This window comes from Talpa europaea (genome assembly GCF_964194135.1).
Source record: "Talpa europaea genome assembly, chromosome: 9".
Lineage (NCBI taxonomy): Eukaryota > Metazoa > Chordata > Mammalia > Eulipotyphla > Talpidae > Talpa > Talpa europaea.
Window position 1 is genome coordinate 110,969,703 of NC_140076.1, and position 72,089 is coordinate 111,041,791.

The 72,089-nt window shown below is 47.3% G+C and overlaps 1 protein-coding gene across 1 annotated transcript; it reads left to right on the forward strand.

Moving 5' to 3' along the window:
* Window positions 1-6,273: 6,273 nt before the first annotated feature.
* MAB21L3 (mab-21 like 3) lies at window positions 6,274-27,364 on the forward strand (the record flags this gene model as incomplete). The annotated part of the gene is made up of 6 exons (XM_084242976.1): window positions 6,274-6,321; window positions 15,656-15,796; window positions 18,540-18,831; window positions 21,619-21,797; window positions 22,243-22,437; window positions 27,131-27,364. 6 exons carry the CDS (start codon window positions 6,274-6,276, stop codon window positions 27,362-27,364), a joined length of 1,089 nt encoding a protein of 362 aa, XP_084099102.1.
* Between the last annotated feature and the right edge of the window lie 44,725 nt (window positions 27,365-72,089).

Below are 72,089 nucleotides of genomic sequence, written 5' to 3' on the forward strand. Positions count from 1 at the left end.
AAGTCTGAGTACACTAATATATAATTAAAAACCCTTCCATTTACATTAGCAGCTCCCCAAATGAAATACTTCAGTACAAGACCTATGTCAGGAAAACTCATGTATAAAATCTTTATGAGGAAAATTACAAAATGCTCATGAACAAACCCAAAGTACTAAATAAAAGGAGAGGTAGCCTATGTCCATAGATAGGAAGACTCAATAGTATCAAGATATCATTTCTTCTGAAAAAGATCTAATAATTCAAGGAAGCCCCAGTCAAAAGTTTTTTGTGGATATTGAGAAACCAGTTCTAGAGTTTATATGCAATGGCAAAAATACCCAGAATAGCTAACACAATATTGAAGGAAAAAAACAGAGTCAGGGAACTGGCTATACCTGACTTTAAGGCTTACTATCAAATTGCAGTAATCATGATAGTGTGGTATTAGCAAAAGAATAGACAAATAAATTAGCAAAGACTCGTCAAATAGATCAATGGAACAGAATGGAGAGTCTAGAAGTAGACTCCCATAAATAGAGTTAGTTGCTCTTTGACAAAGGAGTAAGGGTAATACAATGGTGCAAAGATAATCTCTTGAACAAAGGGAACTGGAGCACCTGTATATCCATACAGTGACTGTGGACTTAGATCTTACACCTTCACAAGCATTAACTCAAACTGGAACACAGACCTAAATGTGAAATGCAAAACTAAGGAACTCTTAAAAGAGAACATAAGAGAAAACCTAGCCGACTTGGGGAATGGTGATTATTTTTCGGTACAGTATCAAAGGTACTGTCTATAAAAGAACTAGATTCTATTAAAATTTTCTGCTATGTAAAATACAATGTCAAGAGAATAAGAAGACAAGCCAAAGACTGGGAGAAATATTTTGCAACAGACAAATCTGATAAAGGGATGTCATCCAAAATGTAGAAAGACCTCAAAACTCAAAAAATAGGAAAACAAAAAATCCTAATTAAAAAATGGCTCAAAGGTTTTAACTGACTTTAACCTCACCAAAGTGGATATACAAATGGTAAATAAAAGAAGCTCCACGGCCCTATATCTTTAGGGAAATACACCAATGTATCAACAAATCAAAACAACGGTGAGATACCATCTCTCACCTATCACCATGCCTAAAATTCAGAACACAATAGTACCAAGTGTTGGGGAGGGTGTGGAACAACAGGAACTCTTATTCATTCCTCACAGGAATTGAAAATGGTACAGTTCCTTTGTTGATTTCTTATGAAACTAAAAACATCCTTACCAAACAAGGATGTAAATTATGGTATCATGCTTTTAATTTGCATTTCCCTAATGGAAAATGATATTGACTATCTCTGCATGTGCTTATTTGTCATCCTTTGAGGAAGTGTCTGTTCTCACCTTTTACCCATTTTGAAAATATGTTTTCATATTGCTGAGTTTGAGAATTATTTGTATATTCTGGATACAAGTCTTTTTTTATATATGTAGTTTCCAAATACATTCTCCTAGTCTTTATCTTACATCTTCATTCTCAAGATGGTATCTTTGGAAGAAAAAAAAGTTTTAAATTTGATGAAGTCCAATTTATCAATTATTTTCTTATATGGATCATCTGTTTGGTTTCATTTCTAAGAGCACATTACTTAAGCCACAAGAACTTATTCCATGTCTCTTTTAAAACCTTTATGCTTTTCATTTAGATCTAAGATCCATTATGAGTTACTCTTTATATAAGGTGTGTGCTTTATATCAAGATTTATTTCTTTTCTTTTGGATGACCAATTGTTCCAACACCCATTAGTTGAAAAGAATATCTTTTCTCCCACTGAATTGTGTTTACACTTTGTCAAAGATCAGATGGCTGTATTTATGTGAGTCTGTTTCTGGACGTTCTATTTTGTTCCATTGATCTCTGTTTCTATATCTTCTCTCTGGGTCTCTTTTAACTATTAAAAATAGACAAATTTGTCATGTGTCATGAGCAATGTGGGGAAGGGAGGAGAAGTCCCTTGTATGCCCAAGAACTAGCAATGATTAACTTTCTTCCACTCCCTAATTCAGCTATCACACAAACAGGTGACCAACTCAATAAAGTCACCATGTAGCTGGGTGGTACAGCAATTTATTGAAACCAGACCTCTCTCTGCTTCCTACACCGCCTTCCTCACTCTGAGTGTTTTCCTGGTAGTGCCAGATGAAAAACATGCCTCACTTGACCTCAGGGGAGAAGGAAGAGACTTGTATTCTGACTTAAGGAAAAGTTCCAAAAGAAAATACAGCTCTTTTTACCAAATAGGAGAGATAAAACAGGAAACATGTCTTGCTATTTAATTTTAAAATAAAGAGTCTTCCAAGTTTTAATGAGAGTTTTATTAAAACCCCAACTGATTTCTGTTAAAAATAAGATTCTGGGTGGCCTTCCAGAATAGGTCATTTAAATGAGAAAGATACAGAGTGATATTCCAACGCATGAACATATGGATGACATACACATAGAGAGGGAAATAGATTTAGGGAGGCTCTCGTCCCCTGTCCCAAACTGAGATTATTGAACATATATACTATTTTGTCAGCTAATATAGGGCATCTTTGCTACAGATAAAACCAGACATGACAACACTATTTCTCATTATTTCTTTCCATCATAGGCTGTATGTGGTGGTTGGGCCACTGGTATTATAGAAATACACATGTTTTGAGATCTTTGGACTTCTCTTTTAGGATGTATTAGGATAATAATTGCAGCTAAGATATAATGTAGTTTTATTGAAATGGACAGAGGAAGCCATGAATTTTACAAGGATGAATGCATGTTTGGATTCCAAAATCTTGACGGCATTTTCTAAGTGTAGGGCAGATTCCCAGCCATCCTGATAGTTCCAGGCTGTCATTTTTTTTTTAAGATTTATTTATTTATGCATGGACTGGGGCACAGGCCAGAGGTGTGGGGGGTGAGAGGATTCACCAGAGAGAGAGGGGAACAGAACAGGCAGATCTACTGACATACACTGCGGAGGGGAGCAGCGGGTGAGTCAGGAGAGGTCTGCTGTGCCATGTGGGTAGCTCCCTGGCCAGGGATCAAACTCATGCTGCAGTGGCTGGCAACAGCTTTGACAGCATTGTCTTTGACTCCTGCACCACCAGGGAGCCCCCTAGGCTGTCATAACTGAACTGATTTTCATCAGGTACAAGCACAACTTATCCTGTTACTTTGTTTTGAGTTTGTTTTTCTGAATTTTTCCAAGGGACATTTCCCTAATCCTTTCCATTTTTGTTAATTCTTCTCCCAAACGAACCAATCACTTTATTTTATGCCTATAGTAGGACTAGATCAGACTGATGAGAGGACAGGAGAGTGACTCTCTGGTACAATTGTGCAGATGTAGTAAAAGATCTTACCCAGGACTTAAGACTAAGAGAATCACTCACATACATTAAAAGGAGGATCTTTTTTTCCTTGGGGAAGAAAATGGAGTATGAAGAGAGGTATTTATTAAGGCCCTCTCCAATGCCTAGTACCATGCTAACTTCTTTTATATCAGGCCTTTCTATAAAAGCTGACAGTCATTTCAGAGTTCACAGGTACATGTATGAAATTAAATTTATAATTTATAACTATTTTATAGATCACAAATTTATATTACTCTAGGAATTTCACTTTAATGTTTAATGCCATTAATTAGATATTCACCACTGTCTGTATTGCAGTAAGTTGTGTGTTAGGTGCTGCTGTCACTGGAGAGACAGCAGATGAGGTCCTGCCTCGTTGCTGATTGTGGGGGTTTCTTGCTAACACAGACAAGGAGCTCTGTCTGGTCCTCTGAGCTGTCAGATTAGAGTCACCTCAGGATGAAAGGAAATCCTAGAAAGGAGAAGTCTAGAGTTGTATCTTTGGTGAACTTCAACAAATTTGCATATTTAAGATTGATTTGGATCAGCCCTTCTGGGGACAAAATCCTGGCCACTGGGAAAATAGTAACTCCTCTGTTGGTGAACCAGGTGACACCATCTTGCCAGGATCTCTCACCTGGATGCTTTAAGATTTCAAATACCTTGTTAAACTGCCTTTAAAAAATAGTATCTTGATCCTCACAGCAGAAATTGAGGCAAAGCTGCTATACATGCATTTGCTTGCGTTGAGTGTGAATCACACGAAATGAGAGTATTTATTTCCTGAGACAGGAAGAGAATATGAGTTAACTCTGAATCCCCCTCAGTGGCCCCAAGAGCGCCCTAGGCAGACAGTTGCTCAATAAATATTTGCTGATCCAGTATCCAATTAGCCAGAGATCTCTATCTACAAAGAAGGTTTGTCTTTGCCAACCAGTCGGCAAGCCTGAATTTGTGGGACTGCCCCATCTTTGGAACCTTTGCCCGTGAGGAGCTCTTTCATGCAGTAAGGAGCTGGGCTGTGCACACACAGGCCCCTCTTTCCTGGCATAGGATCCAGGTGAAATTGACTGTAGTCAGCACCTAAGCTCATGCTTCTTCCTCTCTGCCAGGTATCTCTGTCAGCCCGTCCATTGCTCCCCCTTCTCACATCTGGCAACAGCTCCGGGCTCCATTGCGAGAGGAGTTCCAGAACACTCTGATTAGCTGCCCGCCCGGACAATCAAGGTAGGGCATCCACGGGCTCAATATGGTGAAAGTTGTGCATGGAATGACAGGTGTCTGGGTAACCTGAGGATGGATGGAAAAGCCACACCTGAGGAAGGAGCCCCCGAGTTAATGATTACAGCCACAGCAGGAGGAAGGACAAAAACAAGAGCACGTGGGAGAGAGAGGAGGAATTTGGTGCAGCTGGAAATGAGGGGAGAGAATTCTGACTTGCAAGAAGTTCAGAAAGAGAGGCTCTTGTTCTGTTTGTGGAAAAACTGACAGTTTGGAATGACTGGCCGATGGTCAGGAAGCCGAGGGAAGAGGATTCTGAAACACTGGGAGCATTTGAGATGAAAAGAAGGATGTTTGGAATTACAAATAGAAAAAACTGGAAAATCCGAGCAGGATGGAGGAGGGGTCGCCACTGATTGGCCTCAGTCTGCAGATGAGATGCTCACCAGGCCTTGGGGCGCTGCACTGTGGGCTGGGACTCCTGGGGGGGGGGGGAGGCGGAGCCACAGTTGTCTGGCCTCTGAGGAGGCTTTCAATGGGGCAGAGGATGGGCCAGTATGCAAATGGCGAGGCTCCCGGAGTGGCAAGGCCCAGGCACCCCACACAAGCTGAGCACTCAGAGGGAGCCCTCCCGGGAGGGTTTGGGCAGACACTTGCCTCTGCAACAGTTCTCAGAAATGCGCTGGCCTTCCAGAAATGCTGTCATTTCTTGAAATCACCTGATAGCAGACTCTGATGTTTACCTGGCCATTGTGAATTTTTTTCTTTTCTATAATAAATCCAGCCCCAGCCAGCCAGACTGGGAATTTACTGCCTGAGCGGTTTTCCAACATGGTTTTGCTGGCAAAAGCAGACGTGAGTGTTTCCTCAACTCTCAAGGGGCCTGTTTACACTGCTTTATTTTTACTGCCAGCTTTCAAGTAGGAAGAGGGAGATTATATTTAAAGGTCAGCAGGTGAGCAAGGGATCTGGTGCTCTCGTTCCTGGGTGCCTGGTGCAAGTCTGCCTGAGCCTGCGCGCCTCTGCTCTGCATTTCCTCTGCTCTGCGGGGAGAGGGAGCTTTCCATGTGCAAACTGCGCTCATCTGCCTGGCAAGACTGACCACTGTTTTGGGGGCGTCATGATGGTGCCTGGCTGGTTGTTTGACAGTTTCCTGTTTGTTTATTGTAAAGACAGTAAATCAAGCTTTGGGATTTTCTGGGTTAGAGGGCAGGGGATATTTACTGTCAACAGGCTAAGCACAAGTTGATATAAAATCCTGCCCTCCGTGTTCATCTGGTACCGCACAGGAGCAAAAGAGGTGGGCAGAAGCCAATGGCGGGGCATTTCTGACTTGACTGGAACTTTTAAGTATTTGCACAGGAACAACAACCTGGAAATGGCCCTCAGGCCAAAGCCCCAGTTAAGAGAGCTAAATGGAGTAAAATGAGGTTGGACTCGAATCCAATTTCATCGACTCTCCTTTTTGAATATTCTCTCTCTCTTTTTAAAATTCTCCAAAGAGTGACAGATGTATGCTGACACTTTAGAAATTAGAATTTGAGTGAAGAATCGAGAAGGCAAGTCTCTGGTCCATGTGCACACGCCCTGGGAACGTCAACACCCAGAGACGTCCCCCAGCGCGGGTCCCTGGTGGAAGCAAGCCCAGAAGTCTCTGTCTGCTCAGAACTGCACAAGAAGCTATGAAATCCCTGACTGCAGAAAACTTCGAAGATTGTCTGCTGAGTAAGGTGAGCATAGCCTGGGCTCTGCCACATAGCTCCTCACCCTCCTCACCCCGCCTCAGCCTTCCTCATCCCTTCTCTCTCTTCCTCACCCCTCCACACCCCAGACACTCCCCCATCCTACCTTCCACACGCTTCCTTGTCCCTCCTCACCCCTCCAGTCCTTCTACTGCACCAAGCTGATTCAGGAAAGAACTTCAGGCTACTTCCAGCCACACACAAATGCTCCCCAGGAAGCCAAGACCAGCTCTGTCCCTGTCTTTAGGGACTTACTCCCCCTCAGTCCTGTCTTTGAGGCATGCTGGGTGCCCAGTGTGGGGTGAGGACAGGGTGTGGGCTGGGGCTCCAGCCCGGGGCCATGCTGGTGTGGGTGTGATAATAGGATGGCAGTGGGGTCACTGAAAGAGAGGAAATGCAATGGAGGCAAAGATTTTGAAAGCTATAAAACTGTTGGATTAAAAAATATGTCGGTATATTTTTAGTGTACATTAATTAGGAACTAATTTAATTCCCCTTTATAGGCTCTTAGAATGTTGAATATTATCTACTTAATACTATCTAATTTAATAAGCTTTTCCATTTGGTGCTACGAGGGCACAGAGCCCCCCTTTAAACAAAATCATTTAAATTAAGATTTAGGGGCTGATTTAGGGCTTTCATGCCTTAACATCAACAAAGCAGAGGTCATTATCAGAGTGACCAGAAAAGTTGATTTATTAGGCAAAACCATTGAGAAAGATAAACAGGGGACACTTACATGATAAAAATCATAAACAAAATGACTTCCAATCATTTCTCTTTTGGGGACCTCTAGATGGAAGGAATGTCGACTGGCATTTTCTCACAGTCCTGTGCTTTCTGGAAAAAAAAGAAAAGAAAAAAAAGAGTCCAAATATTTTAGCCAGGCTTTCAGAGAATGCTCTATCTTTCTCCCCTTTAATTCCCTACACTGCCAATAGCAGAATTCTAAACATTGAATCCACCCTGTACACGCATTTTCTTTGGCCTGCAGAGTATGTTACATTATTTAAATTTATTACAAACATTTCAAAACAGCAACATTTTGCATAGAAATTCCTGTCTTATCTGGAAAAGGAAAACTCAGCAAATCTAGTAACTGCAGAGCCCAGTTTCCTGCCTGGCAACCAGGGGCTGCAGCTGAGAGCCTGGTGGCCAAAGGGGGCTCACTTCAGGGTTCATGGGCCAAAGCTGGGGGCCTGGCACATGCCCCACTCCCTTCCTTGTTCCTGTGGGGCTCCTGCTTTGCCTGCATTGGTTGATGCATCTACTACTCTTGCCTCATAAGAAGTACCCCAGGTCTCAGGCCCTAACTCCATCCTCCCCACTCCCAGGGGAGAGATCCTCTCTCCCCTCCACTTCTGTGGCTTACACACTTTCAAACTCAGCTCAGCACCCACTTTCTCAAGAAAGATTCCCTGACTGCCCAGCACAAAATGTTCTCTCTCTGCCATGAACCCCATCATAATCATTACTGACCATGTTTATGTAGTGAGCCCTGAACAGCTTTCCCTGATGGTCTTGGGTGGGACCTGACATACTATATTGTTTTGTTCCTTGGAAGGTTCTGGAGGAAAGCATGGTGCCTTGGCTATTTTTATTCCTCTTAACATTCACATGTTATCTTTGCCCATGTGTGGTGTGTGGTGAGAATCATCTTCAGGGTTGGCTGAAGATAATGCACAAGTAGGATAAGGTGCTGCCAACTGTGACGGACACAGAAGCTCGTTACTCTAATCATCAGCAAGGTGACAGGGCCTGTGACCTTCATTTTTACAGAGGAGCAAACAAAAGCCCGTGTGGATTAAATATCTTGTCCAAGTCACAGAGCTAGATCATGCTGAGATTTCAGTGTTGTCTTTCACTTTAGAGCCACACTTCCTCTGCTCACCCTTGTCTGTATTCCCATAAACACACTCTGAACACCTGCGTTGTGCAAAACACTGCACCCAAAACACAGGCCCAGCATGTGGCTGGCTAAGTGAGAATTCCGGGGTTTGGAGTATTTTAATGGGGAACTAACCCACCTGCAGCTTTTTCACTTAAGTCCAAAGGTAAAAGATGGAAGTTCCATGTTTGGGCAGACAAATGCTTAATGCAATACCTGGCAAGCCTTAAGACTGCAATAAAGGGAAAACAAAACAAAACAGAGAAAGAGGTGTGGGAAGCCTTAGGGCATGCGGAGGGTTTAATAGAGAAGGGGTGGGGGAGGTGGCTTCCAGCCTATGGCAGCCCCCTTTAGGCATCTAGGTGAGTTTTTTCTGTGGCCTTCCCCTTGGGGAGGGAGAGACAGGGCATGGCCTTGAACATGGACTTCAGAATCCCCACTTCCTGAGCTGGGTCCCTGGGCAAATTCCTTACACTTTCTGAATTTTAGTTTGCTTATCTGTGAAATGGGCACCATTATAGTATCTACCTTAAAAGATTATATAAGGCACTGGCCCTTTTGAAGACCCCTGCATGAGGGCAAGCTGGTCGGTCTCTGCTGCTCAGTGCCCCTGTGGTTAAGCCCCTGCCACGTGTGAGGTCCACAACCCCCATGCAGCCCAAACATCAGCTTTATGGGAGAGTTAGTCTGAAATGATGGGCAGATGATGTGACTTGGACTTGTCTGTGTCCATCCTTTAAATTATGAACCCCTGGAAGACAGAGACTGTGTCTGTATTTAACAATAAACAAACAAAAAAACCCTCTGATTATTGGACTTAATGCAACTCAGCATTCAAGTCTGAATTCCTGTTGTCTGAAGTTCTCAGCTTTTTCCCCCGTAACATTAGCACAGACCACATGCTCAGGGGGGTAACCAGGCCTGCGTGAACATTCCTGGCAAGCAGTTCTGTGTTGCCGCTCAACCCCTCGCTCAAGAAAGCACATGAGAATGCATATGAGTCAGAATGATGTTATTATCAGGAATAACCTTGAATTCTTATTAATTTGTATTTGCAACAGTAAATTGTCTACAAACTTGATCTATTTATAGCAGTAAGTGGCACATAGGACAGTGGACCTCACCCTGTGGATGGGAGGAGAAGCCAGTAGTCTGTAAGGATGGGGGCATGTGTGGCCACGTGGGTGTGCCCTGCAAGAGGGGCTCCCCCAAATAGATGGCACTTTCTTTTGATTTCTTATCAGATTTAGTATGTAGATGTGAATACAAGTGCCCTTGGGAGAGGACTCTCAAGAATTGCTTTATTTTGGCTTTTATTTTTGAAGAGAAAAACAAAGAAAAGCAAAAGCAAAAAATACCCCCCACCACCCTACATCTGCCTGTCACTCCTCCTAATCTCAGTTTCATGATCAATGTCTATTAGTTGATTTTCATTTTGTTTTTACCAGTTCATTTACTTTGTTTCCTTATATTCCCGATTAGGTGAAATAATTCAATATTTTTTTTTCATCTTTCTGGCTAACTTTGCTTCACATAAACCCCTCAAGATTCTTCCACTTTGCTGCAAATGGCCAAATTTCATCTTGGCTTATAGCTGGGTAGAATTTCATGGCGTGTCTATCCAGCATCATTTATCCAGTCTTCTACCAGAGGGCACATGTATATAAGCTACAGGGTTGGCACTTTCCAAGGGTGCCTCTGATGACTGTTTTGCATTAATGCTGCTTAATTGCAATGATGAATTTGCATGCTGGCAAGCTCTGCATTGCTTCTCTGGGATAGGTGCAATGGAAGGATTGGGCTAGAAGACCGAACCATGTCTAGCATTGTGTGCTTGGTTAATACAATTCATTTTTTCCCTTTGCCCTGATATAGCTACAAATGCAATTTTTAAAAAGAAAAACATACCTTTGTTCACCTGGGGGTGAGGTCTGAACAGGCACTGATCAAACTTGGATTGAATGTGTTTTGATTCTGCCTTCTTAGGTGATCATATGCTCTGCCTTAGATTTCTTTCCGAGTTTTGCCATGAAGAAAATCTGATGGCAAAGCTGCCCTAAGTCTGCAACTGGTGTCTTGCTTGAGAGGCAATAGAGGGATTCTGGGTTCAACTTGCAACAGATCTCAACTTGGGATAGAGCCTCTTCTTTCACCACAATCAAATCCCTCTCTGCCAAGTGGCCTCAGGCCCCAAGCCCTCCTTTTCCATACCCTAAAATAGAATCTTCTTCTTCTATCCTGCTTGACCATAGTCAGGACAATAGGAGGGGACAGCTTTGGGTTTCTGGGTTATGCATAACCTGCAGTTAAGAGCCGCAAAGGACTGAGCCTGGGAAATTCCAGCACAAAACCCTCCACACTGCTAAGTGGCTCTGAGAGCCAAATAGGCAAGAACCAACTGTAGGAGGTGAGACCAGGGTTGTGGGCAGGAAGAGGCTGCCTGTCACCTAACAGACTCCAATGGCAGCGCCTGATGACTCAGGCCTTTGCCAGGGCAGGCTCTCATGCACAACCTTTGTCAAGTCCTGCATCGATACCAGGCTCTACCTTATCTGTTGTCTTTATGTGTCCCTGAAATCCAGCACAGTCAAGGATGCCCAAGTAATGGAGACTCTGGACTTGTTATTTCACCAGCCTTGCCCCCAGTGGAGGGCATGTTTGGGTTCGGGAAGAGGGCAGAGAGGTATTCCCACTGGGGCTTTTCCTGGAGGGTGTGCCACACCAGGAGAAAGGAGTTGCTTTAGGTCCAGTTTTGTTAATGGCCTGTGTGACGTCAGGAGAGCCACCTTGTCACTCTGGCCTTTGGTAAAGTCACATCAGACAAGTTTCTGAGATCCCTCCCAATTCTAAGATCCTCAGCAGAAACAATGAAGGAAGAAAATCCAAACCAGAACCTGTGGCTCTAGGCCCCCCAAAATATTATTCTGATTTTCATCTTCAGTAATCAAAATAGGCCATAAATATGAGTTGCTAACCCTGTGTAATGAGGGAGAGATTACAGGTGTCTTCCGAGTAGTGTGTGGTCTTGTCCTGCCCAGTGAGAAAATCCCACTATCTAGGGAAGATACAGCTTATAGAAGAGAGAACTTTTCCCAATAGGCAACTCATTGCGTGTGTGTGTGTGTGTGTGTGTGTATACATACACAGACACACATACTTTCTCAAGATTTTATCAGTTAAAAGTGACTTGATGGCATCCATAGGATGATGAATCTTTTGTAGGGTTATTAACTCAGGAATCAAAGGCTTTCAGCACTGTCCTGTGGACTCACCAATGGACTTGGAGATCTTGAGGGTTAACCTTTGTCTTTCTCACATTCTGAGAAATGAATTAGTGGAGAATACTGTTTCCCACTGCTCTGACGGCCATGTCCTGCCTACTAGGCCTGCATTTCCCTGCTCGACGTGATCAGATTTCCGGTCCCTGAATTGTATCCCAGTGTCCACCCAAGAAGCTTTGTCTGTTCTCCGCCCCGGCTGGAGAACATGGCCTCCCTCCTTCTTTCATCTTTCTGCAGATCTTGGCCAGCCAACTCTGATCTCAGCTCCTCAGCTGTTGGTTCCCTTTGGAGGGCTGGGGTCCTGCAGCCTCGTGGACCCCTCGGTGCTGAGTCTTGGGCTGCCTGGAATCTCGACATCAGCGCCCCCAAAGTCCCTACTTGCTTCAAGAAGCTATTTCAGCAGCCTGTCGCCCTAAGGCCCCTACCATCTCCTCTCCTCCTCATCTCAGCACGCTGCCTTGTCTCCTACTCTATAAAAAAAAAGGTTATCAGACAGGAAATCACTCCAGTTCCTACCATTTCCTTCTGTCTCTATTTGCACCGGCTTTCTTTCCTTTTGACACTCAGAGGTAAATTCCTGTAAATTCCTCCCCGTGTTTCTGGATTTGCATAAGTCTTCCTGACCAGGAAATCCTTGCTCGGTGGTTTTGCTCTCTGCTGCCTCTTCCTTCTCCATGGACTCTTTTCTCTCAGCCATTAAACATGTTCAAACTGGTGTGTTCCTTTGAAACAAAACAAAACACAACTGTTAGCGTCCTTGGTTTTCATGTTCTGTCCCTAGCCAACCTTCTTGGAAAAGTTGTTTGACTCTTTCTTTACTTCTGTGTCCCATTCACTCTCAACCCTCTGCAGTCTGGCTTAGTGCCCACCGCTTCCCCGAACACATCCCTCATCTTCCAGACTCCTGGGACATTTTCCAGGTCTTAAGCCACTTACTATTGACTTTGTTCTCAAAGTCCTTCATCCTTTCTTTTCTTAAAACCTCTTGCTCCTTGTTCTCCCACATCACCATCCTCCTGCAAGGTAATCTGCGCCTACAGTGTATGGACAATTTCAGTTCCCCCTGTCTCCTCATGCTAGATATCTGCCATTTTCTAGATTTTTCCAGAGCATCCTTCATGCCCTTCTCTTTCTAAGCTACTCCTACTAATCTTTCAAGATACGACTCCGTACGCTATGCCAACCTCCAAACTAATGGAGTTCCTTCTCTGTGTTCCCATAGCATCTTTTGTAAACCTCAGCCCAGCACCAGATTGCTGTGGATTTAACTGCCTGTTTATTTGTCTTGCCTTATTATCTCATCTGTCAACACCTTGACAACATGTATGCCAGACCAGCAAAAAGTGGTCAAACAGAGTTGAATCCCAGCCAATGGGAGTCCCTTGCTCACAGGCCTCTGAAAGCATTTTCTTTCATGTTGACATGGCGAATGGCCAGCCCCTCTCTTCCACTGTGTGGAAGAGAGAGGTGTGGCCGCCTCTCTCTTCCACTGCTAACTCTGAAAGATGCAGAATCTTGATCATTTACAAATCGGCCCCTTCCCCTATGGCCAGTATAGCAAGATGGACATACGAAGAGGGGTGAGTGGCTGCTCGTGGCAAAAAGGTGATATTAAAAGTCACCATAGACGTGATCAATCTATTTAAGTTCAGGTAAGACCTGTGAATTTTGAAAAGACAATTTCGTGTAGAGCATGTATTTCCAATGAGATTGTAAGCTCCTCAAATCAGAGACCTCGACCTCTTTCCCATTACTCCTAAGTACATAAAGGATATTCGTTTTTCAAGGCAGTCCTTAGTGTGGAGATGGATATATATAAACTGGCCTCAAGTGCAGACTAGGCCAACTGCCCCATTGGACCCGGTGACCCCCCCCCACTCCCCTTCAGTGGCCCCCACGTTTAAATTCTGCACGTATATCTGTCTTCCCCACTGCTGTAAGTTTCTGCACTGTCTGTGTTCCTCAATGCTATGCCCTAGCATGTCCGAGAGTGCCCCAAACATAGCAGGTGCTAAATAAATGTGCACTGATTAACTTAATCTGTGATGTACAACACGTGTGCAAGTAGATGCCATGCACATTTGTGTTCTGTGTCCATCACAGTTGGTTTGATGGTTGGTGGGATATAAGAGGTCCAGGTAACTGGACTAGTTGATGACTCAGCTTAGAAAAACCAATCTCTTTTTAACTTCAACTTTTTAAATATAAACATTTTTATTAACATATCATTGGTTGACTGTTGGTATTATCTTGGTAGTGTAGAATATGCCCCTTCAAGTGTGGTTTCCACAGCACATACCACTGACACACCCATGGTCCTCCACCCTAGTCCACAGCACACACCACTGACACACCCATGGTCCTCCACCCCAGTCCATTGTGCTCTCTTCCCATCTGTTCTCACCCCTCCCTTTGGATTCCTCAGCTCTATGATCAGCTTTCAAGGGTTGGTTTTAAAGTTTGTCTTTGTCAGACCCTTTACTTGGTTTCTCTTATTTCACATATAAGTGACACCATGTGCTGGTTTATTTGACTTAGCATCACCTCTTCCAGCTCCATCCTTGTTGCTGCAAATGGCATGAGTTTATCCTTTTTGATCGCTGCATAGTATTCCATTGTGTATATCTACCATATCCGCTTGATCTGCTCATCTATGTTTAGGCACTTGGGTTGTGTCCACACCTTGGGCATTATAAACTATGCTGCAGTGAACACAGAAGTGCAGGTTTCCTTTTGAATTAGTGTTTTTGTGTTCTTTGGGTAGATACATAGGAGTGGAATTGCTGGGTCATATGGCAGGTCCACTTTTAATCTTTTGCAAAGGGGCTGGACCATCTACAATTCACTTGGGCTTTTTTTTAAATTTCCTTGAACAGTTAATGGGGGTCTTGAATTACTCTCAAATTTATAGAAACAGCCATGATACAAACACTCAGAAGGAATATACAGATTCCTAGGTGGGCATTGCACATAAATTCATCAATGATGGCTTCAGCTGTTCCCGGTAGGGCCCCAGTGGTCTCTGCAGAAGTTCTGTGGCCAGAGCTTCTGCAGGTGTCCTGTGGGCGTCAAAGGGCTCCTCCTTGTCAGAAATCCCTGCAGACTCCTTGTTTCTTCTTCATTTGGATTTTTCTGTCTCTCCTGGGGTTTACTAAGAGTTCCTTGGTATTTCCTACAGGCATTTATTTCCCTATACTCTTGGTATCTTTAAGGTATCACTATTTTGGTGTTCAATTTCATGTGGGTATTTTCCCGTATGGATCTTGGACTCCATTTCTGTAGAGGGTCAGAAAAAACACATTTTTTATGGGTCTGGTAACTCATTTTCTTATGAGTCTAGTAGCAAAAGTAGGGAGTGAGAACAGAGAACCATCATTTATTGACAACATAAGTGGCAAACAATCATCTGCACATTTACCTGTTATATTATTTAACAGTTGCCCTACTGGACACCAGGATTGTTAGCCCTCAGGGTAGTCTCACTGTCCCGTAGGAAGGCCAGACCCCTGCCTTCTTTTCCAGATTCTTCTCCTAGCACCCTTCTTTCCTTTACCAGGCTTGGCCCCAGTGACATCCTTGCTGACCCCTCAAGCTTTTAGGGGTCTGAAATTAGCTTTCCCAAGATGTTGTCAGGCTCACCCAAATGTCACGTTAGAGAAGCCTTCCCTGGCCACCCCATATAAAACAGCCCCTTACTCTCTAGTCCCTTATCTATTTGATTTCTCTTCATGGGACTTTCATATCTGTTACATTGCAAACACACACATCTGTGTGTACACAAACACATTTATACGTTTGTGCATGTATATGCACATGCATGTATGTAGATAATGTACACATATACACGTAGTTTCTATTTTCAACTGGAGCACAAATATCCCACAAAAATCCTATTGGCCATTTTCTTGTTTGCGGGGACCCCAGCACCTGGATGGCACCGACTGCAGGTCGGTACTATTTAAATATTGAGCAAATGCTTCTATTTCAGAAAAGAATGCAAAGGTACTGACTCCCCTGGAGAGCTGCTGGGAGGCAGGAGCTTTGAGCCCGTCTCCTCTGGTCACCCACTGTAGCACGTGCCTCCTCCTTCCTACCTCCAGTGCTGTAGGGTCTGCTCGGGAAATAACTGCCCTTGCTCTGCCTTCATACTCAGGTGGACCTGCGCCGCCAGTGGGTTTCCCAAGTTGTGGAAGAGGTGCAGAAAATCGTCCAGCATCTGACCACAGAGATCAGCTACCAAGATGTGAGATTTCAGGCCGTCCCTTACTCCGACACGTACAATGGGAACCTCAAGGTGAGTGGGTCTCACTCGCCTTCAGAGCCCCATGGCAGAGGGGGCCTCCCTGGTAGCGCGGGCGGTTGAGCACCACGCTGTGAAGCTGTCTGCAGCCTCTGCAGTGCTGGTTCAATCCCTGCCAGCAGTGGAGATACCCACATGGCGAGGTGGACCTCTCTTGTCTCGCCCTCTGCTCCCCTCAGCAGTGTATTTCATCAGTCTGCCTGTTCTGTTCCCCTCTCTGTCTCTGGTGAGTCCTTTCACCCTCCCGTGCATCTGGCCTGTACCCCAGTTCTTGTATAAATAAATAAATCTTAAAAAAAAAATAACATGGCAGATGGGGAAGCTGAGGCTCAAAGACATCAAATGGCTTGATCAAGTCACATTAGCCCCAAAGCCAGAACTAAAACCAGCTTCTGATGGCAAGATTGAAGTGTAGCCAAGCACTGGTTTGTTTATTGCGCATCTGTGGAGTAGATTGGTGACTGGGTAGAGGGAAATCCAGGGTGTTGATGAGAAAGTAGTTGAAAATAAAAGTCTGCATTGTCAGTGGAAGAGGGACATGAAAGAGGAGGCCCTTAGAAACTGCTGGGACAACTGCATTCCTGCTAGAAACCCCGTAGAGCTCTAAGTGACCAGGGCCAGTGTGGGCAACAAGAATTCCCATCACCCCGAAGTGGAAGCAAAGCCATGTCACAGAATGATCTCACTTGACCCTGAAAACAACTTTATGAAACAGGCATTACAGTTCTCTCCCTTTTAGAGATGAGAGAAGTAGGTCTGCCCTTGGTTCCAAACCCCCATACTCCTTTCACCTTAATTTTTTTATGACACATAAAAATTCTTCTCCCTGGTGTTAAATTGAAATGTATTTATGCCATATTTCTCACACCAGACTCAGTTTCTTGATTATAAGGGAAGGATTACATGTGTGATGACTCCATCCCCAACAACCAGCAGGGTATATGGTCTGTGTAGACACTCCACTCGAACAAATGAGTAAATGAATGAATGAATGAATGAGAAAAATGATTAGCACCTGAACAGAGGTCCATTGCTGTCCAGTACATTTCACAATTAGTGGGCACAGGACAATATTCTAGAACTTCTGGATGTGGGAGCAGAACCAGATCTTGAAAAATTCACCCCAGAGTGAAGACTGTAAAACTAAATTGAATCTTGGGATGTCAGAACATGATCTACCCACACCCACCAGCCCAGCCCAGCCCAACCTAAATTACACAAATATAGACCAGTGATGAGGAACAGAAACACAGCCTCACTTTTCTAGAACTATACCCAAGAAACTTCCTTCTACAGTCTCAGTTAGAATTCATTGTTTAAGATATATCTTCCAAGAATACATATCATGTCCCACATGTGCAGTGTTAAACATAGTTACAGGGGGCATATAAAGATTACTTCCATTTTATTGGATTGTTGGAAAAGTCACAACTCATTTTTGCTTGAAAATAGAAAAAAATACATCATGACTTTTCAGCAAGTATTTATTAAGCAACTTTACATGCCTGGCAGCTTGATAAGATATGCTCCTGGGCTCACAGCGAGCAGGTTTAAATAGTGTACAGATGTTGTATGCTATAGTTTAGATCCAACCCCTCCCTAGTCTATCTCATAAACTTTCTATGGACACCAGAAATCATGTGAACCCATCATCTTAAGCATCAGACTATTGTTCTCTAAAAATGAGACAGAACCAGTTGTTGCTGGTCACCTGCTCACCTCTGAGTTAGCCAGGCCTGGGCCCAAGGCAAAGGTTAACAAACGCCATTGTCAGAACTTTCCATGAAAAGAGGCGGCTCCTCTGCATGAACAGCTGACTGGCAGAAAAGGTGCAGGGTGGAGTGAGCTGTCATGCAATGTGGTCAAAGGTCAAGTTCCCTTGGGTGCTACTACCCTGCTGACCAGTTTATCCCTGGGACTCTGGCCCTGGCCACTTTCCGCTGACCCTGGCTTAGCTGGGTCCTATAGAAAGGAAGGGGGTAGATTGAGTATTCATGTTTTCCCATTCAACTTAGATAAACCTCAGTAGTCACACTGTCTCAACAAATCACTTCATTTCACCTTTGATTTTTAAGGATTAATCACTAATACTGGCCTTGGGTCATCAGTACAGGAGGAAAAAAAAAAAAAAGAAGAAGGCATTTACATCATTCTTTTTCCTCTCCCACCCTTTATTACGCCAGAGCTTCCAGCCATACCAGGTCACGCATGCTTGGCTGAGGTAGAGCAGGATAGAAAACCATCGCCGAAGAAACCATTGGAAGTCCTAACTCCTAAGCTCAAATTTCTAGCTCTACGATTTATTGGCCATATCACTGAGATCTGGGAGCCCCTCTCTGCTTTAGGCTCCTCATCTGGAAAATGCTAATAAAGCACCCTCACATGCAGCCCTGAAGATCAAGTCAGGACTGCTGGGCTCAGGATGTGCGAAACTCAGTGAATGCTGGTTCCATCCCTGTTTTACCTTCTCCCCCAAACATTAGCTGCCTGCCCCTGAGTTCCAGGTCCAGTTTACCTTTTCCTTGCAGATTCACAGAAGCCAGGACTCAGTGAGTTAATTTCCATGCCTGCAGGGTACAGTGGGTTAGTGGCAGGACAAAGATGGGGTCATCCTATAACCGGCAGGAGCAGCTGTTCACACTGAGTTAACCCAGAGACTTGGCTCAGCGGTCAGCTTGCCGAAGCTTTCTGTTGCCTCCCAAGTATGTGGACTCTCACTTGTCCTGTTTTCTCCCAGGTTCTAGGCCCCTGCCAGTTCCTTGTCACTGTGCCGGTGAAAGGCCTGGCAGGGTATAGGGAGGCCCGGGAGCAGCGCTGGCGGTACTACACCCTGCAGGGCACCAGGCTGCCCTGCCCTCTGCGTGACCCCGAGGCTCTGCAGCAGTGGCTGGCAGTAGAGCAGTTTGTGAAGAGCCTGTGGCAGTGGCATGAGGATGATGTGAACATTGAGGGGGACATTGTGCCTGCCAAGGTCCTCCAGGTATTACGGAAGCTGGTGGAAAATGCCATCAGGGCCTGTGGCCTCACAGGTGAGTGGCTCACAGAAGTGTGCGGGGAACTTCTGGCTTTCCTGGGCACCACCTGCAGCTCATATCCCGGCATTGAGACAGTCATGTGCTCTTCACATCTGTTCAATCCCTGTGCTAGGAACTAGTTCTTTTTCTTCCTGTTGTGACACACAGAAGGATGGAATTCATGCGCACAACACATTCCGTGGAGTTGGGTAGGTTTCTGCCCTGACGAGGACAGACATTCTTTGGGCTATACACCCTCTCCAGGAAGTTAGCTGAAAGCCCTGTCCTTTTTTAAAATAGTGAATTACTTAAAAATCTTAGATCTTAAAAAAGTAAATTATTTACAAACCTTACATCTTATTAACACTCTTCTACATTGACACCCTCCAATCGCCTGCACTACCCCCGGGGATAGAGATACCACATTTGGAAAGCAACTTGTTCAAAACGCAAAATCAGAGGATGTAAAGAGACTGATAACTCCAAAATCTTAAACTATAGGACTGAGGCATATATGCACGCTCAAACTCATGCCCACACACACACCCTTTTTGTCTATACAAAGTAAGAAGGTATATTTCAAACTGGGAAAATAAAGGTTAGTTACCTTAATTATCAAAGAATATTCATAAACTTATAAGAAAAAACATGAACAAACTAATAGAAATAATCACCAAAAACATGAATCACAAAGATTATAAAGGTGCAGTCAAAAGAAAAATATTCCTTTTGCCATGGACTTTGAGAAATGTGCGCTAAATCACCTTACACACTGACAGTAGGAAAGGTGTGACATGCTTGGTGCAGGGGAGGGGAGGGTGAAATGTTGGCATTTTTACACACTGCTCTTGAAGTGTAAATTGGTGCCTGATTTCTAAAGGCAAATTTGTCCACTTTTATTTTTATAATGTGCTTACTTAGCAAATCAGCAATCCCAGTTCTAGAAATACATGTCCACAGATGCACAAAGAAATAAAGATATCCGCGGCCATGGGCTTGATCATCATAAATAATTAGACATAATCTAGATGACTAACAAAGGGAAATTGACTCCATTGTGTGGCCTCTGCCTGGGGGCTGTTAGTCGGCCTTTGCAAAGATTGAGGGGTGTGTACATGCACACACACACACACACACACAGAGTTATGCAAAAGGCCCAGGCTAGATAATTTAATGAGAAGCCAACGTGTTGAATAATGTACAACTCCATTTGAATAGAAAGAAAAGGAACTGTGTGTCCATTTGCTTAACTAGCTGAACAGCTGGGAAAGTTTCCAGAATGGATGTATCTCAGGGTGTGTATCCAGCATAGGACACTGCTGTGGATTAATTAATTGAATGCTCACAGCAACCCTATAGACATTTATTTTTCTGCCTATTTTACAGATGAGAAAACTGAGATTTAGAGCAATTAAGTGACTTGCTGAAGGTCATGCACCAGTTCAGCAGGACAAGCGGCAGAACCAGAGTATGGGTGGGCGGGCTGCCGCCACTCACCTCTTCACTTTGCAACACCACAAACAGTGAAAGTGCAAATAAGAAATTCAAATCAGGTGCTTTAGTAAGGAATGCTGAAATGGCAGACGTTGCAGTGTTCCTGTAGGACAGCTCTGATGAGATGCAGACAATAAGCTCTTTATCACAGCCAGCCGAGAAGAGGAATGTGTTCCTTTTGAACAAAAGCCTAAGACAATGAATGAATGAGCTTCCATTTTCTTCTCTGAGCAAGGAGAAGGAAAGTAATAGATCCCAAATCAAGACAAATCATCCTTTTCTGCAATGAAGGCAGACAAAAACCAAGTGTGTGTCTTTTGGAGATAGGGGATGGGGGGGGCATCCCTGGTGGTACAAGGGGTTAAGGCGCAGCACTATGAAGCTATTTGCAGCCACTGAAGCATGAGTTTGATCCCTGGCCAGGAAGCAATCCACATGGCACAGCAGACCTCTCCTGTCTCCCCGCTGCTCCCTCAGCAGTGTATTTCAGTAGATCTACCTGTTCTTCTCCCTGCTCTGTCTCTGGTGAATCCTCTCACCCACTCATCTCTGGCCTGTACCCCAGCTCTTGTATCCACGAAAAAATAAATCTTAAAAAAAAAAAAAAATGACAGGGAACCAGGTTAGAGATGAATTGCACCATGAAAGGGGCAGCATCTGTAGCTGCACTTGTCTATCCCTCCTCTTCAAGAGGCCATGAGGGCCCCTTCCCAGCCACTTGATCCTGTAAGCCAGGGGTTCTGACATATGTAGAAGTTTTTAGTTACAAGGGCTCATGATGATAAATAACATACCTAAGGCTAGGCTGACTTAATGGGTGGTAGAGACAAATACCAGGTGAGACTCGAATAAGAGACTGGTTCAGCCCAACCCCATCAATGGTCAAGGATAAATAAGGGGACCAAGGTTGTCCCCAAACAACATCGGGGCACCTGGGTGGGATGGAGGGAGACATAGAAGAATGGCTGGGCTTCATTTTATAGTAGCAAGTGTTATACCTTTTCTTTGTATTCTGTGTCTCTTTCTTGAGCTTTCTGAAAAGGAGCTATTCGTGTAAAAGAAAAGGCACCCTAAAATCCTTGGGATCGTGGGGAGAAAGGAAAAAAGCAAAGGTAGCCAATAATGCAATTGTCTAGCAATGTTTCTGTCCATATTGACTTGGCTGGTTGTCCAGTCTTGAAGTCAACAACCTCCGCCACCACTTGGTGTGTTACTGGCACAGTGGGAGACCCCCACAAACTCCTTCTATGAACACTTGCAGTCAGCCAAGATTTCTTTCCTCATTGTCCTCATGTCATCTCCCGCCAGATAAGGTGAGCATGCTAACCAACAGCTGTTCGGTCCGGGTTGTCGTGGAAACATCTATATGCCAGGTGGAGCTGCAGCTGGCCCCCGCTGTGGAGATCCCTAGCGCCTGGCCCGAGAAAGCCCGGTGGCCTCGATGCCCGAAGCGCTGGCCTTGCCCCGAGAAAGTGAAGTGCATCAAGGTATCGGTGGGAGCCCCGTTCAGCAGGACAGAGCTTAGCCAGCCACAGCCTCTCTGGTGCCAACCACCTTCCAAAGGAGATCTGAGGTCCCACTAGGTCACAGTTCGCAAGTGTGCACCCTCAAACTTCCAGTGACACCCAAGAACCTGCTAGAGATACAGTTTCCTGGGCTACTGGCCCTACTGAGTGACATTCGGTAGACAGGGCTCAGTGACTTTTAATAAGCTTCCAAAGTGACTGGGGTGCAGGTTCAAACTGGGGGACCCCATCCAAAAGAGTGGGCACCACCTCTCTGATGAGCTGCCCATGTGCCAGGGGGATGGCCAGGAGGCTCCCCCACAGGCGTGTCCTGCCTGCCTGGTCCCCCAGACCAGCAAACCACGTCAGAGCGGGCTTTCTGCTGGACACCACCACCCTCCTCACTTTCCTGTGTTGTTCCTTCCAGTCCCTCGGGTTTACCTTGCTGGCCTGTTCGAATTACCACTGGCAGCTGAGCTTCCCGCGGGCCGAGCAGGTGCTGCTGGCCCAGCTGGACGAGGACGGGGGCTGCCGCCGGCTGTGCTTTCAGGCCTTGAGGCAGATGACAGAGGACGTCTGGTGTCCGGGGAAGCGGCCTGTTCTCACGGCCCACCACCTGCAGGTGAGCAGCAGCGGGCAGCTGGGGGTAGGAGGTGCCTTCCACAGCCAGGGCGCTGGCAAGAGACGCTCTGAATGGGTGCAGATGTGGCAAGTTCAGGGTGGGGCGCTGGCGTCCATATTGCCCTCGGGGTTACTCATTATAGAGACATGTGACCCTGGCCGCTGGCGTCCACCGCAGCCCTGCCCAGAGTAGGACCCTCTGCTCCTGCCCTTCGCCCTCCAGCTCCCCTACCCCTTTTCTTTCTTCTTGACTTTTCCTCTTTTCCTTTCTGTCTCTCCCCGACTTTCATTTCACTCAACGACCAATCTGACTCCCACCACATGCTGGAAATCTTGCCGAGGTTCAGGAATGAATTTCACACGTGGTTTCTTGAGCTTTCGAGAAATTCTCAGACTCCTCCTGGTAAAATCTTTTGAGTTGCTCAAACCTCAGATAAATTCATGTTTTCCTGGATGTTATGACTCACTCAGTCTGCTCTCTAACCCAAGTGTCGCCACTCAGGATCACACACACATACACACATACACACACACATTCACACACCCCACAAAGGTGGAAACCAGGAAATGTTGCGGTTTCACTCACAAACCTGAACATTCAGGTTCTAAATCATCAGGCAAGGGTTTTCCGTGGCTCTGCCCACACCTGCCTCCCTTTGTCCCAAACCCAACATTCAACACTCACAACTGTGTCCACACACACACTCTCAGCAAATGTCATGAGTCCCTGGGGTCAGACACCTACCAGCATCTCCCGCTTGCTCTGTGCCTAGACGTGCAAAGTGAACAAAGCAGTCAGGCCCCTGCTCTCTTGCGGCTTCTGGTCTACAGGGAGGCAGGCCCTGGTCAGACTATCCCAGAGGAGCCTGGGGACACTCAGATGAAACATTGCTCTGGGGAGTCTCAGGCAGCAGGGTCTGACCTGGACAGTTGGTCTGGAGGGTCAGGGAGGCGTTTCTGGGGAAGTGATCTCCAATCTTACTCCCGACCTCTCAAATTGGGTTCATACACAGAGACCAGGACGCTTGTGTGACACCATGGTCTGCAGCCCGCTGGGTCGGGAAGCACCAGTCCCTGCCTAGGTCTCCATCCCGGGGCTCAGCCCTTCTCTCTGACCTTAAGTCCAGCAAGCACAGGTCCCTGGGGTGGTGTGTGTCCTGTCTGTGTGATGCCTGCCCCACGTGCTCCACCTGGGCCTCCTCTGAGCTGTCTCCGCCTCCAATGGAAGCGACTTCAGGACAATGACCACGTGGGTTTTTACTCACCCCGTCTCTCCCCAGGCTCCCTGAGTAGTTGCTCAGTAAATAATCAATGGTCAGTGACCGAATGACTTCACTTCTTACTCAGTTTATTCTCTTCCCCCAAATCACTCATCTTTGTTTTGCTTCCTGGCCTTCCCTGATAACCTGTCCTCCCTGACCTGCCTGAGAATCTGGTAACTGGGGCCTTTTTCTGGAATTTCGACATTCTCAACCTATCCCCAAGCACTTACCTAAAAACACACAACTTGTTTTCCTGGCTCAAGGGTGTGTCTAATTTGTTTTGGGAACTTTACTTTCTCGCTTACCTTTCTAGAGACCGACTAGGAAGAGCCAGAACTGAAAAGCAAACTCTAGTCTGTTTCAGATCAAAACCACATCATCTTGCCTGGCGATTCCATTGCCTCACCATTAAGATACACGGAAAGTCATTGAGTGGCGTGAATATTTTTTTTTAAGATTTATTTATTTATTTATACAAGCACTGGGAGGGTGAGAGAATTCACCAGAGCCAGAGTGGGGAGCAGAACAGGCAGGAGGACCAAAGTACACTGCTGAGGGGAGCAGTGGGCGCGGCAGGAGAGGTCTGCGCGCCATGTGGGACCCTCGCCTGGCAGCCGGGGATCGAACTGGCGCTACAGAGGCTGCAGGCAGCTTGCAGCCCAGCGCTCAACTGCTGCGCCACTGGGGAGGCCCGAGTGGCGTGAATATTTTAGGCAACATTGAACAGGCCGGCCAAAGGCCTACCAGCCTTGACCGCTCTCAGAACTGCACTCCACCCAAGGATTTCCTTCTAATTTACTGGTTTCTAAATTCCCCAGGAGATTTCAAGGAAATGCCTTAAAAGCTTTGTGTCAGCCTTCCCTGGCCCACCCACATGTCCCTTGCTCATTCTTAAGAATGACCATGGCAGGCCTCCCTGGGCGCAAGGGGTTAAGCACCACACTATGAAGCAATCCACAGCCTCTGCAGCACAAGTTCAAACCCCAGCTGGCCAGGGAGCAACCCACATGGCGCAGCAGACCTCTCCTGACTCCCCGCTGCTCCCCTCAGCAGTGTATTTCAGTCAGCCTGCCAGTTCTACTCCCCACTCTGTCTCAGGTGAATCCTCTCATCCTCCCACATCTCTGGCCTGTACCCAGCTCTTATATGCATAAATAAATAAAAATAAAAAAAGAATGACCATGGCAGGGGCTGGGACAGCAGAAGCCACGACAACTGCCTCCTCCACTCTTCAACCCTTGGTCCCAGGGCTGCGTCCTCTCACTTCTGGGTATCACTCCCTCCAAGTGAAGGTGACCAGTGACGAATATGCTACACGCCACAGGGTGATGGCATGAGGGTGTAGCATCTTTGCCGGCGCCTGTAGTCTGGGGAAGGGGGAGGAGACTGGGTTGTTGACCAGCAAGGGTAGGATGTGTCCATGATGGCCGCCTCACCACTGTCATCCTAAGCCCTCAAATCCTCCCAAAAGTGGTTGTTTCATTGAAGCACAAACTTATCTTTTATCTGCTTGTTTATTCCTCAAACCCACTCAGAGGCACTGGGGCTTGGCCATAATATTTGCTTAGGGAGAGCAAAGCTTAACTCTAAAAGAAATTAAAACATCATTTTTCTATCTAGGTTGTCTTGACAAACATTATCTCCAACTCATTTACTCAAGACCGGGTAAATGAGTCAAAATATATTTAACTGTGAAACTAGAATTGCTCTTTTATTTTTTTCCTTGAGTACTCAACACCTAATTATTTCTATTCAACATTAATTATTTCACTGAGTCAAAATGTTTATTGACTGCCTCCCCTGGGTCAGTGCCTTTGCTGGGTGTGGTGACAGGCCTCTGCTCTCCTGCAGTTTACAATCTACTGGGGGGTCATGTGAATAAATAGAGAATCTTTCTGCTTATAAGAAGTACATGTCCAGAGAATGTTAAATGGGTGATCTGAGGGATGAGTTTCCTGGACTAAGAGGGGACAGAGGTGTGCACAGAGGAAGAAGCAGGCAATGGAAGGGCCTGCGGTGGGCAAGATCCGGAATCGGGGCCAGTGTGGCTGGGTGGGTAGGATGAGTGAGAACCTGGGGCAAGATGAGGCTGGGACAGGTAGGAAATGAGCCCTAAAGACCAAACCATGTAGAGGACTGTGTCTTGCTTTTAATTAGCAAAGAACAGGAAGGCTTTGAAGTATTGTGAACAAGAAATAGAGACAGATTTCTATTTCAAGCAGGTCACAAGGCTGCAGCATATATGCTGACATGTTGCATGGGGACAAGATTAGGTGCAGACTGGTTAGGTGACCTGCGGAGTCTGGGTGAGAGGTGGTGGAAGACGGTGATAATATCGGAGGTGAGGATAGGTGGGTAGATTTGAGAAATCCTCAGGCAGGACTTGATTGGGGGCAGCGAGGGAGGGGTGACCGCGAGGTTTGTGTCCTGCCTAACTGGCTGGGTCAGCATCTCTGGAGGCAGAGCAGGTTTGGGGGAGGCAGTGAGTTCGGCCTGGACATGCTGACTGAGATAACTTTCAGATTTCCAAGAGATACAGGTAAAGAGGTGAGAGGGGAGAAGGCAGCTGGAGGACAGACATGAAGTCACCTGCAGTTAATGGGAATTAAAACAGCTGTCGTGGAAGGAAGACAGAGCCAGAGACGAGGGCCTAGAACAGAGCTTCCAGAAATGCCAATTTTTAAAGACAATTGAAGACAAGTATAGGAGGGAAAGCCAGCCCCGGCCACAGTGCTCGGGGAAACACCAGAGGCCTTGATGCTTGGAAGCCAAGTGACCTGGCTCAAGAGGGAGAGGGTGGGAGATGGTCAGGGTGGGCTGAAATGTCAGGTGAAAGGGCCTACTGGGCTTGTCAACATGGACTCACTGGGTTTCAGTGACAGCAGCTGTTGAACACTGAGGACGGGGGATCGAGGCAGGGAATCAGAGGAGAGAAAAGAATGACATGCCATGGAGATGATTGTTTGGAAAAATCTAGATTCCCAGAGAGTTGGGGTCCGGGCAGGAGAGAGACGTGGGCTTGGGAGGTCAGGTTTGGAATGGTTGAAAGCCGGTGAGGAAGCAGGACGTGGATCACACGCAGTTCCTAGAAGGGGACATTCTGAGGCCTGTCAAAGGATTCGTCCCAGCCAGGAGGAGTGGACAGAGCAGAGGGGATGGAAAATGCCCATGGGGCAGAATCGCCAGGAGGGCAGGCTTGAGGGGTAAAGTCAGAGGCAAAGGGGGTGGGGTGTAGACTTAGGGAGAGTGGTAATGGCTGGAAGAGTGGTGAGTCAGCAGAGGCACAGAGACCGGCAGCAAGATCAACCTAGGCTGGGGCGTAAGGTCACGCAGGAACCCACCTGCTGGGAGTCCTTGCTCTCCCTTCCCAGGCCCCGGGGCCCAGTGCGGGTGCCACAGAGCAGGGTCTGACACCATCTTTCCTTCCCGCAGACCGTGCTCTTCTGGACCTGCGAGAAATACCCGCACCCGAAGGACTGGCAGGTGTTCAGCCGCGGCTTCCTGCGGCTGGTGAGGAAGCTGCACAAGTGCGTGAGCCAGCACTTTCTGAAGCACTACTTCGTGAGAAAGAGCAACCTCCTGCAGTACGCCAACTCGGGCGAACTGGACGCCGTGGCCCAGAAACTGGACCACTTCCTGAAGAACCCCCAGATCAGCCCGCCCTGAGGCTGCTCCAGCCCGGCGCTCTCGGACACCTCATTCGGCGTGTCCTCACTCTCTGTGGATGGATCCACTCCGATCCTGCCCAGGAGGGAAGTGACGAGCGACAGGAAAGCCCACCGACCCAGCAGCGCTCAGGGCGTGACTGGGCCCCACGGTCTGACCCAGTCCACCCAGCAGCCAAGCCAGCCCGTCCACCCTCGCTAGCCCCCTCGCTAGGTGACGGCTCTCAGCAGACTCTCAGATGCTGAGCTAATACATCTGGGCTTGTCTTCCCCGTGCCCAGGCTCTGATCATCAGGCAGGCACAGTGGACACCAGAACCTCAGCTGCTGCCAGCAGTGGTTCTGCAGCCTTTCTGCAGCTGCGGGCTCCTTAGTCTCCATTTACAAAATGGGACTGTTCACCTGCCCCCTGGGAGGGGCCGTGTGCCCTGGGCTTTTGAGAGGAAGGCAGGGGACCCACATCGAGAGATGCCAGCTGGCTGGTTGGCATGGTGGCTGGCGTTAGCATCCTGGATGTCCCTGCTGCCCGCAGCTCTGCCCGCAGCTGTGGTTCATGGCTGTGGTTCTGCCTGCTTCCCTGGAGCTCCCCAAGTAGGCGAAAGCAGTGAGGAGTAGTGTAAGTAAGCACGAAGTGCAGCCCAGCCTGCCAGCTGCGCCTCTCCCTTCCCTGTGCATCAGGGATGGGGCATCCTCACCTGGATGGACTGAGCTCAGGGCTGTGATCTGTGGGGAACACTTTGGTGTCACCGACCTCTCACTACCTTCCTTGGCTCACACCCCTTACTCCCTCCTCACCGATAGATGGATGCTGGTGGGCTTTGGGACTGTAGCCAAGAGCACAGTGGGCCAGGACTTAACCTTTTGGGTGATCCTGATGGCGAAGACAGGAAATAAATAACAAATACATAGACGTGACGACTGCTCATTAAGCAAGTGTCCTGAAGAAATAAGCAGAGTATTGAACCAGAGCCACAGCAAGATCTTTGAAGGATGAAAAGGCAAACAGCAGAAGGAGAAGGAAGGGAGGCAGCAGCGGGGGAGCTGGAGGGGCGGGCAGGGTCCGGCCACTGGGCCTTGGAAACCTGGTGAGGAATTTGTACTTCATTGTAAAAGTAAAGCTGTGACATTTGGCCACTCCAGAGCAGAGGAGACTCATGATCTGATTCGCATTTTAAATGTCCATGCTTGTGACTGCATTGAGACCTTCCCACCAGGGTTAGGGCCAGTGGGAGGCCTGGAGCCCACCCATTTGGGATTCACTGAGGCCCCAGCCTGCACAGACATTGATGCGGGTTTCTAGGCATTCTCCTTGATATCGGTGGTGGTTTCTTCTGAGTTCACTTAATGCTTCTCAACTCAAGGGAGTCCTTGATGACTTAGAGTATTTTCCCCAAATGATAACAGTGGAATTTCTAAAAGCATGAGCTACTGATTTTTTTCAACAAAAAAGTTACATTTGCAAAATAAAACAATTGTTTTCGGAAATGTACTGCAAGTAAATGTGACCCTGGCTATGAGAGGAATTCCTAGCCAGCAGTAGGTTGCTAACCTTTGAAAGCGTGAAATGATGAACAATGCAATGCTTTGCTCAGTCCTCAAAACCTGCATTCATTTTTGTCTTCTTGTACCTTGGAAACATCATTTTTGAGAAGGTAGCAGAAGTAGTAGTGTTTGGTTTGGTTTTGAATGATAAAGCTGATGCAAGTTTTATAACAGCTGTGCAGTCACAGGATGCCATAAACTGTAAGTTGGCTGTATCATTGCTCCAAAATTGTGTATGTGTATGGAGAGAGAGTGGGGCAGGACCTACATGCTCTGTCGGCTTCCAGCAGATTCTTCCCACCCGAAGATCCTTACATCAAAGCAGTGCTCGGGCACATTCCTGAGAGTTCCTGCTGCTGGCCAGCAGAGGGAAGTGGGGGACCACAGATGAAAAGAGGCAGGCTCCAGCCCTGCTGCTCCTGGAGCCCAGCAGGTGTCCCCTCCTTGGCCCCTAAAGCACACCTGGCTCCCCCAAAAGAGAACCAGGAACAGTGGATTCCTGATGATATTAAATTGTTGGCCTTTCTTGCCATTTGGTCCAAAATGACAAGTCTCTGCCTACTTTAGATTTTAAAAAGGAACCTGAGAGGCTACCCCAGCCCTTGTTTTCTGGGACAGAATGAGCAGCTCCAAAGATCTTGTCACATTGCTTCTTCCTTCTGGCTTCCCCTGTTTATCTATCTATCTATCTATCTATCCATCCATCCATCCATCCATCCATCCATCCATCCATCCATCCATCCATGCATCCATCCTCTATCTCCCACCAGTAAAGACTCCATGAGGAAGGGGCTTATCTGTATTTTCAGTTATATCTTCACAACCCAGGGAACAGAGTAAGTGCCCCCAAATAATGTGTTGAATGCAAATGTTTGCAAAGCTCCTTCAAAAACTATCCTTGGGCTTCCCCTGGTGGCGCAGCGGTTGAGCGCTGGGCTGCGAGGCTGCCGGCGAGGGTCCCACATTCATTTGGGCTCTTTTCTTTCCTTAAAAGCATTACATCATAGAATTTTCTAGTGTGCAGAGAGAGTAAAGGTCTTTAAATTCAGAGTGGAAGAAACTGAGATTCAGACAGGTTGAATGACTGTGCTCTAATCACAAACTTTGAGGTGATTTATAATTTCAGGTCTCAAATGCGTTTCCTTTCCGAAGTCCTTGAAACTTCAAAAATGCAAACTTAAGATATCCAGAAAATGAAGCATATTTTTTGGTGATTCTTCCTCATCTCTGCCCTTTGCTCTGACTCAGTCCCCGCACCCTCCACCCCACTTGCTCTTTTGTGGTGCCAGGTCTTCAGCATGGGTGGGCCCCCTGTGGGAAGAACATGGGGCTCACCGCGTGCTCTCTCGTCCTTCTTCCATCCCGCCCTCCACTTTTTCTCCTCATAAGAGAGTCAAAAGAGTCTTGTCCCTTTTCCCTGGATTTAGAACATACTGGTGGCTTTAAAAGCCGTGGGAATGCGGAAGCATTAGGAGATAATCACAGACGATCAGCAGGTGATCAACCAGCAGCCCCTTCATTTCAAAGGTGAGAAGGCAGAGGCCAAAAGAGCAGAGGGAAAATGATTTGATCAAGTTTATTAGATGCCAAACTGAATTCTTGATTTTGCCTCGCAGATCTAGAGCTCACCATAGTAAATGGGGTCGTGATTCAGTCACTTGTGTCAGCCAGAAACCCAGGAGCTGCCCTTGAACCCTCTGTCCGTCGCCCAACACCTTCAATCCCCCAGCAAATTATTTTGGCTTTGCTTTCTAAATAGAGTCCAAGGATGACCCCCACACCCTCCAAGCGATCTCCGCCTCTGGGGCAAGAGGTTATCCTCCTGTTCTTTCAGACTTGCTGCAGGGGACTTTTCTTGTACCCACTCTTGCCCCCCACCCATCCCACTATCTCCCCCTGCAGGAGCCAGAGTGACTTTTTCAACATGAAAATCAAATTCTGTTTCTTCCCTGCTCTAATCCTTCCAGTAACTTCCCAACTGTCTTAAGAAAAAAATATTGAATCTCCCCAAAAGGTCTGCCTTTCCCTCTGCCCTCCCCCCCACACCTTGTAGTGCTGGCTTCCTTGCTTTGTTCCAAACACACCAAGCTGGTTCCTGCCCCAGGACCTTTGTACCTGTTGGTCCCTATGCTCAGAAGGCACTTGCTCCCTATGTTGACATAATCCACTCCTTCCTGGCCAAGGTACCAAATGAGCACCAATGAGCACCCCAACACCCTGTCCCCTTACTACTCTACTTTCCCCGTGGTGGGTTGGCTGTTCCCCTGTGAGAATGTAAGGTCCCTGTGGGCAGTGACTTGTTCAGGGTTGTGTCTCCTGCCCCAGACCACCACCTGGAGCACAGCAGGTGTCAGGGAGTACTTGCCAAGTGGAATGAAGGAAAGAATAATTTTGCTCCATGATGCATCTGCTAGGTGGCAGGGTCCGGACTTGAACTGAGGTGATCTGACTCTCAGGCCAGGCTCCTCCCCTTACAAAGTAACATTTTGAGGGTGGAAGGGTCACATCTTTAGCTTTGGAGAAAGAAAACTTGCCTCTGGCTCAGGAGCTCAGGAAGCCTTTTCTCCAGGAAGGGCCGGCTCCTCTTCTTACAGTGCAGAGCACCAATGATGCAACCACAGGGCCCAGGCTGACGCTGCACAGGCCGTCTGCACACTCTCTGTACACACAGTCCGGTCACACACATGCAGACTGCACGCTCACACTGCACATGCAGACTACACACTCATTACATAGACTTCACACGCAGTCTGCACACTCACTGCACGTGCAGGCTGCACACTCACTGCACTCACCCTGCAGAGGGGCCAGCGCTGCTCCAGGACCTCCAGGAGACAGCCACCCATGGAGGCTGCTGACTCATGTTTCATGTAGTGGGTGTTTCCTGGACAAGGCTAGCCCAGCACCTCCATTTTGAGGACTGTGTGACCAGCACACACACACACACACACACACACGCAACTTAAACAAAGCACATCAGAAAGTTGCTCCGGCTTTTACCCTCCCTTCCTGCCAAGCCTGGGGACAAAGCCGTGGTCCTGGCAGCAAGACACTGTCCCATTCTCTTTGTCGTTGAGTCTAGACCATCCATTTCCTCTCATTCAACCAACTTTATTCTTGGCGGTGTGGCTTTCCTTTGTGAGCTTGTATCTTCTGTTCTCAGACTGTGTGGCCCTGCACTCCCCTGTCAGGACCCCGAGGCTCCTGCGGGAGAGATGCCACTGTGCGTGGACACAAGGGGACCAAGCGCCTGAGCCATCCAGAGCAGGACGCTGGACCATCACGTAAGAGGGCGCCTCCCTGCTCAGCAGACAGGGGCACTAGGGTCTTAAGTGAACCCCAACTCTTGAGAAAGAGTGCTTGAAGCCCAGGTGAGCGAGGCAGCTACCTGGCGTGATGACAGGTGAGGTCTGGCTCCTGTGGTGGGGGTAGCGAGCCCTGCGCTCCCCACTTAGGAGTCATGGGGCTCTCGGGCTGGACCCCCTCACCTCTCCTGCCCCCTTGCTGGATGCTCTTTGCCAACACGGTGAGATACGAGGCGCGTCAAAGATCCCGGACTCTGATCTGTGCCCTTGACGTCCAGGCTCTCGAAGGAGCGAGGCGCAAGAGGGGGGGCCGGGCGCCCCCGCCCCGCCTCTGCTGGTGGATTTAGGCCCTATGGGGGAGGGGCCCGGTGGGGAGGGGCTTCATGTGGTCCCCCAAACCGCGTCCTGTGCAGGGAGGTGCTGGCGCGAGGACCGGAGGGGCCGGCGTCGCTGCAGCTCTCCAGCGGCAGGGGGCGCCCCCGAGCCTCGGCGCCCCGCGAGGTGGGGGAGCGCGGCCTGCGGTGGGGGAGCAGGCGGGGTCGCTGCGGGCCTCGCGGCGCCGCGCCCGACTCCGGGGCGCTCCAGGGGCCTCCGCCCAAGCCGGGGCCAGCAGCACCTGCTGGGGCGGCCCGGGGGAGCCCCGCCACTCTGCTGTGACCCCCGCGCTCATCCCGGGCCCAGAAAGGCTGTTCCGAGCCACTGGGGGGGGGGGGCTGTGCCCCCTCCGGACACCTCTTTCTAGTGGGGGGTACTTATTACGCGAGGGAAGGTGCGGGCACCCCAACACAGCCCAGGGCTCCTGCAGACACCTGTGCGCTGCCGCGGGGAGCTCGGCAGCTTCCCGGACAAGACCCAGGTGATGCCTCTGCAGGAAAGACACCAGATTTGCAGAGACCTCCTAGACATGCCAGGCACATTTGCGGGGGGGCTTTCTGTTTTATCTCATTTAATCCCCTCAACAGCCCTGGGAGGTGGGTGAGCGGCTTCAGAAGAAAGTCCTTTTGCCCGTGAGCATTTGCAGACTCAGGAAAACAGCTGCCCAAGGCCCCGGCCCACTGGGTGTGGCGGAGGCTGCTTTGTGCATTTGCCCTGATGCATTTTTCTCAGCGGGGCGCGGGAGCAGCCCCTGGAGAGGAAGCCCGGTGGGGCCGGCCCCAAGCTCCCAAGGTCTCCGCAGTGCAGGGGACTGGCCCACAGGAAGCAAGGAGGGGGCCTGGCAGGGGGCCTGCCCCTCTGCCCTTGACATGGCCCACATCGCTGGCATGTGCTTGGGCCAAGGTCCTGGAGAGTCGGGGCGCAGTTGGCGTCCTGGAATGACTGGTGGAGAGGAAGCCGGTGGTAGAATTTGCCCTGGGCTAAAATTTTCTAGTTGCACCTTTGAACGCTGTAAAAAAAAAAAAAAGTCCTCAAATCTCACAGTCAGGAGAGTTAATCATTTACTCCCTCCACAGGCCAGATGACCTTTGCCATGTGGTAGGGATTTTGTTTGCTTTTCTTAAAAGTTCTAGAGTTTGTCATTGGATCAGTGTCCTTCAGGTGAGGAAGAAGAGGAATTTGGGGTCCAGTGCAAGGCTTGGTTTTCTTCCACCCTCCATCTCCCCAGAGCCGGGGAACATTTTATCAGTGGGAGGTTGTGAATGGAGGACTCAGAGCTGTTGATCATTAGAGTCGTGGCCCCCTTTGGGAAACCCCCCAACACACACACACACACACACACACACACAGAGCCCTCAAAAAAACCCAAGCCACTCCCCATAGTGCCCCTCCTTCCCACAGAACCTTTGCTCCTATCTGGGTAGCAGCTAAATTCACCAACAGAGACAGCCTCTCTATTTCATGTGCCGCACCCTAGGCTGTTTAGCACTTAGATGTAAATTAGGACCCTTTCAAGTTTAATATTTCAACCCCTAAAAGTTAAGTAGAATGAGGGAAGCTCCCTGGACTGTCCCCCAAACTCCTTGGCCTCAGGTCCCCTTTGGGACTGGGAGGCACAAACTCCCCTCCCCCTCAGGCCTGGCTCTGGTGCCTGGGATCCCGCAGCTGCCATAAAAGGCGACCCCAGCTCTGTGCCACTATTTTTGGCTGAGTGATTACAAGCGCCTGCCCGGTCACACCCCTTCTCCTGCGTTATGACAGCTGTCTGCACATTTTCTCTAGGCCTCCCGTGGGGCACTCCAACTTCAGATGCCCAAAGCCAGCACTTCATCCTTCCTTTTTCCAGGCGCCTGAACTAAAAACCCTTCAGAGATTCTCTCCAGATAAGTAAGGTGCCAGGGTCCCCAGGAAGGCACTGCACAGACCTGGGATCATCATTGTAGAGAGATTTTGAATAAGTTCCTTAACCCAAGCCCCAGTTTCCTCATCTGGGGATCCTAAAACCTGCCTCACTGAATTGGGAAACCAAATGAGACAGTGTGTAAGAAGTTGCTTTTTAAACTATAATAAAGTATCCCATAATCGCTTCCCTGGTGGCACAGGGGTCGAAGTCTCAGTGGTATCAAGCTATTGCCAACCAGTGCAGCACGAGTTCAATCCCCCAACAGAGAGCTGACCCACATGGCGCAGCAGACCTCTCCTGTCTCCCTGCTGCTCCCCTCAGCAGTGTATTTCAGTACATCTGCCTGTTCTGCTCCCCACTCTGTCTCTGGTGAATCCTCTCACCACCTGCACCTCAGTTCTTGTGTGCATAAATAAAAATAAATCTTTTTTTAAAAAGCTTCCTATAATAACGAAATTCAGGATTATCCTGGGTCCTTGAATGGGCTCTGTCTAGGAGGCACTAAGGTGGGCTATTGGCCTTCTGGATATAGGAATATTATAAAATATTTTTCCTAAATCTGGATTCCTTTTCTTGTAAAATTTATTTTTATTTACTTATACAAGAACTGGGGTACAGACGAGAGGCACAGGAAGGTGAAAGAATACACCAGAGACAGACCAGGGAGAAGAACAGGCAGACGGACTGAAGACACTGCTGAGGGGAGCAACGGGCAAGGCAGGAGAGGTCTGCCCTGCCATGTGGGTATCTCCCTGGCAGGCCGGGAATTTAACCCTCACTGCAGAGTCTGTGGATAGCTTCACAGCGCGGCACTCAACCCTCTGCACCACTGGAGAGGCCCCTAAATCTGCCTTCTTAAGGAAAAAAAAAAAGAACTGTTGGGTTTCCAGAATCAACTTAGGCTGGCTGGGAAGCAAATGGGCTCTTTCTTACTCTTCCCTAAGATAATTCCTCCTAGCATTGCACCTCTTCCAACCACAGGATTTATTGCTGCAAACAAAGGAGCTGTGTAATTTTCTAAAGCATGGCTGGATGCCTCATGCTCCCAGAAAAAATAGAAGCAAGTCATCTCTTGCCCTTTGTTCTGGTTGGCATAGTGCCCTCAAGTAATGTGGCTCACCCGCACTTTCTACTGGTTAAACAGATGCCAAGACCCTGTAAACCTCTCCCTTAGCCCACTGCCCCCTTCCAACATAGCCTCAGCCTGAGTTTTACATCTCCTGTGTCTTCTGGAATTCACTGATCCCTGGATCTCTCATGCCAGATGCAGTCCCTGGGGGTGGAAGGATGACCCAGCCTGGGCCGTCACAGCCAGAATGCAGCCCCTTGAAGCACAGCATCGCTCCAACAAGATGCGGTCAGTAACAGGGTGAGGACCGCACCAGTGGCCCTTGGCCACTTGGGAAATGAACTTGGCCCCTTGCTTGTCCCTAGTTTCCTGATGGGCTCCAGAGATCTGGCAAGAGGGCCTGCATCTTGAGCTGTTATTCCATTTGAAAATTAAGTGCCCTAAAAAATGGCATTTGGTCATTAAAACCCACTTCTCTGGCAAAAAGGGGATGTAAGAAATTGTTTAGGCAGTGAATATCTGAAAAATATTAATTAAACTGAAAGGAGAGTTAATCAATAGCCAACATCTTTCATTAGAACTTGTCTTCCTAGTGTGATCCTGCCTCCCGCCACTTCCCACCACCTCCAGGCCGACCCTGATGAATCAGACCGCTGCCAGGTTTCGCTTCCTGTTTCTGCTCTACTCTTAGCTCACAGGTGCTTTTGGGGGGGGGAGGCTGAGGATGGGGAGCTTTGGATGAATGGTGTAAAGTTACAGGAATTGGGGAAGCGAGAGTGGAAAGCTCATGCTGTGTGATAGTCCTTCCTGCTCCACCACAAACCCCCTCTGTGAGCGAGCCCAGATGCTGAAAAGCATCTCCAGCAAGGTGCCTGTCAGCAGCTGGTCTCACAGAGTTGCTCTCAGACTCTCTGGCCCTGCAAGGGACACAGGATTTCACTCCTATCCTCACCCGGAGGGACCGCGGGAAGCTCTGCTGAGGGGCCTGGGTCTGAGCACCTAGACCTGGCTTGGCTCTGCTCATCAGCACTTGTGAGGACATTCTCCCCCGAGACTCAGTTTCCTGGTTTGTAAAAACGAGGCCAATAATACATAGTGAATATGATTGCTGCCAAGAGAAATATCTGCAATGTATTTGAAAGCACTCAGAATGGAAAGTATGGTACAGATACTAGTCACCATTATCAGGGAGCTAGCAATGTACAACATAATTTTTTTTTTTATAAAGGCATGTTTATTTATTTATTTGTTTGTTTGTTTATACAAGCACTGGGTACAGTCAGAAGCGCGGGAGGGTGAGAGAATTCACCAGAGCCAGAGCGGAGAGCAGAGCAGGCAGAAGGACCGAAGTACACTGCTGAGGGGAGCAGCGGGCGGCAGGAGAGGTCTGCGCACCATGTGGGACCCTCCTCCGGTGGCCGGGAAGCAGCCGGGGATCGAACTGGCGCCGCAGAGGCCGCGGGCAGCTTTGCAGCCCAGCGCTCAACCGCTGCGCCACCAGGGAGGCCCCACAACATAATTTTTTAATTTTATTTTGGGAATTAATTTATAATGAAATTGATTGCGTGGGAGGGTGGGTCGGGGGCTGTCTCTGCTAAGTCTCAGCAGCACCGGTGGGCATGATTCATAGACAAGGAGACTGACAAGCGTGAAGATGGCACCCACCGCACACCCCATGGGGAACTACCTGCATGGTCTCACATAAAAATCACTGAATCAGCAAGACTAGTAATTTTTCTTGCCTAGCGACTGTGGCACTGGCCAACTGTGATCCTCACGCACAATTTGGCCCTGTGCTTGCTTTTTGTGACTCTCGAGATAAGAATGTTTTTTCATGCTTTTAAAGGGAGGGGCCCGGCAGGAGAAGAATAGAGAGTGTGTGTGGTCTGCGGAGATTGGCAAGGTTACTCTCTGACCCTTTACAGATTAAGTTTACCTTTACAGGTAAAGTTCACAACTCAACAAGCCAATGAACAGGACCCAGCACACTCCAGGTGCTGGCGGGACTGGCGTGGTGCAGACATCATTGGTGCTTAAATGTGGCAGAAGACAGATGGGGTCACACATGTCACTATGGGAGCACAGTAGGGGCTCACCTTGGGGGTTTGGGGGGGTACAGATAAGAGGAGGTAGCTGCTAAAGTGAATCAAGAAAGAAAAGTAGGGGGGCCTCCATGGTGGCGCAGTGGTTGAGCGCTAGGCTGCGGAGCTGCCCACAGCGTCTGTAGCACCAGTTTGATCCCCGGCCACCGGCGAGGGTCCCACATGGCGCGCAGACCTCTCCTGCTGTGCCCGCTGCTCCCCCCAGCAGTGTACTTCATAGGTATGCCTGTTCTGCTCCCCACTCTGTCTCTGGTGATTCTCTCAACCTCCCGCACTTCTGACTGTACCCAGTGCTTGTATAAATAAATTAAATTAAATCTTTAAAAAAAAAAAAAAAAGAAAAGTAGGGGATAAACCAGGAAAAGGGTCTGCTGAAATAAGCAAGAGCATGGTGAGGCAGAGCCGAAGAGGGAGGGGATGTCAAAGTAGTGTCAAGAACCCCAGTTGGAGAGGCCTGTGCAGAAGCCTGTCTCACGGCTACATTCTGGACTCTATCGGGGTTCAAATGGTGACCCCACCGCTTGGTAGCCTGTAGCCTGAAGCAACATGCTTAACCTTTCCGGGCCTCAATTTATTTATCTGTAACGTGAGATTTAGAAGAGACAGGTGACTCAGGAGGTTGAGAACATTAAATGAGATAACACACAGGAAGCAAGCAGAACGTGCCAGTCATAATCAGCGCCAGTAAATGTGGCTGCTGTCAGGGTCGTTGCTCTTATGTTGCTGTAGGTGATAGGAAGCTATAGAAAAGCTGTGAAGACCTACTATGTGCCCATCTCCACATTAAGCACTACAACTGCACTGGTCTCACTTGTCTTACGACATTTGTATGCAACCTAGATCTTGTGGAAATGCAGGCAGAAAGTGTGTGGCTGTGGGGCCCCTGGTCCCGGTTCCAGAATGTTCAGGAAATGGTCGTCGTCCATCTCTCATCCTTTGAGGAAGGCACTTAGGAGTCAGCCTCCAGCACAGGCGTTTGCATCTGAGAGCCGAGGAAGGCAGCAGGTGGGAATGAGCGCCTTAAGAACTCTGCAAGCCGGAAGCCACATGTTTTCCTTTTTCTCCAAAGAGGAAAGTGTCAGATATGGCTTACTAGGGCAGAAAACTGTTAAGTCTCATGGTAGCTGCCTCATAGTTGATTCTGGTTTCTCTTTGCCTCAGTGGCCCTAGCAAGTCATGGGCTCTGCAGTTTGTTTACACATGCAGTCTCTCCGGGGGTCTCTGCTTCTTCGTGCCTAGGAGAAAACCTCCCTCCCAGCTGTGTGGTCTGGAGCCCAAGCCACCCCGGAAGTGAGGGCTTGCCCTGGACAGAGGGTCACTCCCTGTCTCCCTCTGCCTCTCTGCTCCTCCCGTCGGCCTTGTCAGACAGGACAGCCTGCAAGGGGGCATAGAGTAAGTGCCTGCCAGCCAGCAGGCCTACCCTGAGCACAGAGGGCTCTTTTCTACCGTGCTTCTGAGCTGGGTGAACCCCCAAGTTGTCTGTGGCATCAGCCAGGGGACTGCAAACCTGCTGGGGCGGGGGTGGGAGGTGGGGTGGCAGCTCTCTGGGTGCCCCTGGCCCAGGTTCTGCTGTCCCCATAGCGGGAGCAGCCCAGTTAGCAGCTGGCAGGCTGAGCCACCCAGCCTGGGCCTGTGGGGCTCTGACTGTGCAATCTCTTAAGTGCTCTCGGGCTCCCTTGAAAAAGAGGACATTATCTTTGCTGTTATTAAATAATAATGAGCAAGTGTTCTGTGTTCTGCAGCTTCCTGGCCGAGCACACTGTGCTCTATAAGGAATGTGGTTACAGGAAGTATGCTCTTATTTACTTTCCCTCCAGAATATCAAAGTTGACAGCACAGAGACATAGGTCTGTGGTTATTTCCAGACCATTTGCCTCTCCTGTCTCATCCTCTGCTCCCTCAGCCACGCCGCTCCCTGCCCCCTGCTCTCTCACCCTCCTCCGCCGAGTGCTTAGGATGAACAGCGCTGCTCAGTCCTTGGCTCAAGTGTCCTCATTTCATTCTGACAACAGCCCTAAGAGGTTGTTATTATTATTCTCGCTTCAAAGTCGAGGCAAATGAGGCTCAGAGAGGTTAAGTAGCTTGCCCAGGAGCACACAGCTAGTCAGCAGCAGAGCACACAAGCTCCCCCAGGCAGCATCACCCCATCGTTTGTGCTTTAACCCTGTGCTGTGCGGCCTCCAGACCTGGGACTTTTCTGTATGGATCTTAAACTATAACAAGCTGCGGACGCCATGTCCTTGGTATCCAGGCCGTGGGCACCGTGGCGCTGAGGAGCTGCATTGGTTAGCACTGACCAGCGCTGGCCCCGGAAGCTTTAGGCCTTGCAAGGTGGACAAACCTATCCTTTCTCCCCGGGATATGTTCCCAGAGCTTCTCAGATAACCCACAGTGCCTGAAATCCCAATGGAAGGTCTAGCACCTTCAAGGCGGTTCCTGGGATTTGCAGAATTTCCCAGAACTGTTAGAGAACAGAGCGCCAGGCCAGGGCGAGAGGCCGCAGTGCAGGGAGCCCGGCTTCCCCCGCGCCCACTTGCTGCAGCCTTGGTTTGCAAGTCCCCGTTTGCCGCGGACCAGACCTGAATGGGGGGCAGCTGGAAAGGAGCAAAGTGTTTGTATAAATAGGGGGGACATGGGTAAAGAGGCGACTTGGAGGAGACCTATGGAGGGGAGATGTGGAGACACTTATAGAACACGTGGGGGAGAGACCCTGGGGCGGCTCCTGGTCTGGGCAGACTGTGCAGCCATGGCCGTGATGTGGTCTGTTTTCACCTGGAGTCTCGCCTTCTGTCCCAGCTCTCTGGGGCCTGCCTGACCCCTTTCCTGTGGTCCCTTGCCAGAAGGTACCTTCGGCTTGAGGCAAGCTTCTGGGTCTCAGGGGCCCCACTTTGGGTTGCGTTTCCTTGGCTGGGCATTTGCCCCAAAGGGGATGGGTATTTTTGGAGTTTGCCGTTGTCTGACATCCTCTCATTTCTCATTCTCTCCCTCTCTCCCCCCGCCCCACAACAATACTATGAAATACGGATCACACAAGAGCCTGCTTCCCTCACCTGCGTACAGCAGATGGCAAATCCCTTCCAGGGAATGCACACCCTAACATTTTGGGGTCCCCTCTGCCGCACACTAAGAGACCCAATCTTGGTTTGAACAACTAAGCTGAAGACAACCAAACCTGGACACCAGGCTGGGGGGGGGCAGCCGCTGGGCGTGTGGGGCACAGGGCCCCTTCTCAGGAATGCCAGTCAACACAGGGGGTATCTGCCATGGCGCACCTCTGGGTGTGTAAACAACAGTTGTACGTCTCAGGAGAGTGAACTTCACAGTTGTCATGTCTGTGCCTTTATTTGTGTCCACTATGGTGTTCGAGGTGTGTTATGCCTTATCTCTAAATGCGGGTATGTGCTAACATGCGCCTCCAGTGCATGTCAAAGTTTGCGTGTGTGAAAGAGGGCTAGGCCGGCAGTGTGCAGGTGTGTGTCCTTGTATGTGTGTGCATGTGTGTGTATGCGTGTGTGTGTGTGCGTGTGTGTGCATGCCAGGACATGCCTGCTAGTGGCACTCAACACAGTTGTAGATCTTAGGGGCCTTGGCTTCCCCTTCGCTGCTCCAAGCCCACTCCCTCCCCACCTGAATGCTCCAAGGTACTCTGCCTTGCAGAGGGGGGCAGCTTGATTCTTTGCTGGCTTGGACCAAGCTGTAGGGAGGACCTGGCCAACATTTGATTAAGAGGCAGTTTTAGAGCCAAAGACAGGACAGTAGCAGGAGTCTCTGGATCCATGCCAGGACTGGATCTAGAATTTCAGCATCCCACCACCTCCCCTCTGACCCGAGCCTCCCCCACCCACCTTACCCCCACCCAGCCCACGTGCACACAGCCTGCCTGCAACTGCTTCCAAACCAGAAGTCACATCACTTCATTCTTTGCTGATTCCACATCCCCTCTAGGTCTTTGTGGATTTCACTCAGAGCCCCCAAGTTGCCCTGCAAAGCCGGAGACCCAGGGACTGTGGAGGGACTCTCACCTGTGGCTATTTGGAGTCCATTAGTTGCTGCTGGGCCTTTAGGAGAGAAGTAAGCTTGCAAGGGGCAGATGTGAAAGGTGGGCTGCAGGCTGGCAGGGAGAGGCAGCTCTGGGCACTGGCTCCAGGAAACAAAGTGATGCCTCCGCAGTTCTGCACACACACACACACACACACACACACACACACACACACACGTCTCCTCCTCTCCGCACATGTTTCTTTCTCCCTCTTCAGTCCCCTGCCCAGGTCTTCCCAGTGCAAGATCACCCCCAATACTCTGGTCGGTCGATTTAGTCTCAGCTCAGACTCTGAGGAGGAAAACAACCAGAAAGCTCTGTGACATCAGACAAGTTGCTTAAGTCCTCTGTCTCTGTCTGTTTTTTTTTTTTTAACTGTAAAATGGGGTAGTAATAGGATTATGGTGTGAATTAAACGAGTTACTGTATAGGAAGCCCTTAGAACTGTATCTGGCATGTAGGAAACACTCCACAACCATTTGCCGTCATGAGACCATCCCAGAGGTCAGCCTGGCTTTCCCCAGCGTCTGCTGGAGGTGGGGAGAGGGTGCATGGGTCCAGGGACTTGTCTTTCGTGCCTTCTAGATTGGGAAGAAGGGACGGGCAGTGCCAGTCACCCCTGGGAAGGGTTCCCAGGTCCTGGCATTGCTGGGTGTGTCCAGGATGCCTGGTGCACCCCGCCCTGGGCTGCCTCCCTGTGTGAAGGCCGCAGGCACACCAAACCCTACCCCCAGGACAGAACCTGCCTGCAAGGCTCTTTTTTCATCTCTGCAGTCTTTTCTTAAAGGTCAGCAGAGCAGAGAGACCCCTCTAGAATTTGTCTCCAGTGATAAGGCCAGCAGGCGTAGGCTCTAAAAATAACCCTTAATAAGATTTTAAGTAAACACTTTCCACAACAATTCAGATCACGGTTCTTTTCTCTCTCCCAGAGCAACGTGACCTATAGTGAAGCCCATTCCTGCAGAGGACGAAATGTCAGAGGCCTGAGGTGGAGGCACCGAATTTGGACCAGGCCCCATGTGGGACCCAGTGCCCAGCTCTGTTGCCTGTGGGCTAGTGAGAGCAGCCCTGCCAGTCCTAGTGCAGGTGTAAATCAGACACCTCTGCATGCACGCCCCCCACCCCCACACACACACAGACACACACGCTCCTAGAACCACCTGCATCCTGTGGGATTGTTTCTGTGCTTTCTCATCGCTTGCAAAGCTTCCCACCCCTCCAGCTTGTGGCTCAGAGGTGGCATCTAGGGTCCCCCAGGCTCTCTCCTTTGCATGGGTTGGGGTTCCCCAGGCTGGCAGCGGCGGTGCTGGGCCACTGCAGTGCCAGGAAGGGCCCGGGCCCGGCAGGCAGACTGGGCGGGCGCTGGGTGAGCGGTGGGGTGACTTTCCTGCTTCTCGCTGCAAAGCGGGAAAAGGTCAGCGGGTGCTGGGCCCGCAGCCAGAGGCGCCGGCCTCTCCCGGGAGGTTCCCGGCTCCCGCGGCGGCAGGGGGTGGGGAGCTGCGAAGGAAGGGGCGGGGAAGCGGGTTGTGGGGAGAAAGGAGAGACCGGGAGAGGACGGAAGGCGGAGCCTAGGGAGCCGTGGCCGAGAGGCGACCAGGGCTGCTCCCGCGGCCGGCGCCCCGCGCCTTCCGGATCCCCCATCTCGCTGCGCCCTGGGGAAGCGCCGTCCCTGCGCCCGGGCGCGGAAGCCTCACCCCCACGAGGACCGGGGAGGGCCCGGCCGGGGCTGCTTTTCGCGGGGCCCTGGGGGTGCGGCGTGGGGGGGCACTTGAGGCGGGAAGGGCGCAGGGGGCCCCCACCTGCACCCTTGCGCGCTCTGCCCCGGGGCGCCGCGCCCCGCGCGCCCAGCCCCGCGTCCGCGCGCCGCCACCTGCTGGTGTTGGCTGCTGGGTTGCAACTGAATGGTGGGAGGTTCGGCGCTTCCTTCCTGCAGCGCGGCTGAGGCCGTCTCCGCTGGAATGAAGTATTATTTTGTCCTCTCGCCGCCGCTCCAGCGGGGGCTTGGAGGATGGAAGGTGCAGTCCCTCATCATTAATTTAGGAGGCTGCCACTGCGGTCACGGCTGGCCCCGGGCCACGCGCAGAGCCTGGGAAACCAGATGAGGGAAGCGAACAAACAACCACGGCCCAGAGTGGCCACGAATAGAGTCCACGTGGCCTGCTGCTCCGTGGCCGAGCCAGAGGGTGCCCTCGGGTCTTCTCCACCACCCACAGCGCGCGCGCAGGAGCGCCAGGTGCCTACTAAGCACTTTGCATTGGCTGCCTCGCTTCATCCCCTGAATCAACCATGTGTTGGCTGGTGCAAGCCCCGCTTTGCAGATAAAATTACAATTCAGGGGCCTCCCTGGTGGCGCAAGGGGTTAAACAAAGCACTAATGAAGCAACGCACTAGGAAGCTGTCCACAGCCTCTGCAGCACGAGTTCAATCCCAGGCTGGCCAGGGAGCTACCCACATGGCACAGCAGACCTCTCCTGTCGCCCCCGCTGCTCCCCTCGGCAGTGTGTTTCAGTCAGTCTGACTGTTCTGCTCCCCACTCTGTCTCTGGTGGATCCTCTCTCTCTCTCTCTCTCTCTCTCTCTCTCTCTCTCTCTCTCTCTCTCTCTCTCTCTCTCTCACACACACACACACACACACACGCCCATCTCTGGCCTGTACCGCAGCTCTTGTATGCATGAATAAACATATCTTTAAAAAAATTACAGTTCAAAGAAGTGAAGTGACTGCCCTACCATCACAATTCCTTCTTCAGGCAGAGCTCGGATTTGAACCCTGATCTCTCACTTGGCAGTGGTTTCCCGCCCACTTCTCCTGTCTCAACCCTCTTAATTTCCTCCCAGCCTCTCTCCCCTTGGCGCGTCCTCACCCTGCCTCTGGCACCCACGCACCCTCTCTTCACTATTAGGTGTTCCCTGAGAAAGATCTGGTCCCCTATTCCCACCCCTGGTTTGTTCTTTAAGTAGAATCTCAGCCTCAAGTTAAAGGACAAGTTCTCAAGGGAAATGATTTGAGTGACAGCCAGGAATGTGGAGGGGGGCTTGGGGGCAGGTGCCCCAGTAGCGGCCCCTTCCACCTGTGCTCCGCTTTAGAAGGGGGGTATGGGGAGAGGAGAAGCCGCAGAAATTTAGCTGGGAATCTACTGGGAATCCACCCCCCTTTGCAAATGGCACCCCCCTTCATTCCTCACAACACCTTGGCTGTGGTCACTGTTCTAGCTGGCAGAGAAGGAAACCGGCTCTTCTAGAATAAGGAATGCTAGTAAATTCCTGCGCTCCAGGTCAAGCCCATCCATTCAGTTGCTCATTGAACATAGTTTTTACGATTCACGATGACTTTTGTTGTGTGCAGGGACGTGGACATGGGCCGGAATCCTGCCCTCGCCGCCGTGTTCCCCAGCAGGCAGAGAGGAGTCATGAACAGCTCGCTCGAGGAAGGTGGTGTCAGGCCGTCACTGCACGGGGGACAGTAGGTGGGCCCCAAACCCTGATACAGGTAGGTTGTAGGGGGCAGGGTGGGGAAGTGAAGGTAGTCAGGGAATACTTGAGAGAGACCTAGGGATCGGACCTTTTTCTTCTCACTCCCCTGAAACTTCCAGAACCCCAGTGCCACGGAGGAGGGGGCACAGAGGCCTTGGAGGAGGCCTCTTAGGATGTTCCTTGTCTCCCCTGCTCTGAGCCACAGACTTCACCACAGGGTTCCGAGGATTCTTGGATCATTGAGAAGTGCTTTGTATTTCTTGATATATTTGGGCACCTACATGTACAGGAGCCATCATTTTCCTTTGCTTTCCTAGTCCAACAGAGAATGACTTTAAAATATGCTTGCCTTCGAGAACAAGGGTTTAACAAAAAAATGTAGGAGCCTGAGGTAAAAATGGAAAATAGATGAAACCCGAAGAAAATAGGTGTCTTTCTCTGTGTTGCTATTTTACAGGTTTTAAAAGCAGAATTAAAGTGTAGAGCAGAGGGAAATTTCTCTGATGCAGCATTTACATAAGAAGCACATGCAGAAAAAGAGGCTGTGATTCTGAAAGTGTCCTTATTATACTGCGCTAAATATCTCCCTTCAGATCAGAAGAGGCTTAAATTAGTTGGGGAAAGGAAGAAATAAAATCCCCCTTTTCAAATTGCAAATCCCTCCCAAATTGAAAATTTCACCCCAGGGAAATGGCCACACTGTGTTCAGGGGAGACAAAGGCTTCTTTGTGTCTGTTGGGCTCCACCTTCCAGAGCCTCATTACAATTCCCAGCTTCTCTGACATCCAATGGACAAGCCCCAGCATTGCCCTGGTGCTGCATCATCGGCCCTGAGCTCGGGTCTCAGGGAGGCCCTTGTGTTTAATGGCTTTTCATTTTGCTCTAGAAGTGTATTCACAGGCCATTTAATTGACTCAGCAATCAAAGTCAGTGGGAAAAGCACAAAATCTAAGCACTTCTGCAAGCCCACATTATGTGTGTATGTGTGTACTTATATATATATATATCTTCTTATCAACTATTTGAGTGTAAAGCTACATAGAATTTCACATATAAGAATAATACTGTTTACATAATATTCTGGTTTCTGTTGTTGCATAATGAATTACCCTAAACTTGGTGACTTAAACAGCATCATTTATTATAAATTGTGATTTTGTAGATCAGGAATGAGCACAGGGCTCACCTGGGTGGGTCTCTTGCTCCAGGTGGCATCAACCAGGTCCACTCAATGGTATTCAGCTACAGACAGAACTGAAGTTTCCAGAACAATTTTGCTCATAGGCCTGGCAGTGATGGATATAAGCCTAGACCCTGTGGGCACCTGCCTTTCCATGTAGACTCAATGCCTTTCCTTGCAGTTTATCCAGCAAAAATGATCAGCTTTGCTACACAACAGTCTAGATCTCTCTAAGCATTAACAGAGTCCGTACTGCCAGACTGTGTTAAAGACCTTTCTTTGGAGTCCCAGTAAACCCAATTTCTTCCTCACTCTCTCCCTCTACCTCCCGTGCCCCAACTCTGCCTTGGACATCCAGGTACTGTGGCCACGACTGGCACATTGTCACTTTTGCTGCCATCTATTAATGGTCAAAAACCTCTGTCAGGAAAGAAGGAAAATTTCCCCCTACTCCTCTGGGTTCCTCTCAGGCTGGTTGAACAATCAAATTAATATAGGACAGGTTAGAAGGAGGAACAACTAAATTTAATTTTGTATGGGGAGCCCATATAAATATGAGGGGTTCAATGAAGGGAAAGTAAATTGAGGTCTATATCCTGAACCTAGGAATGGGATAGGGACCTGGGACCTCAAGAAGAAAGAGGGAGGCTCCTAGGGTAAAGGGCAAATGTTCTGTAATTAATGTTTGCCTGGTTATTTATGGGTAAGTCTCCCAATCTATGTTCTTTTAGGTAGTTAAGAGAGTGAATAAGAGTTCCTTTAGAGTTTGCAGGACCTCAATTGAATTCAAGTCAAAATAATTCTCAGTACAAAGTTGGGTATCTTGGAGAGTCTGATCTAAACATTTTGCAACAGCCTAGCCTTCATCACCCCTCTGAGCACCCCTGGAAGCCTCGCATTTCCAAAGCTGGGTTGGTTCGATGTGCTGTCTCACTGAACCAGTCTCTCTATCCAGAGAATAGATCAGTGCTGCCAAGGGTTGTGTCTCATTTCTGGAGATGGGTATACAGGCAGGCTTAGATCTATGGGCAAACAAGCAGAACTCCATGGGAGGTATTTCTATGGAAACAAAAGAAATACAATGGTTAATGACTAGAGTAGATCATAACCCCAGTTCCTAAGTGCTAAGGGCAGTTCGCCAAGATTTCTAGATGTCAAGCACAAAGTACCTTGCAATGGAGGGATGCAGGTACTAACAACCTGGTAGATATGGTTGCAGTTCAAGTGACTGAAGAGGTTTCTGATGACATTAGCAGGCCTGACGATTCTCTATGCATGCACTGTTTTGATTCCTCTGAGGTTGTATCAACTTCTGCAATTCTAGCTTGCATGGTTTTAGAAAAAAGGCAGCATTAGTTCTGTAATTCTATCATAAAGATGGAACAAAACTGGAAATGTAAGTTTAGAGAGTGTTTAGACAGATATTGGATGAAACTAGAAGAATTCAGGATTTAGTCAAGCTCACAGGTAGCAAACAAAATCCTCAAAGATAATTAAGGGGACTAGAATGTGATATCCAGAAAGGTGTATTATTGAAACATGACTTTCTACCATCACCTCTATTTCTACAAAATAATCATGTAAAACTGATTGGCTTGCAAATGAAGTCACAAAAGAAAGTCACCAAGCTGGATTTTGTGTGTGTGTGTGTGTATTTATTTTGCATACATGCAGCAAGGATAGTGATCAACCATATAGTTTCCTTTAAAATTGTTCTGCTGGAGGTTTTTCATGAGGACCCAGATTGAATTTTTAATAGCCTCTAGAGGCTAATAAGCTATACCAAGTTCAAGACTTCACCCACAATACCTATGTGAGTTCATTTCTTTCTTCTCGAGGTGCCCCCGAATACCCTGGAGTCTCTGTGACCTTCCTCACCCACCTGATAAGACTGTCTGGAATTCTGTAAACAACATATCAGGCCAATTTTTCTTCATTGATTCTGTGAAATCAGCATTGGTTCCTTAGAACTGTCTGGTCATGTCCAAGCCGATATACATCACCCTCAAGTATGAAGTTCCAGTGAAATCTTGGCACTATAACCATGTTTCCAATTGGATTCTGTTACAAGCACAGATTCTTATTGAATTGATGCAAATAAGTACATTTCCACAAATATAAGAATACTTCCTAAGAATTTTCAAATTCTGGAGGATCAAATAGAAAAACAATTGTTTCAATTCTGCTTACAAAGGTATAATTTACCAAATGGCTGTAGGTCATAGCCTAAAAAAAGGAAAAAGGTTACTCAACTCTGGAAAAAAACAAAACAATAAAGCACCAGTGTTTCAAACAAAAATGAAACTTATAAACCTCCTTATTAATTCAGTCAGTCCCATGTAATTAATTCTTAATCTTCATCTTTGTTAGACATTTTGTGAACAGTTTTTCCATAAGTTCTTGAATTTCTCATCCATTTTAGCTTTATAAGAAACCTATGTGCTATAGTATTTGTCAAAAACTTTTTGATAAATTTCTCTGAAGCTGAAACACATTGGTAAAGACATCAGAGTAAATAGTAACTTTTGTAGTGACAAAAACATCAAAATAACCATAGTAAAAGACCTGATGAAAATTCATTATTAATACATTCAACGAGGAAATTTGGTTATTGCAGTAATATACAATCTTATAAGATCATAATGAGAATTATAAACAATAACATACCAGGACATTTAGGTGTCCTATAATGTTATAGAACACTATATTAATAATAGACATTCATATAAGAATTTCCAAATTCTAGAGGAATTAAGAGGTTTTACTGTTAGGTTTTATTTGGCAATGCTTGCCATGCAATTCAGCAAACCAAGTAAACCGAATTAGTTTAAAATCTCTCTTTTCCTAAAGACAGAGAAGGAATCTTATGAGATGTTCCCGGGGCCCTCTGGGGGAAAATCACATAGTAACTAAGTCAAAACGATGTCATTCTGAACTTGATCTGGAGAAGTTTGTCAAAAATATAAAAAAATGTTTTAAAACACTTGACTAAATTAGGTCATAGATTATTTTGCAATAGTACTTAATTATCCAATTAATGATTGTGAAAATTTAAGATTTCAAAGGCCCATATAGAAGTTTTACATATTTGTGAACAATACTTAATTTCTAATATCCAGAAGACTATGTTTACTTAATGATAAAGATGATAAAGTTAATGATAACTGATGATAAAGAAAACACAAAATCTTTGCATTTGTAGGTAGATTACTTAAAAGGCAAAGAAAAATCTTTCACAATCCCTTATCGGAAACACACCAATAATCTAAGAAAACTTTATCCCTTTTAGGAGATGAAAAAATATCAAGTGTCAGTTTTATATAAGGACACTGGTCTTAAACCTTATTTAGAAAACCCTTATAAAAACAATTCAATTTTAGCCAGGCTGATTACACAGAATAAAACTTTTTTCTTAACAAAATACATCTCATACCTCATACCTCTGTTTTGTTAACCAACATTACAGTCTCCTTTTTTTTTGTATAGAGAGTTGTTTCTCTTATTATTTCTAGTACCTTAAGTTAAAATTTTTAATTATTTTAACACTAGAAAACTTCAATTTCTAGTGCTATTAAAGAATTAAGAGGTAGTGCGCTGTTATACCAGCATTCTTTAAATTGGCAGATTTATAAACACATTTTATGATATCTAGAAGCATTGTGCCCTCACAGCACAATTTTTCAATGAGTTGCAAAACGTGTTTACTAATAGTTGCTCAGAATAAGAAACTAAAGATAATGTTAATGTTTTAGTAGTTTATCTTATTTAGAAGTAATCTAGATAGTCAATTTAACTTAAATCATCTTTTAAATCAGCAAAATTTTAGTTTCAGGTTACCAAAAATATTTAGGAAATTATTTGAGTAAACATATCATAAAACAATTACTGCAAAAAAATTCACCTAAAAGCTCTTATCCATTTACATCTATTTAAACCATTTGCTCCCGGCAAGTATTTTTAATTAGGATCTATCAGACAGAGTTACCTAACTGGGAAACTGCAAACTGATTGATTAATATTACATTCCTGGGAGGTATTGAAACTGCAATTTAAGTATTAAGTTTTGGTTCAGTGACATGGGCTGAGCATAAATGGCTCCATTTTGGACTTTCCTTTTGATACTAGTAAAAAGTTCATAACAATAAAGTCAGCCATTATTGTAAGTTATTCTCTATGGTGACAGATTTTATAATATAACATGAGCTTATTTGATTAAGAAATAAACAGGCAGAATAAGGTTATCTGCCTTGTATCATGTCCAAGGCTGATAATTCTGAAGGCAAGCTCATTTAAATTAAGTCAACAGATGTAAATTAACAAAATTATACCAGATCATGTTAACTTGGAATAAAGGGGTTAGCTTTATAAAGACCTGAACAATTTAGGAATTTTTTTTTAATTTTTTTTTAAATTTTTTTTTTTAATAGAGGCATGCTTTTATTTATTTATTTGTTTGTTTTGTTTATACATGCACTGGGTACAGTCAGAAGCACGAGAGGGTGGGAGAATTCACCAGAGCCAGAGCGGGGAGCAGAGCAGGCAGAAGGACCGAAGTACACTGCTGAGGGGAGCAGCGGGCGGCAGGAGAGGTCTGCGCGCCATGTGGGACCCTCCTCCGGTGGCCGGGGAGCAGCCGGGGATCGAACCGGCGCTGCAGAGGCCGCGGGCAGCTTCGCAACCCAGTGCTCAACCGCTGCGCCACCGGGGAGGCCCAACAATTTAGGAATTTTTGTTTTTATTATATGCTTCAATCTTAATCACTTCAATCCAAAATGGATCTGGAGGTAAAAGCTTCATTTACATACATAACACTCGTGGTGGGACACTTGACAGACAGATGGAGAGATTTTGTGGCTTTCATTAAAATGTTTAGCCATGAATCAAAACACACTCGTCTACTGAACGACTGGATCCCTCCACAAGCATCCCATGGAGCCCGTGGACCTGCGTCAGGGCCAGGGAGGAACCTGCAGACAGGGCGTGTCATGCCAGCCCCATGAAGTGACCGGTCAGTGTGGAGGAGTGATGATCTTCGTAGCAGCTACTTATAAAGAAAAAGATGTTTATTCCCCCCTGTAGGTTAAGGGAAAAATTATCAGGCTTTTCTGCCCTCCCTCCATAGATGATGGATCCTTGTGGTCCTGAATGCATGCCTGATGGCGGGCACCTGGAGTAGGGTGTGGGCAGACGTAGATGGGATTCACCTGGGCTGAGACTGTGCTTTTAAGGGCGGCGTCACGGGGACGCCAGGGGAAGCCGAAAGAGAAGCCGAGAAAGAATGGAAGCCGAGAGAAGAAGAGAAACAGAGAACACCGGAGAGCCCAGATAGAGTGAGGATTTGCTGGGGGCTGGGAGGCCTGCTAGCCTCCCGGCCCCACGGCACCCCGGCCTGCCGTGTACCTGGTAATCTAAATAAAAGACCTGCAAAAGCCACTGAGGCCTCTGACTCCTCCTTCACCTGGTCTGCTGGGTCAGAAAACCTGCTCTGTGGTCTTCCGGCCCCTACACCCTCTCTCCTTTTTCCTTCTGTTTCTAATCTCCCTAAAGTTTGCATTTTAGATGGGCTGCTCCTACAAAAACAAAAATTCCTATTGGATTCTGAACATCAGCATCTGATCAAGCCAAATTTCTGATCATAAAGTTGTGGTAAAACCTATTCTTTAAAAATCCCTTGTTAGGCTTCAGCCAGAACTCTCTCTATATATGGTCTATACATAAATATATGTTATATATTATATAAATATATATATTTATATATTATGTAAATAAATATATTTATATATTGTGTGAATAAATATATTTATATATACTATATATAAATATATTTTTTCTGGCAGTATTAGACAACTCCATCACCCCAGAAGTCATCTCCAACAAGGCTGCAAAGGATAGTATCACCCCAAGATCCAGAGCTGCTCCCAAGGATAGTCTAAGATTGATAGCCAGGCCTGCAGCCCCAGTGGCAGTTCCCTAAGGTGCCTTGCAGCTGACTCTCCTCCGTGAGCAGGATCAGCGCTGTGTTCTAGCCCAGCTGCTCTCAGTGCTGAATTGAACATGAGAATCTCCATGGATACCTTAAAAAATTCCCAGTGCCCGAGTCCTACCCCAAAATGATTAAGTTAGATTATCTGAGATGAGATCCAGGTTCTGTATTTTTTTTTAATTCCCCAGGTGACCTCAATGTGCTGGAGTCACGGTCTGAAGCACTAGTGGACAGCAGAAGCACGTGGAGACTTACCAAAACATAAATTACTGCGTCCTGCCACCAGGGTTTCTGACTTAGTCAACCTGGAGATGGAGCCCAAGAATTCACCTATCTAATGAGTTTCTAGCGGAAGCCCATGCTTCATGTGGGGTCCCTGGACCGTGCTTGGAGAATCACTCTTCCAGACAATTGACCTACCCAATTATACCTTAAAATCGTCTAGGAAGTTGCATTATTAAAAAGGGAACTGAGGTTGCAGACCACGCAGCACAGTGCTATTACTCAAACTGCGTCTCTGGGCCAGCAGCCTTGGCTTCACCTGGGAGCTCATTAGAAAAGCAGATTCTCAAGCCACACCCACCCCACTAGACCTGCATTTTAACAAAATTGCTCAGGTGATTTAAACATGCAGTGCAGATCGGCAAGATCTGCTGGTGAGTTAAGTTCTTTGCATTAATTCCTCCTGGACACTGGTGTTAATTGCTCCTGAGCTTGCCAGTATCGGCAGATGCACAGCAATCCTTGCACAGAGGGGCCTGAGGTTGCCTGACTCAAGATCAGAGGCTGCGAGGTCAGTGACAGCATTCGCCGGAGCATTCATAGTTCAAACACATGAACTATGTATTTGTATAATAGCAGCTAGAGAACAAAATATAGTGGGTCTTTTTTTTTAACCCTTCAGAGTTTATGAAGTGCTTTCACCTAAGATTAGTTTTACATCAAAAAAAAATGTGGAAATACCCTACTCAAGTACAAGAGAAACAAACTCTAATAACAACTGTCAGGAGTACCCACTACTTTAAATTTCTTTACTTCTCTCCTGCCTGTGGGTGGCCACAGGCCATTTTCAGTATTAAGTCCAAGCTGTTATTTCTCAAATTCCAGTATTGATTACCTCCTTCCAATTGCTCAGCTACCCACTGAAAATTCAAAGACTATTCCTGGCTCTTGGTTTCTTGCCTAAGGGGAGTTTTCTTCCTCTTTATAATTAGATAATTAATGACCCCTTTGTTTTAGGATTCCCTCCATTTTGCAACAAAAAAACTTCCCCTATCTTATTTGACTAACGGGATTGTTGTGGTCTTGCTACCTAAGATACTTCCTCAAAAGACAGCAAAAGAGAACCATTATCCGTGGCTCAAGGGACAGCAATCCAGAAAATAAGGCAGGGGTAATCCAGGCCTTAAACTGGATCTCCACACCAATTCTTCTATCTTCCTTTAATTTCTCTTACACATTTCCCCTCCCCTGCCAGTAGATTCCTTGAAAAATCCTTCCAGGAGACTCTCCAAATAGTTACTCTGCCTGAGGGGAACATGCCATTATCTAGAGGAGGAAGAATGTTATTATGTTATCTAGAGTGGACAGGTAATGTTCCACAGGAGAAAACCTCCAGAATGAGCTACCAGACTTAGAAAAAAGCCTCTCCCCTGAGAAGGATGTTCTATGGGCCCTCGCATGGATGCTGTCTTTCCTGGGGCCCTTAGCTGATATGCTTCTCTCTCTCCCCTTTGATCCTTGTATACTCAACTTCATTGTTAAATTTGTCTCTCTCATTTCGAGATCATGAAACTACAACTACACGTTCAAAACAGGGGGCAACAATTGGCCCAAATATCCCACCCCTTGGACTCTACATTTCTTTTGAGAACCAACAGGAAAGATTAACCACCAGCCCATTCTGAGGCCTGCATTTGACGCCATAGCTCAGGGGCATCAGGTGGGGGCAGCTCTATGCCTGCTCCAGCCTGAAACAGTTATGAAAGAGATATCCCCCCTTGAATAAACCCTGTAGGTAGGTAAAAAAAATATTAGGCTTTTCTGCCCTCCCACCATTAGGATTGATGATGGATCCTTGTGGTCCTGAATACATGCCTGATGACGGGCACCTGGAGTAAGGTATGAGCATATGTAGATGGGATTCACCTGGGCTAAAACTGGGCTTATAAGGGCGGCATCGTGGGGATGCCAGTAAAGCAGAGAGGCAGAGACCACCAGAGAAGGCCGGAGAGCCCAGACAGTGAAGTCTTGCTAGGGGCTGGGAAGCCTGCCAGCCTCCAGGCCCCCTGGTACTCCTGCCTGCTGTGTACCTGGTAAATCCCAATAAAAGCCCAAAAAGCCACCGAGGGCTCCAAGACTCTCCTCAAGGGATGAGAGAGAAAAAGAGAGAGAGGGGTGGGTGGTGGTGGAGGGCAGTTGGGGTTTGATGGAAACTTAGAGTAGAAAATTTAGGTGGAAATTTAACAAAGCCAGAAATTGGAAGTGGGGGCAGAGAGGCTTAATGAGTCAATGCAGGAAAACCAAGCTAAACCTAATCCCAAAGTGGTAATTTCCACAAAGTAATAAAATTTCACCAAGTAATAAACTCCACCAAAGAACAATATACAAGGACATCCTGTGCCCTGGAGAAATGCAGCTTCTGCCCTTTGAGACCTCCGCCTGCCTCTGTCTAGGTGTCTTTAAAATACATTTGCCATGTGCCAGTGAACGTAGCCTTTGTCTAACTCTTTCTCCGAGGGCTCCCAGAGCCCCACCCATCAAACCCCACACAGTCATCAAAGATTTCACCCAATGGGTTTGGAATGTATCTTGTTTTCAGGTGGCTTGTTCTAAACCACATACACCTGTGCACTGCTTTCGCCACCACACAGAACGTCTTCTGCACATCACCCAGCCTCCCAGGCCCTGGCCTTCGCCTCTTATCCAATGAATTCAATGTAATCCCTCTCAAGGGAGGCAGGCAGCGTGGCGTAGCTCTCACCTGCTCTCATTTCTAGTTGTGCCCACTCTCTCCTTTTGCCGATCTCATGCTCTCTTGGATTGTTCCAGACCTGAAGTGCCGTCTTTCACACAAGAGAAAAAATGAGCTGGCTTAGGTCACGGCAGGTCGCGTGGTGGGGCGGGCATGTCTGCAATGCCACACTAGCAAGGCTCCAGGCAAGACAATTCCGCATGGAAATTCTTGCTGTTTTCATAGCATGCTGTGTTTTTCTATTTTTTTTTTTTTTTCAACAAAAGAACACTATTGTCTGGGAATGAGAAAGAGCTTGGCTCACGTGAAAGAAGAAAGTTGCATCCGTGCCAAGAAGAGAGAAGTCTGCTGATCAAATCATCGATTTTCTTCTGTTACACTGTGACTAGACATAATCATCCAAATGGTCCTAGTCTGGTGGGTCAGGTTGTTTTAACTGAGTGTATTATCTTGAGGCAGCAAAGGGAGGAAGGTGGAGAACTATGCAGGGTAGGTTCTTTGTGGGTGCAGGCACATGTGGCCCGCCTTGAGAAAAACAATGGGCAAAAATTGATCAATCAGAGAGGGATTACTTACTTTGCAAAAAGGATTTGCCACAAGTTTCTTGAAATAAGGACTGAAATTTGAAGAATCTGAGGGAAATGGAGTTCCTGTGAGGGAAAGTGGACTGTTTCCCAGGATAGCAGCACCTGCAGAGGGACAGTGTAGCCCAGCATCTGTTCTTTGGCCTTGTTCTTTGACCTGAGCCAGAAGCTCAGTCTGGACAAACAGAATTGTTAGAACTTGGTGGGGCTGACTACTACTAATCCAACTCATAAAAGCCTGAAGTATAACTTAGTTGCCAATTTGTGGGCACTCACTTTCCATTAATTAATTCAACAGATTTTACTGAGTGCCTCTTATGGGCCCAAGTGATGTTGCAAACATTCAAAGAGGGAGACATGCATGATAAACAAATACATATATGTCAGGGGGTGGTATGTGCTGTAGGAAAGTTAAGGTTATTAAGGTAGTGGAAGTGCTGGGATGGAAGTGTTAATAAGGGTTGTTCCTATTTTAAAATTCAGGCATGCCAAGGAAAGTCTTTTGATCAGGAGTCATCCGAGCAGAAGCCTGAAGAGGTTAGACCTAGAGGATTCTGCAAGGGGATATCCCTAGCCTGGACAGAGCAAGGGGAAAGTCAAGCAAGGGCCTGATGTGTTTAATGAACTGCAGGGTGTCCAGCATAGCTCAGAGAGGGGAGAAAGTAGGCTGTGGTGAAGGCAGAGAAGAATTCAGGGCCAGATTTTCTGCTGGTCTTTGTAAAGATTTCAGGTTTTGATCTGAGTGAGGTTTTGAGCTGGAACGTAACAATCTGATTTATGTTGTAATAGCACTACTCTGGCTGGTTCTGGTGAAAATAGGTGATGGGTTGGAGGACTGCAGAGGAAGAAGCAGGAGATAAGTTAAGAAGCTTTTGTAATAGTGGAGACAGAAAACAGAGAGGCTTGGATCTGAGTCTCTGACGACGGAATCTAGAAGGGGTCAGATTCTGGAGGTGGATCCGATGATATTTGCTGATGGGTTGGGTGTGGTATGTTAGATAAGAGAGTAGAGTCGAGGATGGCTCTAAACTTTTGGCTTGAAGGCTGGGAGAATAAATTCTCTACTTGCTGTTTAGGAAGAAAAGTGTGTGCTGTGTTGCTGGGGAAGAAGCAGGAGCTCAGTTTTGAAGGTGTAAATTTTGACACCCCCATTCTGTATCTGGAGTGGTAAGGACACGTGTTTACAATTCATCAGACAGCCTAGGCTACCAATATAAATTAGGGAATCAGGGCATGTCAGCAGCATTCAAAATCCTGACACCAGAGGAAGCTACATATAGTGAGGGTATGGATAGAGGGATGGGAGCACTAGGACTCTCCAATCTTTAGAGGTCAGTGAAATGAAGAAATGCAGCAGAAAAGATTAAGGGGGCCTCCCTGGTGGCACAAGGGGTTAAGACGCAGCACTATGAAGCTATCTGCAGCCACTGCAGCACGAGTTCGATCCCCGGCCAGGGAGCAACCCACATGGCGCAGCAGACCTCTCCTGACTCACCCGCTGCTCCCCTCAGCAGTGTATTTCAGTCAGTCTGCCTGTTCTGCTCCCCACTCTGTCTCTGGTGAATCCTCTCACCACCACCACCACCCCCATGCCTCTGGCCTGTACCGAGTTCTTGTATGCATGAATAAATAAATCTTTAAAGGAAAAGAAAGAAAGAAAAGACTGAAAAGGGACAGCTGGAGAGGAGGGAGGAGAGCCGAGAGACAAGAATGACCAGAAGCCAGAAGAGTGTTGCGGGAGCAGAGAAGTGACAAGCTGTGTCCGGCGCTGCTGAGACGACAGGCTGATGTGATGGGAACCGTAACTTGACTACTGGATTGGGAACCAGATGTCATCGCTAATGTAACCTTGACACGAGCAGTTTCAGTGAAGAGGAGGGAACAGAAGTCTGCTTGGACTGGGTTCAAGAGAAAGTGAAAGAAACGAAACAAGGGCAGTGAGGAGAGAGATCTCCAGAGCTTTGCTATAAAGGGAAACTATATTTTTTAATTTGCTAAACACTTAGAAATGGGATCGAGGTCATGGTCAAGGGTCAGGGCTGAGGATCAAAAGTTGGGGCCGAGGAAGTTTTGGGTTGTTGTTTGTTTTCTTTTAGGATGAAAACTATCAGAGCGTATTTGTTGATGGGGACAAGATATTTTTGGGGAGAAGTTCTTGGAGAGGTGAGGAGCGGCCGAGCGCACAGGTGTCCGGACTGGCCTTACCTAGGAACACGGCGGTCCAGCCACACCCACAGAAAGGAACCCCAGCTGAACAAGCATCCTGCGCGTGGCAGGACGTGATGGCAGGAGCAGGCTGTCTTCTGTTCTCAAGGCGATGGGCTGCAAGGTTCCCAGTTGAGAAAGAGGAGCAAGTGGGAGTGGAAAAAGGAGGAAAATGGAGCAAAGCCCCAGGGCATTGCCCAGGACAGCAGGCGAGGCGATGGCCTGCCGTGGGGCCCAGAAGGTGACCCCGGGACCCACAGCAGTAGCATCACCCAAGAACTTGCCAGAGATGCAAATTCACAGGCCCCAGAAACTTGGCCCAGAAACTCTGGCACCAAGTCGAGTTGCCTAACAAGTCCTCCGGGTGACTGAGGCTCGTGAAGCATGATGCAGCTGTAACCGGCACAGTCACTTCCATCAGCACCTTTGTGTTTTGATACGAACTGTAGCCCTTTGGATCCTGCACACCCTTCCAGAAAGTGAGGGATCAGCTTGTGACAGCAGCCATGCACGTAGATGTGCTCAGGGGGTTCAAGGCCACGCCGTCTGCTCAGGATATCCTTTGTCCAGCCTGACCTTGACCCTCACAGAGAGGCCCCCTCGCTGCTGAGCCAGCCAGGGGTGCTCTGCAGCTAGTTGAGCAAAACAGGCCCCGAGAGTAAGTGCAAAAGAGCAAATTCTGTGGCCCAAAACCCCGCCGCCCCCCCATCTGTCACTTCTAAATGCACACACCGTTTCAACTGTCCCCCTGACATTACACACGTCTTTCCTGCGCCCCTCTGCGAAACCAGCAATGTCACCCCTGCCACAGCAACATCCTCGGTGTGCGTGTGCCCTTGACCCTCCATCCTGAGGGCCTGGGCCAGACCAGAGTCCATTCCCAGGGAGGCCACTGCATGTCACCCACCCCACTCCTTTGCTCTCTCTGCCGATAAAGTCCCTTGGGCGCTCCCTGGACCATGCCATGTCCCTGCCATGCCTCCAGGAGTTTCTTTCACCACCTTAGTCACCTTGAAGTCTCACTTTTATTTATTTTTTTAAAAGATTTTTTATTTATTTATACAAGGACTGGGGTACAGGCCAGAGGCATGGGAGGGTGAGAGAATCCATCAGAGACAGAGTGGGGAGCAGAAGAGGCAGAAGGACCAAAATCCACTGCTGAGAGGAGCAGCGGGGAGACAGGAGAGGTCTGCTGTGCCATGTGGGCATCTCCCTGGCTGGCTGGGAATAGAACCAGTGCCATGGAGGCTGCGGACAGCTTCACAGCGCTGCACTCAACCTGCTGCGCCACTGGGGAGGCCCCTTGAAGTCTCACTTTTAGAAGTCAAGCCAGCCCTACCCATCATCTTGGAGCTCAGCAACTAGGTGCCAACAGATGGGCAGTTGGTTCCTGGCATCTCGACCGTCACTTTCGAATCCCTCCATTGTCGTTACTGTTTCAGGCTTGGTGCTGACCATGGCTGGGTTCGCTTCTGCCCCACCGTGAGGAGCCTCTGACTGCGGTGGCATCCAGAGAGACCTGGCCCACTCAGGGAAGGAGACATGTTCTAGCCAGGGGAGGCGGGGAGAGTAGGAAGAGGGAGAGCAGATTGCATGCAGTACCCACAATAAAATGGTAATAGCCCAACAATAAAGCAATCCACTGAAGGAACAGGGGACTCATGGACTGTGGGAGATCTGGCCCAAGGGACTTCAGCCTGTCATGACCGGATCTCCCCACACCCGTTTGCAAAGAGCCAGACAGAGCAGGTGCAAGGTGGCACCTGGATTGAGAGCCAGCCCAGGGCCGGGGCACTGGCAGGGACAAGTTGCTGAGGGGCCAGCTCGTTCCCCTACAGCACTGTGCCCTCAGCAGCATCACGGATGGCTTGGAGCCCTTGTAGGGGCCACGTTACTGCTAACTGGGGTCTCTGTGCAAACTGGGGTTCCCATTTCTAGGAACACAGAGGACTGGGTTGTTCAGCCTCTGCTTCTCTACCAGATCTTGGCCTCTCAAGGACAGAGGTGAATCTATTGCTCAGTGCGCCCCCAGGGATGAGGCCAGAGACTGGCACGAGCTCATTTTATAGAAAGTTTATTGACTTGAAGGCAGAGCCCAGGGTGGGCAAACGTTCCTTGTAAGGGTCCGGTAGGAAATATTTTGGGCTTGTGGACTGTTGGTCCCTGTTGTAACACCACTTTAGCTGTGAAAGCAACCAGATGTATAAATGGAGGCGTAGGGCTATGTTCTGATAAAAGTTGACTTTATGGACGTTAATGTTTGAATTTCATATAATGTTCACACATCATGAAATACACTTTTGATTTCTCAACCATTAAAAAAATGTCAAAACTACCCTTACTTTGTAGGCTGTGCAGAAACAGGCAATAGATTTGACTCAGAGCTTGTAGTCTGATGGTTCAAAGCATCAAAAAAATGTCCTCTTCCTGTTTCCAGTGGGGGTGCAAGCACAGCCCCAAATACTGAGGCTTCTGCTCAAGACCATCCCGATAAAACAAATATCTCAATAGAGCAAGATTTTCTGCTTCTTAGTGCAAATAAAAGTTATGTTATACTGTAAAATGATCTGGTAGAATTTTGTCTAAAGAAACAATGTACTTACCTTAATTAAAAAATACTTTAAGTTGGGCCTCCCTGGTGGCTCAAGGGGCTCAGCACCGTGCTATGAAACCTCTGAAGCCTCTGCAGCACAAGTTCAATCCCTGGCTGGCCAGGGAACAGACCTCTCCTGTCTCGCCTGCTGCTCCCCTCAGCAGTGTATTTCAGTGGATCTGCCTGTTGTGTTCTGCACTCTATCTCTGGTGAATACTCTCAGCCCCCCACCTCTGGCCTGTACCCCAGTTCTTGTATGCATGAATAAATAAATCTCAAAAAAAAAAAAAGAAATTTCATCAATACAAAGCAATAAAACAAGATAGCAAAAGAATCAAATAGGGCCTCCCTGGTGGAGCAAGGGGTTAAGTCGCAACCTATGCTGTCAGTAGCCTCTGCAGCACAAGCTTGATCCCCAGCTGCCCAGGGAGCAACCCACATGGCACAGCAAAACCTCTCCTGACTCGCCCGCTGCTCCCCTCAGCAGTATATTTCGTCAGTCTGCCTGTTCTGTTCCCCGCTCTGTCTCTGGGGAATCCTCTCACCTCCTGCACCTTTGGCCTGTACCCCAGTTCTTGTATGCATAAATAAATAAATCTTTAAAAAAATACTTTAAGCATATTTTAGCAAAAATATGAGAAGTGAAATGAGCACTGACTGTTGGAAAAATGGAGCCAACAGACTTAATGTGTAAGAAGCACAGTCTGTGGAATGCAATGAAGCAAAGTATAGTAAAAACTGGTGTGCCTGTACCTACGACCTACATCTCCCATGGGCACCTTCTGGTCTCCTAACAGATTGGGGTGTGCAGTGCCCTGATAACTGAATCCTTCCCGCCGTCCTCAGTGCGCCTGCGTCCACACACAACCATTGTTCTGGACACCAGGAAATGAAGCAGGCAGCCTCTGTGTTGCCATGGCAATAGCCACATACTTTGAGGAATGTTGCTGCTTCTGGATAAGGAAGAGAGATGTGTAGACTGGCAGCAACTCGGAGCTGATTTATCCTTCTGCATCCTCCATCACCCTCTCTCCAGGGCACATGAGGCCAGGGTGGGAAGCCATGAATTAATGTGAAGCTAGGAGAAGCACCAGGTAGGAAGGACAGATAACTAGTGATCGAAGAAAAGGAGGTATAATGTTAGCAACGTTTTCTCTTGGATGTTTACATTGTTTACTGCATTTAAATTTATCACGTTCTTTCACCCACATTAGCTGTAATCCCTTATGAGTCTATAAGGTATAATTCACCTCACTGGGGAAGGCACAGTATGGAGGACTTTGGGGGTTTGCTTATAGTCCCATAGCTGCTAAGTGGCCAAGACTCAGATTCATGTTTTGAGGGCACCAAATGTCACGCACTGTAATGGGCAGGAGGATAAAAATGGACCTGGTTCTTGTCCTTAGAGCTCAACCACCCGGTACACATCATGGACTCTCCTGGGAGATGGTGGTGACTCTCAGGCCCATGCCTGACGGACTACCTGGCTTTCTGGTCGGGCAAGCACCCTAGAAATTAAACACTGGAAGTCTCAGCACCCTCGATCACCAGCACCCAGAAAGGCAGACTCCAGACCTCAGAGCACCCAGGGGGTTATTTCCAGAATAGGGTTATGGGTTGGATCCCTTGGGGAGCCCTGAGGAATCATCAGACCCACCTGCACACATTCGAATCCCTCATTCCAGAAGGGGCCTTCCCACCAAAAGGGGGGCTTCGCGTGCTGAATTGCACTTTGGGCCTTGGCTAGTAAAACTTGAGAAAAACTTCAAGTTTGAAACAAGAGGCCCCAGCTTATGTGACCCTGAGCAAGACTCCCACCATTTCTGAGCTCCTACTTCTCCACTAGAGGGGTGGTGGGGGACAGTCATCGTCATGCCCTGCTTGCCTGTCCCCTCCTGTGCACACACTAGGGGCACAAGGACTTGCCTTCCCCTTAGGGAGTCCTGCTAGCTTACTGAGGTCCACCCTTGACCTTGGCCAGCCCTGGAGTGCTTTGCTGTGTCATAGGTCCAGGGGGCCGAGATCAGGCCTCCAATGTTGACATCTCTTTCTGAAAAGAACCAACATGTTCCAAAGTGTTCGTGCCCAGACATCTTGCACGATGACAGAAGACAAGCCTTGGTTCTCTTCCCCCACTCAGGCGACGTTCCCAGGGCAGGATGCAAAATGAAATTCACATCAAATTACCTAAAATGCCACCCAACTCACTTTCCCAGTGTATTTTGTTGACAAATGAGACTTGGGGATGCTTTCCAGACCTCAGCTCTGTGTCGTGTCCTTTTTTTGCTTTTAGGTGAAACCTTGCTGCCCTCCTGAATTTTCACCACCTGCAGGTAAGCATGGGGGGTGCTCCGGGCCCCGCCCAGTTTCTCCCCCACCTCCCCACCCCACACAGGCTCCGCACACGGGCTCCTGATTGGTTCTGCTCACCCCTGGGGGCGGGGTCTGATTGGGGTGGGGAGAGGCTGGATGTTTTATTTCTGGATGGGGGCTTGGGCTTCATGTCTGTGGTTTCTCGCTTCAGTTAGGTGTGGTTTTTACTTAACACTTAAATTTTAATAGTGGATTTCTTCCAGTGGGCTTCGGAATTATTTGTTTTGTCTCTGATTAATCTGTCTTCTGATCTAAAGTATTAAATCCCACTCTGTTTTGGGATTTATAGCCTGGCTGCTGCAGGCTCACAAAGCTTTTCCATTAAAGGTCTCGCTCCTCTGCCAATATTTACTGCTGGAGTCACTGTTTGCCCAGAAGCTACTGTCTGCTTCATCTTCTGGGAAATGAAATTTATGTCTCCTGGCACTGATGGGGTGACATCACTGAAGCGCTGTTTACATCTCTGAGTGTCATAAGCTCTGAGCTCAGGTCTCCAAAGGATGGCAAAGGTGGGGGGCAGGGAGGGAACAGAGTGGGTTTACATAAACAGGCCACCTCTTCCTTCCCCTCTCTTCCCATACCCTCCCACCCATCACTTGCCTGGACGCTGGCTTTATGTAATTAATGGCATCTCTTCAACTCAACAACCGCCCCCCCTTCTTAAAATTAGCATTGAGGGCCTGGTGTCCACAGCAGTGAAGGGATGGCCAGGAGAGAGGTGCCTGGCCTTCTCTGGAAGCTGTCTACTCAAAGGGCAACAATCACACCTTCCTGGTGTACCAAGTCATCCACATCGGCCATGTGACACATCTTGCTGTCCTCTGTTGAAGGGTGATCTAAGGGGCGAAGAGGCAGGGTTTTGTCAGTGCCTAGCAGCACTGGGATGGACCTAGCTTTCTGCACCCAGGGCTCTGTCCCTGGCCTCCAAGCTCTCTTGGTGCAGTGGCACTTGGGTTGATGTGGGTGGCATGGAGCTCTTAACCCCAGCCCCACCTCCACCTCTGCTGCATGAAAGTCACCCCCAGAATCCCATGTAAGCCAGCCCAGAAGAGAGACAGAAAATGCCTGGGCAGCAGTCTGCCGGGAACACGCGGCCCCCACCCACTCGCCTCCTTTCCCCATTTAGCAGCCTTGTTCTGCTACGTCATGTCTATTTTCTCCAAGGAGTGCTGGTGCCTCTCTATCTCCTCACCTCCCATTCACGCCCCATTCTCTTCTCCAGCCTTCCTCCCCACTCACCTGAATCAAATGATCTTCCAGCTGCCTAGTTCAGACAGCTTCATGCCCAGGCCTTCATGGGCTTGCAGTGAACCCCTGGCACAGCTCCCCTGCCCCCACTCCCGCCCAGAAGGACTCCATGCACAGTCTGATGCTCCACGGTTGCTATCTTGAAATTCTTAATGATTGTGAGCAGGGATTCTGCATTCTCATTTTGCACTGAGTCCTGGAAATTATGCAACTGATTCTGTTTAGTTCTTTTAAAAATGTCGCTTCTAAGAGGTGTCAAGATGGTAGAATAATAAAGACACAGGGCTGATCTCCTCCCCATATAAATAACAAAATCACATAGAGGAAAACAACAGTCTCTGAAAAACACCAGAGGACTAAAGGGTCAACATTTTCTCAAGGAAAAGTGACAATGTCAGGGAGAGTAAATGAAATTGTAACTGGGGCAGTGTGACGTGGGAAAGGAAGGGCCACTGCAGTCAATACAGAGCCGTGTGTGTGTGTGTGTGTGTGTGTGTGTGTGTGTGATACCTTCAAAGCAAAAACCCATAGGTGAAACACAAGAAATTGGGAAAGGAATTCCAACATAACACAAAAGAAAGATGTCAAAGTACAAACGAAGAGAATAAGAGAAAAACAAAAGAACAAAGACAAACTATTAAAGCACACAAAACCAAATAATAATATGGCAATAAATACTTTTATTTTAATATACCCTAATTATTAATAGGCTGAATGCACCATCAAAATGTATAGTGCTACTGAATGGATCAAAAACCAACATCCATCCTTTTGTTGTCAAAAGGAAACTCATTTTCACTCCAAAGACAAACACAGACTCAAAGAGAAAGTTTGGAAGACAATTCTACAAGCAAATGGTAAGGTACAGCCACACTTGTATCAGATAAAACAGATTTTCAGCTTAACAAAGGTATTAAGAGACAAGGCCAGAGATTAAGGGCTCAGTTCAAGAAGACATTACACTATTAATATTTATGCATCGAATGATGGCATATCACAAAACAATATTAAAAGAAGACAGACATTGATTGCAGCTATTAATAATAGTACAGTTTTAGCAACTGTGACAGATAACCACACAGAGAATAAGTAAGGAAACAATAGCCTAAAACGGTAAACTAGACCAGATGGGCTTAACAAACATTGACAGAACATCTACTCCAAAACATTAAAATTTACATTTTTCTCAAGTACACATGGCCCGTTCTCATGGATAGACCATATTTGGGGACACAAAACAACTGTCAATATTCTTCCGAAGAGTGAAACCCTACCAACTGCTTCTTTCTGATCACAATATTATAAAACTAAAAATCAATCGCAAAAAGGAAACTGGAAAAACCTCAAATGTGGGCATTAAACAACATGCTTCTCAATAAACATTAGATCAACAAGGAAATAAAAGCAGAAGTTCCAAAAATATTCAGAGACAATGAAAACAAATGAGTTATCAGAAACTATGGATTTATCAAAAGCAGTGCTAAGAGGAAAGTTATTAGCAATACAATCCTACATCAAGAAAGCAAAAAAATAAAATCACAAATAAGCAATTTCACTTATACCTAAAGTTAGTGGAAAGAAGATAATAAAAATCAAAATAAAAATAACTGACATAGAAGCAGAAACCAGAAAGACAATACAAAAAGGATAAATGAAACCAACAGTTGGTTCTTTGAAAAGTTAAACAGAGTTGAACACCATGGACAGCCCTTTAGCTAAACTCATAAGGAAAAGAAGAAAGAAGACTTTAATAAATAGGATCAAAGGACAGAGAACTAGCACAGACTCCTCCCACTCAAAAGCTACCTTCCCTCCGCCTGGGAAGACTCTTCCCATTCCTGCAGCCCTGTTCCCTCTCCACCCCCCACCTGCAGCTGGACCGACCCCCATCTCTTCAGTAGTTCCTCCACACTTGGTTTATGATTCTATTTCAGCAACTTGTCCAAATGAATTTCACTTTTAGTCAAAATAGTCATCCCTCCTGGTAGACATAAGCATCCTAAGATAAGGGACCAAGGCTTATTTCCTGTTTATGTCCCAAGACCCTACTGTAGTGTTTAGAATATAATAAGTTCTTATTGGAGGTTTATGGATCATATGAAGGATGGTGTCTACATGGAGGCTCAGGGCAAATGCATGAAGTCATCAGAAAAGCAACCACTTTTGTTAGGGGTAAAGGATGTCCTGAGCAAGCGCCATACAGGCTTTGTGGATGCCACCCCCACTCCATCAAGACACTGGGAACTACAAATCCCATGATCCCCAAAGAGAGTGTTGCAAGGACCTGAGGGCGGAGTTAAGCAGCCATTTTCTCTGTGAATATAACCAGCCATGTGACGGGGGTCTCTCTCTCTTGGCTGGCTCTCTTGGCCATACAACATTGGGCTATCAGCCAGCTCTCCACGGTCATTTGGGATTCCAGGTCAGCGGAAACGGGTAGGACGCATTTACGAATTTATCTCCCTCTTTTCCTCCCTGAGTTGTTCATTTTCTCATTTCCCCTTCCCTTGTAAATAAACCTTTGGTTAGCCTTTTGTGTGTGCCCGCAGTTTAAGTCCCCTTTAAGCATGCGGGTGAAGACCCACAGTCAGGCAACCCATTTTATATCAGGGTTGCCCTGTAACACTTTTAGAATCAAGTATGCCACTTGTTCCTGAAACAGGGTCTGATGGGGTATGCTGACATGGGAAATTAGAGATTTCCTTGGGTGATGGAGAGCATCAAGACTATCAACACATGAGTGATAAAACATCAAGAAATTACTGTCAGTGAGGGCAAGAAAGAAAGTCTCCTCAAATATGTCAAAGCTATAACACTGCTCTCTGACAGCTGTACCCTGGCGCCATATTGTTCTGGAATATACAGACCCAAGCTGGCACACTTTAGATCTGGTTAATCTGGTGTGATGACAGTTCATCCCTGGGGATCAGTTTCTCCGCATCTTATATTTCCATGACTTCATGGCTGCATCAGCGTTTAGCATATGCCCCTGCGATGGAACTTCACAGCCATGCCCGGTTTTCAGTTGTTTCCATGACCATCAATGGCCTAACCCCACACACATCAAAACAAGATCCTGAGCTCACAGCACAGCCTGGTTGATGCATTCTTCTTAAGTAACTAAGCCCCTGCCATAGGCACCAACAACTGGAGGGGAAACTGATGCCAAATGACTTGCAGATTCCCCAGTCATATAGAGGGTGGTTGGGAGCGGTTTCAGGGAGAAGGGAGACCCCCGACGCACACACCCTGCAAGGCACAGAGGGGAGGGTGGGTGCTGGGTGGTGGCCCTGGCTTCAGGATCAAGTCAGACAGCTGTTTCTGACAAAATGGCCACCTTCAGAGTCACTGTGCCTTGAGCAGGGAGGGCGAGAAAAGGTGGGCATCCTGCTCTCCTCATCCCAGAGCCTCCTGACTTAATGAACAGCCAAGGGAGTGCGGCTAGGATTCCGTGCATGTGAGATTATTATCTTAACAACCATGTTCATCTTCAGAATCATTTTCATGAGCCTGCACAGTCTCTACACATGCTCCCCTCTTCATGGAGGGGGGCAGGGAAGGGGGGTGCTCACTGGGCTCCCCCACCCCCCACGGCTGTCTCGTCCTAGATCTGGGATAAGCCAGTGGTGTCCAATTCCCTATACTGTTCTCTTGCTGTTAACTTACAAGGCAGCATCTAATTATTGGTTGGTTTGTTCTTGTCCATGGAAAGCATCTTTTTCTTTTCTTGTCTTGTCTGTTTAGTGCTATTTAGAGGTCCCCTCTCCCATCTCTGCTTCATTTGTGCGTTTTGATTAACATGTCTAAAAAAAAGTCATAACTTTCACTTGGTGATGACTCTATTCAGTTTCCCAGGTCTCCTTTATTTCCCCCCTAATTATGAGGATGTTTTCAGGTTGGTTTAGTCCTCAAGGTGTAAACTTAGGAGAGAGAGCACTTGCCAGGAGTCGCCCTTCCTGTGGGTTGGTGCTGTCCCCCCTCATAGCCCAGGGTGCTCAGTTAACCTCTGTGAACACTGTTCCTCCAGGCAGGCGTTCCCATTGAAAGACTCACTCCTTCCCCTCTGATGGGGATGTCTTGAGGATAAAATGAGGCCATAGAAAGGAGAAAGCAGGGCCTCCCTGGTGGCGCAGGGGTTAAAGTCAACACTATCAAGCTGTCGCCAGGCCAGTCGCTATGGCATGAGTTCAACCCCAGTACAGGGAGCTGACCCACATAGCACAGCAGACCTCTCCTCTCTCCCTGCTGCTCCCCTCAGCAGTGTATTTCAGTAGAGCCTCATGTTCTGCTCCCCACTCTGTCTCTGGTGAATCCTCTCACTCTCCCCCCCACACCTCTGGTCTGTACCCCAGTTCTTACATGCATAAATAAATAAAAATAAATCTTAAAAAAGTGAAAGAAAGGAGAAAGCACCAAAGACTAGTATAAAAATCAATATTGTGTCCTCGTATTGAGTGCCAAGTCTCAGCCTCATGACAGTGCAAAGGGGGACAGCATCATTACTTTCCATATTTATTCTTGAGTAACTCAAGGCTCAGAGAAGTTAAGTAATACACCTAAGATCACACAGCATGTAAAAGGGAAAGAATCACGATTTGAACCTTGTCTGTCTGGGTCCTTAACCACTGCCCGATCCTAACACATAGGAACCAGAGGTGCCATCGTTTAGTGAGGTGCTGGTGATGTCTCCATAACTCCATGAAACTAAATCATTAGGAGACAATGCAATTTCCAGAATACTCTGTGAGGGATTACTCATTGCATAGTGGGTTGGAGAGAGATCCTTTGCTTAAATTTTGTATGAGTTTTCAGAATCAATATGCACACCAGTGATCCAGGGGACAGCATGAGGTAGAGGTAATTAACACCTTTGTGTGCAATTAATGCCCACTAGATCTGTAAATACTGATGTTGGACAAGTCAGTATCCCTGGCCTCCTGTAACCTCACTGTGAAAGGAGGAATTTGGAGGAGAAAACCTTTAAGGTCTCTGTGAGTCACAATAATATATGATAACTAACTTTAATTAAGTGCTTACTAAGTGCCAGGGATTTTGCTAAGAGCTTTATATCAATCTTTCATTATTCTCACAAAAAACAGAAGACACAAGTGCTACTTTTTTCATTTCCCTTTTGTTGGTAAGGAAATTGAGTCACATACATAAAGGAAGTTTATAAAAATTCACATAAAGATTAGATGCAGGATATATGCCAATTCTCAGTGCTGAGAAACAGTGTTTTTCCTCTAAGATCAGATACAAAACAAGGGTGTTGACTCTCACCACTACTTTTCAACATGGTGTTAGAGTCCCAGATAGAGCAGTCAAGTAACAGAAATATGTAAAAGGGATGAAAATTGGAAAAGAAAAAGTTAAACTATCACTGGAAAGACTTATTTTATGAAAACTATAAGACATTGTTCAAAGAACTAGAAGACACAAGGAAATGGAAACATAATCCATCCTCATGGACTGAAAGAAATAACATTTAAAAAGTAATAATACACACACACATAGATTTGATGCGATCCCTATCACATTTTCAATGGAATCCTTGAAAGAAATAGAGAAAACAGTACTGAATTTATATGGAACCACAAAATATACAGCCAAAAAATCTTGACAAAAAGTAAGAGCATTGGTGGCCTCACACACTCAGACTTCAAACTATAAGTTTATAATAATCAAAACCATATAATATTGGAATAAAATAGGCACACAGACCAATGGGATAGAACTGAAAGCCCAGAAACAAACCCACATTTATATGTATAGTTAAACTACGACAAGGTGCCAAAAACACACAGTGGAGAGAGGCGTGTCTCTTCAACAAATGGCGCTAGGAAACTGGACAGTCACATGCAGAAAAATGAAACCAGACCTCTGTCTCACATCATACACAAAAATTAAAGTGGATTAAAGACTTGGCTATAAGACTAGAGACCATAAGCTACATGGAAGAAAATATGGATGAAACACTCAATGACATAAGCTTTAAGAAATCTCTGGGGACTTGACTTCAATGGCAAGGAAAACAAAAGAAAAATAAATGATTGAGACTACATCAAAGTAAAAAGCTTCTAAACAGTGAAAGAAACTATCACTAAAATGAATTCCTGTCAAATGGGAAAATGTGTTTACATGTCATACATCTGACAAGGGGCTAATATCTGTCAAGAACTGATATAACATAACAAAAAGAAAACAAAGAACCCAATCAAAACATGGGCAGAAGAGCTAATAGACACTTCTCCAAAGAATCCAACAGTAAAAAAATGTTCACTATCACTTATTATCAGGGAAATGCAAGTCAAAATCACCATGAGAGACCACCTTGCACCTGTGAGAATGGCCCATATCAAAAAACAAAACAAACAAACAAGAAACAATTCATGTTGACAAGAGTGTCGAGAAAAACGAGCCTTTGTGCACTGTTGGAAGGAGTGTTGGCTGGTCCTGTCCCCATAGAAAACAGCATGGAGTTTTCTCAAAATATTAAAAATAGGTCTATCTTAGGATCCACTAGTTCCACTCCTACGTGTTTACCTGAAGAATGCCAACACACGAATTTGCAGGAATATATGTACTTGGTATTCACTGCTGTGCTGTTTACAGGAGCCAGTCTGAGGGCCCAGTGACAGAGGAGGGGATTGAGAAGGTGTGGTGTATGTCAGGGTGGAATATTACTCAGCAATTAAGAAAAAAAAAGATGAACTCATGCCATTTGCAACAACATGGCGGAGGGATTATGCTAAGTGATATACGTCAGAAAGAGAAAGACAAACACTGGATGATGTCACTCATAGGTGAAGTATAGAGAAATAAAGCAAAGGAACTGACAAAACTAAATCACAACAAACTAGAAATATGATAGCAGAATTGAGGCTGCTAGAGGGGGAAGGTTGAGGGCGGAACAAAGTGGGGGGGGGGCCCATGTTCTACAGTGAGGACTCTGGGTGCTTTGGTGGGGGTGCTGTGGTAACATATTTAGTATTGTAAACCAAGGTGACCTCAATTTTTAATAAGTATTATAGGCTGTGGGAGGTGACCATCATCTTCATAATCATATTCATCCTAATGTCTTATAATTTTTGTTAAGGTTTTTAATGGTGATCATAAAATAACAATCCTTGGAATACATAAACACATACAAAATTCCTGTCACCGAAGGGTAACACTTACAACTAAGATTCCATTTTGCTTTTTACATTTTAAGAAATGAAACCTTGAATAAAATGAAACCTTGAAGAAATGAAATGAAATCTTGAAGAAAATAGAAAAAAAAAAAAAAGATTGGGAGCAGAGTTGGGTATACACACACTTAACACCCTGCCACGGTTCCTTTCTATCGTACAGAGATTATATTATCGGTTGTCTTGAAGGGACGCACAAGACATGTACCATTTCTTTGTAGTCTGTCCTAGTGTTCCCCTACTGTGCATAAAAAATAGCTATGTTTTTAAATATCCCATCTCGCTGCCTAGGACATAGTAGGTGTTCAACAAATGTGCTTACCTGGTTGCTTTGTCTTTTTAAAAAATGTATGAAAATGACATGGACGCTAACAAGTCTAAACCAAGAAGTCGACAATGATGAACGAGGCCGCATACCTGGGAGGAACGATCTGACCCAAGACCCTCTGTTATGAACACTCTTACCAGAAAATAATCCCAAGCTAAAGCACAATCTGAGCCCACACAGTTTTTATCCTGATGAAACAACTAAAAGAAAAATCGAATCATCCCAGTTGCACAACTTGATTATTGACTTTGGCAATGCCTT